Source organism: Populus trichocarpa, chromosome 3 (genome assembly GCF_000002775.5).
Source record: "Populus trichocarpa isolate Nisqually-1 chromosome 3, P.trichocarpa_v4.1, whole genome shotgun sequence".
NCBI lineage: Eukaryota > Viridiplantae > Streptophyta > Magnoliopsida > Malpighiales > Salicaceae > Populus > Populus trichocarpa.
Window position 1 is genome coordinate 7,305,370 of NC_037287.2, and position 72,089 is coordinate 7,377,458.

The following is a 72,089-nucleotide window of genomic DNA, read 5'->3' on the forward strand; positions in this document are numbered from 1 at the left end:
ACTAGAATATGCAAATCATACAACATAAAATGATGTTAACATAACTTCAGAGGATGAAATTAAAAATATATAAAGTTTAATGACCAAAATACAATTAATAAAGTACAAAAACTAAAAATACCAAAGACTTGGAAGGAAAAAAATAGGTATGAATAGTTTAGTGAACAATTGAACGAGAGTGAATTCGTATTTTATTTTAGTTTGTAGTGTTAATCAATGATTTAGATCAATACATACTAGAATATGTTAATAAATGATTAATTACTTTAGATTTATTAATAAAATATAAATGAGTTTTAAAGATAAAATTTTTTTTATTAATAAAAAATATGTTTTTTATATGAATAAAACCAATGTCATGTATAATAAGTGTTTGTTTGGTATTATGGTGCAATATATTTTTAAAATACTTTTCACTTAAAAATATATCGAAATAAATTTTTTTAGATTTTTTAATTTTTAATATTAACAAAATAATATCTTAAAATAATATTAAAAAAAAATCCAATATATATATATTTTTTGGATTGAAGATAAATATAACACAGGTGGAAAGAGTTTCCAAAGCAGCAACACCCTATCTTTCCCAACGTTACATCAACCACCCACCACCCTGTCTGTCCATATGTCATGTGTGTGTGTGTGTATATATATATATATTCCCATCCCACATGTCACATCACATCCTATCACTTATCTTTCTTATTTATTATATACTCCCATACTTGTCATGTCATGCATATCATGCCTGCATTGGCAGTGCCTGATGATGACGTGGCATTATTTATTGCCACTCTTAACCCTAAACCCTAAAATATACTCTTTAATTGGAATTAAAAACAAGTTCTTGTTTAGGCTGCCATGGAATATGGAAGGAATGTTTTTATTTATTTATTTATTTTTATCATTTTGGTTTCAGCTTTAAAGAATGAATCGAGAGAGACGCATGCAAAAAACTCATCATGCTGTCCTCTGCCGGGCCTTTATGGTTGGTTGGGTTCCTACTGCTCTTTTTCTCGTAAGCTGCCCCCCCTCCCTCCCATTCGCGCATTTTATTACTCTCCCTTTTCCTTTTGCCCCCCTCTCTATCCCTAATTTACTCCCTTGCCATTGACCTCATCAGCTCCTTCTCTCCCCTGAAATCCACCCGAAATATCTGCCGTCGTCTGAAGACCCTTTTCAGGTTGATTTCGGCGATTTAAACAATAGTCAATTTGTATTTAACATCAACGACAGCCTTCGATCCCATCCAGGTTAGAAAAACATGCTTATATATAGAAAAATATTATTTACATTTTAAGTTAATCTTTAGGTTAGAAAAATATCCATTTTGTATTTTAAAATCAATTTAATATAAATAGGCGTTAAAAATAAATTTTAAAAAATAAAAAATATTATTTTAATACAATTATAAATAAAAAAACCACACATCACTAAATAATAATAATAATAAAACAACGCACGTGGAATAATAAGAAACACAGCCAAGGTAGGCAATCATAAACAAATTAACCTAAAACAATTTTTAACTGTCACACCAAAATGATCCGAAAGGACATATCTGTCATTACAAAACTCAGCCATCTGAAAAGAAAAAACAGGACTTCCCATTTCTCCACACAGTGGAAAGGAAGTTTGAAGAGTGAAAGAAAAGTCTATTCTCTCTCTTCTCTCAAAGGCGAAACTGACAAACCATTGAGAAAGACACACATAATACACAGACAGACAACATAGCAAAATCCTCAAAAGCTAAGTCACTGCCCCCCACCACCACCACCACCACCACCACCGCCGCCGCCGCCTACTACTACTACAAGTACTGTTGTTGTTCCTCCCTTCATTTCCCCCCCCTAGTTCCAAGTTCTAATCCTCTTTGACGAGCAAGGTTGTCCTTCTCCTCTTCCTCCCTTCCTTCCTCTCTTCTTCAACAGTAAAGATATTTAGAGAAAGAAAAAAACAAATTCTACAATTACATATTGCAAAGCCACCATTAAAAAGGAATCATTTTCCGTTTTGTTTCTTTCTTTTCTTTCCCCAATGAGGTGAGGGCCAAAAAGGGATTGTAAGGAAATGTTTCAGCGGTTAGGGACGATTGCTTTTCAAGTTTGGATCGGCCATACGGTGCCGTAAAAGGAGAGATCTCTCTCTGGCTAGTGAATGTTTTGGGGTTTTGTGGCTGAGACAGATCGTTTGGTGTGGAGCTCTGATCTCGAAAGGTTTATGCTCTTCTTGTGTTTGGGGACTGTCTGATAAGTAGACAAAATACAAGGATGAGGAGGATAACGATGTATCCATCCTGGACGTCGTTGTCCCTTGTGGGTTTTTCTCTATCTTTGCATTTCACAATCAGCAGCCATTAAAAATCCAAAAAGCACTTCAAATTCTGGTTAAGGAAGAGAGACTAGCTGGGCTTAGTTTACTTTTATTTAGGCTGTCTGAGTTTTAACAAGTGTCTCCCAGCTGTATGTGTCTGTTTGTTCAGGCCCTTCCTTTCCTTTCCTTTCCTTTCCTTTCCTTTCTTTAAGCTGGTAAAAGTGTTGTAATCTATGATTAAGGGAGGTTACGTAGGTGGATTTAAAGCTGCACAAAGTTGGTTCAAGGTGTGATTAAGCACAAGAAGGTAGCTTGGTTAGAAGAGGCACTCAGGGGGTTTTCTTTGGGATCTTGTCGGGGCTTAGAAATTTAGGAGCTTGAAAGGGAAAGAACCCGCCCCACTTTGTGTGGTTGTTGTGTTGCAAATATATATTTGGTGGGTATTTGTGAAGTTGAATTTGAATATGGAAATGTCCTGCAAGGATGGTAAGCAGCCTATCATGGACAATGGCAAGTATGTCCGGTACACGCCTGAGCAGGTCGAAGCCCTGGAAAGGCTCTATCATGATTGTCCCAAACCCAGCTCCATTCGCCGCCAGCAGCTCATTAGGGAGTGTCCAATTCTCTCCAATATTGAGCCCAAACAAATCAAAGTTTGGTTCCAAAATAGAAGGTATAATAATAAATTACTGGTTTCACAGCCAAGAAAACAGATTTTCGATTTTTTTATAACGTTTTGTATTTGTTTGACATGTTAAATTGACTTACTTTGCTTGTATAGAAGAACAAAAATGGAAAGGTTTTTCTCCTTTAACTTTTGTACTACGGCTTGATGCTCCTTAATGGACAATGTGATTTTTGAAATTCTGGATTTGCTATCTTTCCATGATTTTATCTTGAATTCTTTTGTAATGCTTGTTATATTCTTCAGATGTCGAGAGAAACAGAGGAAAGAAGCGTCTCGCCTCCAGGCGGTGAATAGGAAGCTGAGTGCAATGAACAAGCTTCTGATGGAAGAGAATGATAGGTTGCAGAAGCAGGTGTCGCAGCTGGTGTATGAGAATGGCTACTTTCGCCAACATACCCATAACGTGAGAATTCTGCCTCTTTTTTCTTGCTATATCATCCGCTGCACATCATAACATGCTTGGTTACTGGGAACTTGAAAGGGACAGTAAATTGAAATTTTGGAATTGCTGATGAGATGTGGAAATTTTTTTTTCTATTCGCTATAACTTGTTAGCAATAAAGGGGTGCGCAATGTAAACGCTTTTCTTTTTGTTAGAAAAAGAATTTTTATTGTTTATTTACTATTGAATTATGTGGAAATTGAGATTGAGATGGTTTGTTTTCTTTCAGACACCGCTTGCAACCAAAGATACAAGCTGTGAATCAGTGGTGACAAGCGGTCAACACCACCTGACACCTCAGCATCCGCCAAGGGATGCTAGTCCTGCAGGGTTAGTGGGGTTCTGGTTGTTAGGTCCTTTTCTGTTATGGTGCTTTGTGACCACTTGGTTGTGTGTATGTGCGAGCTAGTGTGGAATTTCGAATTCATGCTTTGTATTTTTTTCTAGGCTTTTGTCCATTGCAGAAGAGACTTTAACAGAGTTTCTTTCGAAGGCTACTGGAACTGCTGTAGAGTGGGTCCAAATGCCTGGAATGAAGGTATCTCTCAGTGCTCTTTTTTTTTTTTTTTCAACTTTCATAAATTAGGAACTGTTTTATCTTATAAAAAAAATTGCAAAATTTAATCAGCTAAATTATTTTATTTTATTTCTTTAATGGTTTTGCATTTAAAGAAGTATATAAATATGCAAAGACGGAACTAAGTTGATCTCCTCATTACAAGCGTCTATAATGTCAGGCTACTGAATGCTAGAACTTTCCATTGACTCTTTTCTAAACGATGGTTTGATTTGAATTTCTTGATCTGAAAATACATGCTTTGTTCTTTGTCCTTTTTTAGCATTATGCGTGAATTCCACCAATTGATTTTCACCAAGTTGGGTTTTTCTAATCTGTTTCTTCATCACAATTTTGTTTTTTCAAATGTGTAGCCTGGTCCGGATTCCAGTGGAATCGTTGCTATTTCTCATGGTTGTGCTGGTGTGGGAGCACGAGCTTGTGGCCTAGTGGGTCTTGAACCTACAAGGGTAAGTGCACTTGGTTTGCCATACCATTTTCTACTGAGTTGCCAAGGTTATGTAATAGATTGTGTTCCTTCCAGGTTGCTGAAATCCTCAAGGATCGGCCATCATGGTTTCGTGATTGCCGAGCTGTGGATGTGCTTAATGTGCTGCCCACCGCAAATGGTGGAACCATTGAGCTGCTTTATATGCAGGTAAAGGACTAATCATCATGCATTTGTTGTTTCTGTTAAAACCCTATAGCTGCAATTATTTAATTACTTCTATTTTTTATTGAGGATATAGCTCTATGCGCCAACTACGTTGGCACCTGGTCGTGACTTCTGGTTGTTGCGTTATACTTCTGTTTTAGAAGATGGAAGCCTTGTGGTATGCTCCCAAACTCTTAAAATTTGTTATTCTTAGAAAATTTTGAAGAATTATTTACTTTCTACTCATGCAATATTCAGGTTTGTGAGAGATCTCTGAAAAATACTCAAAATGGCCCGAGCATGCCACCAGTGCAGCATTTTGTGAGAGCAGAAATGCTCCCAAGTGGGTATCTGGTACGGCCTTGTGAAGGTGGTGGTTCAATCATACACATAGTTGACCACATGGATTTGGAGGTAGGATGTGCCGAACACAATTTTTTTTTTAATTTTTTTTTTATAAACTATGTGTTGTTGAATTTCTATTTGACCCAAGATCATAACTCGATTACTGATTTCTTCAACTAGCCTTGGAGTGTGCCTGAAGTACTACGGCCGCTGTATGAATCCTCAACTGTACTTGCTCAAAAGACAACAATGGTGGTAAGCAATTTTTCGACTTTTTATGTCATGAACATTTAATGGATGTACAGAAACACTGATATAGTTTGGGTGATGCAAGTGTAACTTCTGAACCAGACGGGGACTAATATTTCAATAATGTATATCCTTTCCATTCAGGCTCTACGCCAGCTGCGGCAGATAGCTCAGGAAGCTTCTCAGTCCAATGTGACCAACTGGGGCAGACGACCTGCAGCTCTACGAGCACTGAGCCAGAGGTTGAGCAGGTATTGATATCTTCTGTTGTTTGATAGTATCTGATTCAATCCATTAATGATCTGCCAGTTAGAATCTAATGTAATTTTGGCAGGGGTTTTAATGAGGCTCTCAATGGATTTAGTGATGAGGGATGGTCAATGATCGGAAATGATGGCATGGATGATGTTACTATCCTCGTGAACTCATCTCCTGACAAGTTGATGGGTTCAAATCTTTCCTTCACTAATGGGTTTCCAGCTGTCAGCAGTGCTGTCCTGTGTGCTAAAGCATCGATGCTTTTACAGGTAGGGATATGTTTTGTCTTAGGCTTGTGGAAAAAAGTTGAAATACAAATATATGCTATAAGACTTGGTAAATTGTGCACTATGTGTCTTATATGTAACTTCATCAGTTAGGTTCTTGCAATAGGGAATTGTATTGTTCTTTATTTATGGATTTTTTTTTACAATACCAAGAGATAGATACATAGTATATCTCATAAAATTGAATACAAAGAAAGGCTGACAATTTGTTTCTAATGAAGTCATAATTTGAATCTTATTTTCCTTTTTGTTTATTCCTGTGCCTTGTCATTGATTTGTTGTTTGTCATCTTTTCCTCATGCTGTGCACTTTACTTTTTCAGAATGTCCCTCCTGCAATCCTTCTCAGATTCTTGCGAGAGCACAGGTCAGAATGGGCAGATAACAATATTGATGCCTATGCAGCTGCAGCAGTTAAAGTTGGTCCTTTTAGCCTACAAGGTTCTCGAGTTGGAAGTTTCGGGGGTCAAGTTATACTTCCGCTGGCTCACACTATTGAACATGAAGAGGTGTGCCATTTGATCATGCTTTTACAGCTTGGATAATGCCTTGTATCATAAATTCAACATGGGTGTTATATTTATTATTTTCACCTTTGTCTTGCATCTGATAAGCTCTGTGTTCATTAGTTCCTGGAGGTCATAAAACTGGAAGGTGTTGGCCATTCTCCTGAAGATCCAATAATGCCCAGAGATGTGTTTCTTTTACAAGTAAGACCTTTCTTTTCTATGCTTTCTGTGTTTCTCTCTTAGGCAAGACAAGCTCGTTTTTCCTGTCCCAAGTCAGCAGATCAATCTTCAAACAAAGCTATGGAGTGAGGGAAATCAGTGAGAGTTCTCATGAACTTTTGAAATGGACCCACCATGTAGTTCTATTTTGGAATGAACTACAGAATTTGAAAGACAGAAATAGTTGTGTAGATCTCCGCCATTGGCCATTTTTGTTCAGATAGGAATTAGTGGAAATCAGCTTTTCCTTCTTTTGAAAGATCACATTTTGGTTCCATAGCAAGAACAAGTTTCTAGAGTAGAAGTTTAAAATGAAAAGAAAATTTGCTTCATGTTTCCAATTCTCTTCCAAAATATATTTTTGAGGTCCTGAATTGCCAATCACCTGGGTAACCTGGAAAGTATGGGGATTCTAGTTACCCCTGGTTTGGTTTATGCATTATGAGTATCCTTAATTAGACTTGGGCTGAGATTGCACCACTTGATTCATTTCAATCTTTTATCTCTTGATGACATACATTATTCTTCTGGTTCTCTTCTTATTTGCTCCACTTGTTCATCTCTGACAGCTCTGCTGTGGAATGGACGAGAATGCTGTTGGAACATGTGCTGAACTTATATTTGCTCCCATTGATGCTACTTTTGCTGATGATGCACCGCTTTTACCTTCTGGTTTTCGCATCATTCCCCTTGATTCTGGGAAGGTTAGCTTACTTGATTCTGAAGTAGTTTATTTCTCCATGCCTATTTATTAGGCTGTTAATTAATGCATTGAAAAATGATGCAGGAAGCCTCCAGTCCAAATCGTACCTTAGATCTTGCGGCTGCTCTTGAAGTCGGACCAGCTGGAAACAGAGCATCCAGTGATCATTCTGCTAATTCTGGTTGCACAAGATCTGTAATGACAATCGCATTTGAATTTGCGTTTGAGAGCCACATGCAAGAACATGTAGCATCAATGACTCGGCAATATATCCGCAGCATTATATCTTCAGTTCAGAGGGTGGCATTAGCACTATCTCCTCATCTTGGTTCACAGGCTGGTCTTCGGTCACCACTGGGTACTCCTGAAGCACAGACACTTGCTCGTTGGATCTGCCAGAGCTACAGGTGTGTCGGTTGTTCCCTCTCATCAATGTTATCTTGATCAGAATGGGTCATTTTGTGACCTGGGTGATAATCCAGGGCATTCAGCTTAACAAGTCAATTTAATTATCTGAGAGATGTTGCCTGATGACCAAGTGATTCCAGTCTATGTCTTCTCCCACGAGAAATAGATTTCTTTGTTGTTATTGAATTCTCTTTACTTTTGTTACATAATTTTAAAATGATAATGAATTTGAATATGTTGATAAAACTTTTTCTGGATTCTAATAGGATCTTCTCATTTGTATACACAGGAGAAAATATATCTGGACTGAAAAAGAATTGATTTTTTGTTTTGGTCAAAGGACAAATTCTTTCAAGTTTCATGTTGCTTTTAAAAGCTTTTCTATAATCTATGAAGTGACTACATTTTCCAAAGAAAAAACATTTCGAACTTGGACAGTAGAGATATTTAATTGACTGAACACTTGTTACTTTATTTAATACTTGGTCACAACTTTGCAGGAGCTATTTGGGTGTGGAGCTACTCAAATCCAATGGCGAAGGAAGTGAATCTATTCTGAAAACCTTGTGGCATCATTCAGATGCTATTATGTGCTGCTCACTGAAGGTGTGCATGACAACAATATATCCTGCTTTCCATTTGCCGTTAATGATAGAATACTTGGACAAGGATTTAGGAATTATGGGGACCTACACAAACATGGTATTAAATTGAACAAAGGCATATCTGCCCATGAATGTTCCCTGTTACCTTGCAAAGGAGACACTTTTATAATATGGCATATGTTCTATCTTCTACTATACAGTTACTTGCATGCATAACTTGAAGTTTTTGGAGTCTGTTATAAATGATTTTTTCTGGACATATCTTGTCGTATTTGTAATGTGCTGGAAAACGTGTTGAACCAACAAAATTATTATCATTCTCATGTTCCTAGAATGATTTTTTCATGCATATAATGCAAGTTGAATAATATTGTCTGCTTTTTTGTTTAACATGCATTGCTATTTTGTATTCAGGTCTGAATTCAAATGCCATTATTATGCTGAAGTACTACCTCAGCTCTGTTGCTAACCTTTTGTATTCAAAGCAATTTGGTCTTGAACTTGGGTGAATTTTGCAGGCGTTGCCCATCTTTACTTTTGCAAACCAAGCTGGACTTGACATGCTTGAGACAACCTTAGTTGCACTGCAAGACATAACTTTGGAAAAGATATTTGATGATCATGGAAGAAAAACTCTCTGCTCAGAATTCTCACAGATTATGCAACAGGTTTTCCCTTCTCTCTTAAATCTTAGTGAAGGAAAAATGGATCCAGGTTAAATTGAGATTTATATTCACCAAATGCCACCACAAAAGGACAAAATAATTACTATGCTTAAGAACAAGCCTTAGTTTTCATTTCTTCCAGTTTATTACTTTTGGTTTCTCATTTATCGCAAGTAGTTATTGCCCATCTAATTGCTTTTGGTCTTACACTAGTGTTTGGTTAAGGGCCACTTTGCTTTGAAAGCAAAATACATAGCATTTTGAAAGGAAATTGCTTTGTGTTTAGATCAAAGCAGGTGCCTTGGCTTAACAATAAGCAAATGCCTTGGCTTAACAATAAGCAAAACTGTTTATTTTGGGGCCTATTTTATTAAGTAAAAATATAAATTTTTAAAAGCTCAGGAGCCAATTACCCAACACTGCTTCTACAAATGCTACTTTCTCAACAAATTGTGTACTGCAACACACCACAACATAACAGTCAAAGCAATCACAACATTGCAAGACCAAATTGGCGCGTTTTTGTATATGTTTGGTAGCAATCATTTACATTAATCTATCATTTAAAACTTTCATTTCCCTAAGATGCCTGTGTTTGTTTGTTTTTTTTTTTTTAAATTTTCTATAATTCTAGATTTGTTGATTTGCTCGAATAACCTCGAATTATTTTGAAAGAAGATGAAGGGAGGAGATTGAATTTCCATCTGTCATGTTAAATTACAAATTTGCCCTTGTTTTTTTCTTTAGGTTTCACATTTTTTTCTTAATGTTTGGCCCGACTCAATTTGCACTGGCCAACTGGGGTTGACCTCTCTATATACATGTTTTGTATTTTTTTTTAATTGAAAATCAAACTCAACAATACACGCAAAACCTTTTCTTTCCCATAATTGCGCACTTCATATTTATATTTGGAAGTTTATTACCAAGCTGATAGCAAATCTCTATTCAAATCGTACGTGTAATAGTCTGAAAAATAATGTAGTATTGAAGCATGATATGCTAAAGAATAACATCTTTTGCTTTGGGCAGTTTTCCCCCATAAGATATTGTAGTGGGGAGCCTGGCCTGGCTTTGGTAGATTCAATATCATCATCATATGTATATTTTTCTCTTGCTAGGGTTTTACTTGTCTTCAAGGTGGTATCTGTTTGTCAAGCATGGGCAGACCAGTTTCATATGAAAGAGCTGTGGCCTGGAAAGTGTTGAATGAAGAAGAAAATGCGCATTGCATCTGCTTTATGTTTATAAACTGGTCTTTTGTCTGAGACTTGAAACCAGAATCTAGTGGAGTGGCTGATTTAAGAGTGAGAACTCTATATCTGTCTTATTTTGCTGGCTTGTATTTCTTTTATGTATAACATGTTGCAACCGTGGAGCACCTAGTTCATTTGCTATGTTATAAATTTGTGTGGGGTTCATTATAGTAGAGATTATGGACGAGACGATATAGTTGCCGGGGATCATTTTGTTTCTGACTGGTTTGTTCTTAAGTCCTCACCTGGGTCTATGTTGATTATTGCAACCGAAATCTGTCAATCCTGGTTTTTCCTGTGTTGCTTACAGGGATGTTCTGTGGTGATTATTTGTGTCTGGGATAAGTTAGGCAGGTTCTTTCTGCATCAGCAATCATGGATTAACCTAGGTTGCTGTTTTAGATTTATTTGCAATACGCAGTAGGTTTTATCCAAAAGACTTTTTTTTAAGTAGATTGATAGGTAGCTGAATTTGTCTCCAGAAGTCCAGTCGTCCATGAACTTTGCTCCCTTTTCACCAACAAGCTTATACCTTTGTGCATCCTTGTAATCTTTAATGCGTTAAAAAGTCTTCTTTTATCATTTTAATCCTACACGTTACAGTTTTTATTCTTCATCGTCAAGGCTTTCGTCAGCAGGTGTTTACTCACAGCATCACTTACCATTAAGGTGTTGTTTGTTTGCTAATAATTAATTTTTTTTAAAAGTAGAAGGAGAATGAAATTAAAAAAAAATTAATTTAATAATTACTTCAAATAAAATAAAAAACAATAAAAAAAATTGAGGACTAAATGATAGATAAAAAATTTTCAAAAAAAAAAAAAAGGATCAAAATTGATATAAAAATAAAATTAAATCAAATTTTAAGAGATAAAATTGAAAATAAAAATAAAAATAATGATTTAAAATAAAATATATAAAAATAAAAAATTGAGGGCCAAGTTTGAAATAATCAAGAAATAATATGATGTTTTTTTTTTGCAATTTCTGAAAAGTTTATTTTACCCAAAATAAAAAAAAGAAAACATTTAAAAACCAGACCAAATTTTCCTTTAACTAAAAATATTTTTGATAGACCTACTTCTATAAACAAACATGTGAAAATTTAGAAAATAATTTATAAGAAACTACTTTTCATGAAACAAACATAATGATAAAAAAAAAGAGGATAAACAAACAAAATGACTATTGATCTTGTGGGATTTATTTTTTAGAGAACTAATTGAAGACCTTACCTCATTCTAAGATTGCGTTTAATATTATGGTAGTTTTTGTGGTTATGGTTTTAAAAAAATCAAGTTTTATTTTGGTTGATTGAATTAAATTATGTGTTTGATTGAAGTTATTATTATATAAAAAACAATTAAAAGATATTTGGTTAAAACTGTTGTTGAAAGTGTTGTTAATAATAAAATGACTAAAAAAATATAGTTTTGTAGTTTTGTATTATGTTATTGTACACTGAATTATTAATAAGTTATTAATACAACAATGCAACATTAAAATTAATTATATTTTTATTGTTTCATTAATTACCTTTTTGTTAAAGATTTTGCTAAAGTGTAGTAAATTATTTATTAAGAGCTCATTCTGGCATGTGTATTGTCAATGGTTCTCTCTTTTTTGTTTTGTCGGCAAAGACAAATTGAAAGAAAGGTAAAGGCTAAGGTTATTTTGGTCTCACTGTATTTTCAACGGTTTTTTTCTCTGTTTTGAAAAAAAAAAGCTTGCAAAGATAAATTAATAACTGTGATCAGGAAAAGCAGGTTAAAAAGTTGCTTCGTAATAACTGAGGTCATATTATTTAAACCACAACTTCTTATAATTAACCAAACACTATATATTTTTATGGTTTAAAAAAAAAAAAAAGTAAACGCAAACTCATTTTTCTAACTGCCGTGTTTGATATTGTGGTATTTTTTATAGTTGTACTTTTAAAAAAATTATTTTATAAAAGTATTTTTGGTTAAGGTTGGTTTGATATTTATATATGTTTGGTTAAAACTATGGTTGAAATTGAGATTGAACAAAAAGTAGTTTAATGTGTTTGGTTAATAATGCTTTTGAAATTGAGGTTATAAAATAATTTTAAAAAATATATATTAATATTGATGGTTTTTAATTTAAATATTGTAGATTTAATTATTCCTATTATATCATGAAATAAATAATACTTTATATAAAATATATTTTATTGTTCAGTTAAACTATCTACAATTCAATCACGTATAAAATACATCCGACAAGGTCTATAATTTTCTTGGTTTCTTAAGTACACAACAACATCAGGTAAAATATAATTAGGAACAAAATTGGCATTGCGATCAAATTCTGCAAATGCTACGTCATCAAGCGATCTCCGTCTAATTTATGTAGTGTCATTGAATAATGTTAAACACTAGTTTTTTAAATAAAACACAATTAAAAATAAAAAATAAAATTTAATTTTATTTTACTAGGTCGGACCCGATTCAATACATTTAGCTTTAGACTGGATCCGGTCCGACCGGAACAGTAGAGACATGCTCCACTGTTCACGTGAACAGTGGGCATTGTACTGCTTTCAGTGATCTTGTGTTTTCAAAGCATATACTGATAGAACCCATGAACAGTGAATTGAGTTTTATTAATTACCAAATATTTTTGATTTACTTAAAAAACAGAAGCAACCATGAAAACAAACGCGCTCATCTGAAAGGAGTGACGGTCCTATAAGCTTGGTTGGAGTTAACATTTTCAATCCTTTCGTTTATAAACTTGAAAAAAAAAAAAAGAGAGGGAAAATGACAACACAAATATAAAGCGAATTCAGTAGAACAAAGCTAGTATAATAATGGGAAAAAGCACTACAATTTTGTGGGTCAAAACACACACACACACACACACACACACACACACACACACACACATATATATATATATATATATATATATATAGACTCAAGCATCGATCTCATACATGTTAAAATAAAAACTGGTGTATAGAAAAAAATCCTGCAAATCATGGGCACAAGATCATTATAATGAAAAAAATGTAATATACAAGGTTGATAAGAATATGATAATTAATAGACCTTTTAAATACAATAAATTAACTGCAGAAGTTATTGGCTTCATAAAGCTAATTACCTTCTGAAATATAACGTATTTTTAGTCAACTCTTTTAATTACCTTCTGAAATAAAACTCATTTTTAGTCAACTTTTTAATAGTACTAGAAAAAGAGGGGAGTTATTAACTCTATTTCTAGGGGATGTATAGGGACAAAATTACATCTTTATGGATACTCGACCACTAAATCCCTTCTGATTTGATGGAAGTGGGTAGGTGGGGTAGTTTTTCACCATAAATAAATATTTTTGCTCACAAAAAAAAATAAAATTATAGAGAAAAATTAATGCATTTTTATTCCCCTTCTCCATAACATAGCTATAAACATATTTATAGTTTTAATCTTTCATCAAACTTATTTCTTAGAGTGCTTATTAGTTTGACCCCTTAATGAATTCTTTATATTTTTACATTGCATTTGTTTATATATTGTATTCTCAAACCATAATTGTTGTTATGTCATTTGGACCTTATAAAAATTGATTTTCCTTAAATTCTTTTATATTCAAAAGACAAAATACTAAAAATTAATAAAACTTGAAAATCCCCTTATCATCCCTCCCAATTACTTTTCTATCAGAGAATTTAACAAATTTAACAAATATTTCAATTTAACAACTCAATATTTCAATTTCATAAAGTATTGTTAAGGAAATAATCAAGGTAAATATTCTTGATTATTTTCTAATCAATAAAAGAAAGAGATCAATGAATTAAATAACTCAATACAGTTAGTAAATTATTTCATTCATCCAATCAAAGGAGATGAAAAAGCTTTTTCTATAATATGTTTTATTCTATTTCTTTTGTATCTTGTTGGGTGACTATATAAATTCTATATGAGATGATTGTAAGCATATAATATAATTACCGAATAATATCTTTCTCTTCTATTATAATTTTTTTCTTTGTATCTTCAATGATTTTTATTTTCAATTAAATATTTTATTTACTATCATTTTTCAATGATACATCAACTCTTGATAAGGAGATTAAACCTCAATATCACATGAATGACCAAATGACATCCAAAGAATAAAAAACAAATATAGGTGTAAGATGACAAAGCCCTACAAGAGAATTGAGATCTTGAATCAATAAAAAAAAAAAAAAACAAGAGGAACTTAGTGCAAGTTGATAAATTCTTGCACAAGAGATGAGGTGGTGCAAAAGAGACCACCATAAAAATAAAAGAAAGAGAGCATTTTTCCTAAAGAAGGCATCAGTCTAATGAAGGGTGAGCCAAAATAGAATTAAAAAATCAAATCTTGAAAAGAGATATTTGGCTAGAGAAATGTGGCTAAGAATAATCATGTTTAGAAAGATAAAATTGTTGAAGATAAACAAATGAGGTTATAATGACAATAGAAGTGATGTATGTCAAACTCAAAAAAATTAAAATTATCAAGGTAAATATTCTTGATTATCTTCTTTTCTTTAAATAAAAAGATTAATGAATTGAATAACTCAAGAAAATCAGTAAATTATTTCAATTATCCAATAAAAAAAGATGATCAAGACTATAATTTATTTTATTCTATTTCAATATATGTGTATATAAACTCTACATGAGTTGATTGTAAACATATAATAAAATTATTGAATAATATCTTTCTCTTGTATTCTAATTTTTTTTATGAAAAAAACATAATTAGAAAAACAAGAAAAAGAGAAGAGTATTTGTTTTTATAGGTAGGGTGGAAATTGCTTCCAAACTATTAGATCAATGGAAATATTGTTGTTACTGTACTGAGTTCATGATTCGAGGATGATCCCTTTTAATAAATCTACTCAACATAGGATAACATAAAAGATGGATCGAGTAATACTAATACTGACTGCATGCGACCATTTTACTTACATCAATGTTTTATTGGATATAATAAATCATATGGATAATGTCTTTAATGTTACATAACAAAAGGAGCAAATACAACAAAGACAAATGTTTTGTTTTTTTTTTGGAAAGACAAAAACAAAAACATAAATTAAATTTGTTCTAAAATAATTTTGAAATGATTTTACAATATGTTTTTATCTTAATTATTTTTGTCTCTTATCTCTCGTGACAATAACTCAACGCTATTATATATGATATAATGATTAATTATATTTTTATGTTTGGTTTTGAGTTTTTCAAAATTGTAATATAATAGATTATAATTGTGGTGATTCATTATGTTACGCCATTATATATATATATAAAGTAATGAACTGTTAAATGATTAAGAGAAATCATGCATGGATTTAATTATAAAAGTTTTTTTTTATCATAAGATTAAATTGTAATTTTTATAAAATACAGGGACCAGAAAATTTTAAAATAAGGGCCAATTTGTAAATAAAAATATGTTATAGGGATTGAATAATTATTTTTGAAAATTGCAAGTACTAAAATGAAACTTTATCGAAACCTCCATCACATTATTATATAGAAAAGAAAAATTTTGTCCATATTACGACAATTATCCGCTATAGTTTAAAAGTTACTATTTACAATTAATTACCTTGCTGAGTTAAATTAATATAAATGCTGGCAGTCCTCAGTACACTTTCTAAATCTAATCGACGACGTCTAAATTACCCTTGTTACATGCAGATGGCAAATTTAGCCACACATTTAATTTAATTAGCTTGAGTTTGGCATATACAGGCACTGCCAGTCATATAGTCGTAGCATTTTATAGTTTACGCAGGAAGAAGAATGGAAGAGACGATCCGGGGCAATCCCTAAAAAAAAAAGAAGAAGAAGGGAGGAGAATCTGATCACCTAGAAAACCCATAGAGGGTATATATATTTATTAAAGATGGGGAGCAAAATCAACGAAGGGGAATTAAAAATAGCCCTTGGTTGAGAAGCATGAAACAGGTTTGGATCAACCCAAGAAAACCTTGTAAGGTAGCAAAAAGGGTTGGTCCACCGAGCATAATCTGATAAAAATATGTCCTACAACGTCTGAAACCTGATGTGGGCACTGGAAATATTGTCATTCCAGATCAAAATACTAGTGGGGTTTGGAAAGGCATAGAGAGGGACACAAAAAGAAAACCCTAAGAGTTTTAAGGGCTAGTTTAGAAGAGATGGGGACGAAGTTGATAGATATAGCCAGGCCCATGACCCCATTGAAGGTAAGCAAGCTTGGCAATGATCATTTTTTCAACTTGAGATCATCCATGTCCCTTGTAATCGATGCAATGCAGCTTGAACTCCTTGCAAACCCGACCATCTTTTGAGCACCTTTAGGACCAAAGGATTTGGCCCTTAATGTGCTTTTCTTCAACATCTCCCTCATGGCCTCAGCTTGAGACAAAACTGGATACGCCCGGACAAACTTGTTGAACGTCGTACAAGCACTCATGTGTGCATTCAAAGCCTCCTCCTTGTGGCCTCCATTTTTCTCCATCTCTTCTTTCACTGCTTCTGTACACAACCCGCATATCCACTTCCCTAGAAACTTGTTCCGAACGCGATCAATATACTCAGGGGTGCACTCTTCACTCATGCCGCAACACTCACATCTTGCATCTTCAACCTCGGATATTGGTGGGAGATTGATATCAATTACTTCTTTGGTTAGTTCAAAAGAAATATCGGATTTTGTTCGATGAAGATTGTCTTTTGAGAGCCTTGGTGGCTCGGGGAAGGCATTTTTCCTGGTGTAAGCGCTAGCAATAGCCTCCCCATGTGGTGCCATATTATGGTACGTGCCTCCTACAGATGTAAAACAACAAATCCCTAATGATGAGATGAGAAGTTAATTTGGTTCAAAGCTTCGCAAAAACAACTGAAGAAAAGGAACTTCAAATAGGGTTAGAGTGATTGATAATGACGAAACCTATCTAGACATAAAAGAAGAAATTGGAAGATTATGATCTCTGCGGTGGTATCTATATCGTTCAAGTACAGGCACCGTATTTATAATGGTTCACCTCTTTTCTTAGGAATCTCAACAGTGAGTTTATGTGGTTCTTGAAGATTCACATGTCAATTATCATAATCGTGAGTTTATGCTAGATTTTCTCAAGAAAGTATAGAAAGAAAAGACGGTTCACGGCTATATGTGAGGAGCATCATTGTCATTTCATGGGAAAATGAGGATGTTTTGTACTTTCAACTGTCTTTGCCTTTCATTTTTTTGGTAGATTAGGCAGGAGACGTGGGGCTGTTCCTCCACCATTGCTTTCTACGATTGGCTTAAGACGTAGCTGGTGTCAATTTGAGGTATTACATGCAAATACGTGGCACTTTGTAGTATCTTCAAGCTGGTTGAGGGTCCATAGTTGAACCAATAAAATTACATATTATATACTCTAATTATTAGGTCGAACGTCGTTCTATGTAATAAACAACTACCTTGAAGTTCTGCTTTGATTTGTTTTTTTAGTTAATGAAGTGGGTTTTAATTTGTCATGTGATGATGTTAGAAACCTCCTTTAATTCTTCATTCAAAATAGTGATTCTGGGAACTAAAAAGATTAGAAAATGCTAAATAAAAATTGATTGTTCACATGTGGGTATATTCCAGCCACAGATTTATCTTGTCTTTTAATGCAGATGCTGCTGACAGAAACACGAAGAAAAGAGACTCCTGCTTCTACATTACAGCGCATGCATCAACCCGCTGATCTTACAACCAACCAATGATTTCACCAGCATATATATATACACACATAAATGAACCACTTTTTTGAGAGGTAGTGAAGTTTACGCATGGCAAGAAAGTTAGTGATGACAAAATATAAAGTCTTTACAAGTTCACAGTTGAAAGAGAGAGACAGTAAGGCTTTAAAAGTGAGGGTTTTGTAAGTGGGCTGCTACTTTATCTTCTTAAACAATAACTTTACATGCTGATAGACAGTGATAAGTTGATGGATATGCATGACATTGGCACCTCGTGGTTTGATTCTTATCTGTGTGGATGTTATTTCTCAAAACAATAAATAAAAATAAGATGGATGGGCCAGTTAATGATCAATAAAATTGAAGTTATTAATTAAGAGATTTTAGTGGCTTGGTATTTGCTAAAACTTGAGATGTACCGGTCATGTGATTATAACGTGGGAGCGATGAATAATGATGGAGTTTATTATAAGATAAAAAATATTATAATTACAGGAAGACACCTATAATATGTATTTTTTTATTTATCCATGTCCCACATGTTAAAAAGTTATTGTAATTCTCAATATAATTGAATAAAACCAATAAAATAGAAAAACTATTATCTTCAAATGAAAAAAAAACTAAAAAAGCATAATAATATAGAATAGGAAAATGAATATAGGAAAAAGTAAAATTAACCTAGGAAAATATTTTATAACAGTTTTTTTTTAGGTGGGAAAGAATTCATTCTTGAGTTCTAACCTTAGTAAGAAATCATAATCAACCACGAATATCCTTTAATGTGTGGTCTACATATAATATCTTTGTGTGGGCCATTCAATTGTGAATTCAATACCAAGATTTTTAATAACAATAATTGATGTGAACGAAAACAACATGTTAGTTTTCAAACGTATCTCTCCCAAGGGGAGACGTTCTCATCCTCTCCTTCATGAGCACACCCTGATTTGCGACCTGACCATGGTTATTCAACAACACACATCAACTATCATGAATCATTAAGTTTTGACACATGTTTTTTATGACCTCTTACTATGATGATTTAACAATACATAAGAAAAACTACAAAGAATTTTTGGGTTTTGATACCAGCTAACGTGGTTAGGAGAAAAAGAGAAAGAGATTTATTACAAGTCAAAACCTATAAAAACCAGAAACATCATAATTATAAATAAATTCCTAACATATTTATTAATATGTATTTGTCAAAATTCTATTACAACTTTTCATATAACTGAATAGAAAAACCATTCTCTTCAAACCAAAAAAAAAAAACAAAAAACATAACAATACATAATAGAAAAATAAATATAAAGAACAAAATATTTATTTTCTTAAAAAAAAAACTCCTACGTCAAGTTAGAAGCGGCGGAATCAATGAACCAAGATTCAAAAACTGATTTTCATTCGTCAGATGCCAGCGGTAGATATGTAAGCTAGTAAGGTTAAAAGTAAAGTGCTCTGAATCTTTTGTTGCTCATCATTGTGAGAAAGGGAAGAGTCATTTATTGGTTGCCTTTGATTCTATGAGCCCAATGTGTTTGAGGCATGAAAAGCTCGATGTCCTTTTCGGTTGTAATTTCTTTCCAAAGTTGAAAACCAAAAACAATTTGGCCAGACATTTTTAGTAGTTGTTAAAGTTCCTCTTTCTACAATGTGATGTAAACCATCTCATTGCAATGGCGACCCTGAATGTTGGTCGTCCTAATCAGAGGTGGAACTAGAAACTTAGGATCTAAGGTCGATGAATTGCTCAAAAAACTTCAAGAGGATTGACATGCTTCAAAGCATATTGGAATCACCCTGTCCATCAGTGAATAATTATCTCTCTTACTCTGACGCATCCTTGCTAGATCTTGACAGCAAGGAGCCAATCCACTATTATAGAATCATGAAAACGATGCCAAGACAGTCTACGAGGCAATCATCAACTGCACCTTTCACGTTAATGCATGAAATTGACAAACTTGAACACCTTCAGGATCAACTTTGGGAGGAAGCAAATCGAGCTCTGAAAGTTCTACAGAAAGAGGTGGCTTGTCATAGACTAGATAACCAGGATGCAGCTGATTCAACTGCTAAACTGCAAGCAAAAATCAGGGAAATACGCACTATATAAACCAGTTCCAAAAGAAGTTGAAATTGGAAGTGTCGTAGCTCCTAACAAGAGTGTCAGTGATGATCTCAATTTTGAGATTAGGGGTGCCATGGCACCTACAACACAGGATCGCCCTTGATCCTAACCTTTGGGTTAGCCCAATAACAAGAAGGAAGGAAGACCGAGCTCGTGCTTGAACCAGTGGTATCAAGTGGGAATCAATTTATATTTAAGATGTGTTTCTTCACTAAGGAAATCAGAAATGGTTTCATCAATACTTGGCTGATTCTTACAACTTAAAATGTTAGTACGAAGAATTTTGAATTCTGATAATAGCTTCATATAAGAAATTGCATGGCTTGTTTTGTTTTCGGCCTCAAAGGTTGTGACTGGAACATTGACAGTAGTAATTATATCTTGTTATGCCCACAAAGAAATAATACCTGAATAACAAGTCTGAACGTCTTTGTCATCCTGTTGATAGTTTGAGTTCAAACTCCAACTCGAATTGCCTTGCTTGACTAGTCTGAGAGTAAACTCTCTCTCGGTGTTTCCACATAGCAGTAGCAGTTTGATAAGGCCTAAGACTCAAAGCGATGTCGTTGACAGGGTTGGTTATCGAGGAGATTAGTTATCTTCCACTGTGCCTTCTGCTTGTCATCTACAGGTTCGGGACTAGAGCCATCAAGAACGCCGAGCTTATCTTTTTCCCTTTACAAGAACACGGAGATGGGACTCTTAGGAGAAAAATTCTTCCTATCAACCTCGACAGATAAAACCTGATTATTGTGCTCCATGATGCACTAATTAATTGATTAGTCAATTAAGAAATAAGAACCTCAATAAGTTCTCAAGAGAACAACAGCTGGCGGAAGTTAAACATAACAATAAATATATAACATAAATATTTAATGAGCAAAAATAATTGTCGATATGAAAACAAAATTCACAACTTTATTCTTTCTAAAAATAATATCATTGAAGTCTATCTCTTTAAGAGATTTACAAAACCTTAAGATTATGATATTTGGGAACCTAATAGTAGTGGCGGAGCCTACGTTAGAACAATTAAAATTATTTGATTGCTTGTTTTAATTATTATTGGTGTTAATTAGAAATTAATTTTATATGTGAAACAAATATTTTTTTTCCAAAAATTCAATTTTTTTATCTCATAATTTTTAAAATCAGATTTAAAAAAAATGTTTTTCATCACTCGGTTACTGTTCCGGTCAGATCTGGATGGAATTTCCAGATCTAGTCGGAATCCGACCAAGGGTTGGTTGAAAAAATCATGTCTTTCAAAAAAATTTAAAAAAATTCTGGATACTGGTTTGGCCAGATCAAGCCGTATTTTTTTTAGGTTCGGCCAGAATCCACAATTGATTTTTTTTTTTAAAAATTAAAGTTATACCTCTACTAGAGGTAGCCTTTGCATCGCTGGTGTGACTGGCCTGTGTTGCGTGCACAGGCCAGATCACTGGAGGTTGAAGAGGTAGCAACAAAGGGTTACTACCTTTGCAATGAACACTAGTTTGACTGACACTACTTGAGATGCAGAACCAGGTAGTAGCCTCGTGTGGCTGCACGCGACAACTGCCATTGTTGTCATTACTAATCGTTGCAACCAGCATGGGAAGCCCAAGCTGGCAGCAACTATAGTTGCAAGAAGAAGAAGAAGAAGAAGAAGAAGAAGAAGAAGAAGGGGTATTAATTTATGATTCTGCCCTGCAACTTATATCTAACTACTTTTAGATATATTTAGGGCTGAAATTATGATTTTAGCCCTTTATATATAAAATAATGATTTTTTTTATTAAAATTGAAACAATAAATTCAATTAATTCTAGAATTACCTTTTCTAATTGGATTAGGATTGAGTTAAATTTTTAAATTAAATTTTTTTGAGTTTGGTTATATGCTAATAGGTTCAAGATTTAGTTAAAATATTTAATTAAATAATATTTAGAAAAATAGTTTTTCACTTCTTTTTCTAAAGTGAATAGAGTTTTGAAACTAAAATATTTTTATTTAATTGATCCTAAAATAGTTGAGGATATTAATAAGAATTCTAATATGATTAATTGTTTTATTAAATTTTGAAAAATGGTTTTTGAATAAAAGAATCTACAAGAAATAAAATTTATTATATTTGGGAAATTATCAAATTTGATTTGAATTTAATATTTATAAGAGTTAGAAATATTATAAAGCTAATAATTAGAATTGAAGCATCCAATAATTTTATTATACATATTAATATGTTCTTATGCATGATGAATGATGACGGACATTAAAGACCAATGTGATTGTGTTTTTATGGTTGAATGATTATAATATTAAATAAGATTTGCATGTTTTATCTTATTTCTATTTTTCTTCTAGATTGTAAATTCTTCTCTTATTTAATTCCACTCGAATGTAACTCAAGGTTTCTTAATTAATTATATAAATGTTATGTAATTTAGAAATTTAGGAATTTAGGTAAGAAATTATTTTGTAATCCAAGATGAAGAAAGAAATAGCGATGAATGATACAATTGAGGTGCTTGCAAAGGACTTATGAAGATTTGTAGTAGCTACCTAAGATCTGACCATCTAATTCCCTTCATTGGCTCAAGAAAATTAGCTTAGATATGTCCATAATCATCCAATTAGAATGATATGTTAGGGGTGTATGTTTATATATAAATTGTTATGTATAAAATGTATATCTGTTATGCCATGTTATGTATGAGACCTAATTAATTGATAATAAATCTCTCATTAATATATTAAGTATATGTTGAGAACATGAATAGTTGCCTTGCAATTTTATATATGTAAAACCAGAGTTTTATTCATGGATAACTTATTGAGTCACTCAAGGTTACCGTTAATTGAATATGTTTAATGCTATAAAATTGGTTATACTTAACTAACCTATATGATTTGGATGAGTCACTCATGATCATATAAGGTTAGAGACATGAGTTAGACAAAACATATAAGATATGTTTAGATAAAGAGTTGTCACCTAACTAATCTAGGAGTCTCGTAGAAAAGTAATTGATAAACTATGTTATCTACCTAATTTATTTTATTTCTTATTTGTTGAGTCACTGAAAGTCAGATAAATTAAATGAGATCCTAGCTCACTAGGAAAATCTAAGAGAGATTTCCTGAATTAATAGGGAGGGTTATTAATTTGCAAGAAAATAGTGGAAGACCAAATTAGAATTGAAGACCTTGTATAAATTTAGAATTTAAATATGTATGCATGAAACTAATACTCTCTATCTTTATAAAAATAGGTCGGTAGGTCAAAATGAGCAGTAACATATCCCTACGAAGCATATTTGATGCTAACAAATTGACGAGATCAAATTTCTTGGATTGACACTAAAATGTGAGAATTGTTCTCAAGCAAGAAAAGAGATTGTATGTTATAAAAAATCAAATTCCAAATGCCCCTACTGAGGATGCCAAAGAAGAAGTTAGGAATGAATATCAATGTTATGTTAATGATGATGAACATGCTACATGTGTGATGCTAGCCAATATTTCACCTAAACTTCAAAGGTAACATGAGAATATGGATGCCCATACTATGATTATGCATCTTAAAGAATTGCTTGATGAGACTAGTAGGACCGAGATGTATGAGACCTCTAAGGAATTGTTCCATTATAAGATGATAGAGGATTCTTTAGTGAACACCCATGTTTTGAAAATGATTGGCTATATTCAGATATTGGGCCAATTGAACTTTTTATGGACCATGAGTTAAGTATTGACTTAGTCTTCCAGTCATTACCCAAAGCTTTTCGTAACTCATTATGAACTATCACATGAACAAGTTGGATAGTATATTGCCAGAATTGCTTAATATGCTTGAGACTGATGAATGAGCTTTTAAGAAGAAAAAAGACATAGTTCTTCTAGTTTAGTCTTCTAAGAAGAAGGATAAAAAGAATAATGGTGTTATCTTTAAAGTAAACAAATCTAGTGGGGGCATCAAGAAAGACAAGGGCACTTGTCATCATTGTGGCAAGGAAGGACACTGGAGGAGGAATTGCAAGGAATACCTTTCAACCATGAAGGCAAATAAGCTTCTACTTCAGATATGTTTATAATTGAAAACTATCTTACTACTTTGCATTATAGTTCTTGGGTATTGAATATCGAATGTGGTTTCACATTTTCAATTGCATGTAGGAACTAAAGAAAAGTTGAAGATTAATTGAAGGCAAAGTGGATCTATAACTTAGTAATGAAGCAAGGTTTGATGCATTAACTATAGGAACTACTTATGCATTAGTTTTAGGAATTAGTTATTTTGTTTTGCCTAATGAGTTGATATTAGAACTTTATAATTGCTATTTTGTTATAGTATTTTAAGACATTGTTTCCATTTCATTTAGTATTAAATGAATTTAAATTTAGTATTCAGGATAAATATTATTCTTTTATAATAATGATGTTCTTATAGACCCGATAATTATATGAATGGTTTGTATATACCTAAATTTAATATGTTGGGGTTCAATATAAACTATAATAAAATTGAAATATAGATTGGATTAAGTATTAACTTCGATTGGATCAAGGTGATTGATATTTGATCAAATATTTCAAGGATTATTTAAAAGAGAATGAGATTCTTTATACCTCTTAGAACATAATATCTAGATGAAATATATTTTCAATGCTAAAACATTGGATGTTTAGCCCAAATCTTAAGAAAAACAATATCTCTATAAATTTAGTAGGATATGTCATGCATCAATGATATAAGGACCTCTCATGGAAGTTGTGAATGACATGTTGCTCATAGTTTATGACCCTACCAATTACTTTGAATTAATATATAATATTTATTCGAAGAAATGACTTGAAGCTATGGATTTCATGTATAAACCAAGTTTGGAACTTGATTGATCCACTTGAAGGGATAAAACTTAATGGATATAAGTGAGTCTTTAAAAGAAAGATTAACATGAAAGACAATGTACAAATATACAATACAAGCTTTAAGGAGTAAGAATATCCAATTTTGATGGTATAATCAACATATTTAATTTCATAAAAAAATAAATATGAATAAACCTTGTGTTTACAAAAAAGTTAGTGGGAGTGGTGTTGTTTTCCTAATATTTTATGTAAATGACATATTATTGTTAAGAAACAATATATCTTTACTTTAATCAATAAAGTTTTGGCTATCCAAGAATTTCTCCATAAAAGTTTTTGAAGAAGTAACTTATATATTGAATATAAAGATTTGTAAAGATAGATCTAGAAGTTTTGCTTAGATTATCTCAATCCATGCATAAAGACTGGATGCTAAAATAGCTTAGCATGCAAGAATCTAAGATTGAATTCTTATCTATTTTGCATGGAAAACCTCCCTCCAAAGACATGTGTTTTAAGACACAGATTGAGAGATATATGATGAAAATGGTATCCTATACTTGGATATAGGATCCATAAATGAAGAAGATAAACTAGAAGTTTAAAATTGTTTGGATTAAGATTTTTTCAGTGAAATATTGAAAAAATAGTAAATACTAGTCAAAATATGTTTTACTTTAAATGGTAGTGCTCTGAGTTGGAAGAGTTTCAAATAAAAGAGCACAATTAATTCTACAACTGAATAAGAATACACCTTCATGTTTGAGGAAACAAACAAGTTGTTTGGATCAAGAAGTTCATAAGTGAACTAGATTGGTTCCTAGCATTATTGATCTAGTTGCTCTATAGTGTAATAACATTGAAGTCATTGCATAAGTAAAGGAAACAATGTCTCATCAATGATCCAAACAAGTACTTAAGAAATTCTATTTGATTTAGTAAATCAATGAAATAAAATATGTAAAGATATGACAAGTACCCACCAAAGAGAATATAAAAGATCATCTTATTAAGTCATTATCCATACAGAAGCATTAATGTTATATAAAGTAATATGATATTAGATACATGAGCGATTGATTTTAGTGTAAGTGAGAGATTGTTAGTTTAATATGCCCTGTAGCCAACCAATTGGTTACACGTGTCATTATTATATTCATGTAAATACATATTTGTTATTAATAAAAACTTAATTTATCTTTAATATTCATATAATATTAGTTTAATGAATCTAATATTTGATTTATGAATCTAGAGTAAAGATAAAGTCTATAGGACAAAAATGATTTGCAAAGAAAATTATAAAGTTGTTATAATTATGAGATTCCTATTGCATCAAAACATTATTCCTAAAATATTTTTGGTTGATACTCTCTTAAATACTAGACATTTATTAGAGTCGTAGAGATTGATACATATTATGCTCTTTCCTTTATGAAATGAAGCAGTTATTCTCATAAGATGAGGTATAAGAGATACTTAGAACTGATATGTAGGTGCTTGTCATAAGACAGTTCATTGACTCGCATGAGAATTCTATATGGAGAGATCACCTATGTCTATAGAAAGGCTCACGTGATGGTTGTGTAAGTGATTCTTAGACTTGAGATCACTAAGTTATCTTACATAGAGAATGTTATGCTTTGATTATGTTACATGTTATCTTAATCGAGGTAATAAAAGGGTAGACATTGGATATATCATGAATTATATGAAGGTATTTGAGTGATCAAGAGAGGATTCATCACCCTAAGTAAATTAGGAAAAGTTTTTCATCTGTTCTCAAATAGTATTGATTGAAAAATCATTGGTCAAGGTGGAATGAGATTTGAAAAGAGTTTCAAATCTTATTCAAATGATTAATGACTATTATATAGAGAATAAATATGATTTAACATAGCAGACATACTTCATGCTTTAATGTTAAATTAAAACATTATTGATTAAAGGATATTAATTACACCGAAAAACCGATTATTGAAATATTAAGTCAAACCACTAATGACTTTTCTAATATTTGGGGGATCATGACACATTATTAGACAATGCAACTGATCTTCAAATATAAATTAATCAATTGTTGAATTGATAATAAATTAAATTATTTAATTCTATTTAATTATAATTATAATTTATATGTACCAACATATTAGGAGCCTAATGGATCACACACATTAATGCCTCGTTTGTTTGGCGAAAAATGGTTTCCTGGAAACCACTTTCCAAACTTTCATGTGTTTGTTTGCCATTAGAAAAATTGGTCAACGGAAAACTCTTTCCAGTTAAAAGGAAATCTGGCTTGGTTTCCAGGAAAATGTTTTCCCTTTATTTTGGGCGGAAAACACTTTCGAGAAGTTGTGAGAAATTTAGAAATATTATATTATTTGCTAATTATAATAAATTTGGTCCTCAAACTTTTGATTGCTATATATTTTGTTTTGAATCTTTTTTTTTTCAATTTCACCCCTTAGAATTTGATTTGATTTGATTTGATTTGATTTTTATATTAACTTTGGTCCTCATTTTTATGATTGTTATTTGCTTTTCTCTTATTATTTTTTTAATTAAATTTTTTTGTATATCAAATTTGATCCTCATTCTTTTGATTGTTAATTATTTTATTTGAAATAATTTATGAAATTATAATTATTATTATTTTAATCTCATCATCTTTTAATTTTTTTATCTATTAGATTTGATCTCCATTATTTTGATTATTATTTATTTTATTTGAGATAATTTATGAAATTAGATTTTTTTTTTCAATCTCATTCTCATTCAACTTTTTAATTTGTAAGATTTGTTCCTTATTATTTTAATGAACTTTACAAAAATATTAATAAGTTATTTTCCAGCTCATTTTCCATGACATAACCAAACACTGAAAAATATTTTCTAACTTATTTTCCATGACACTACCAAACATCAGAAAATAATTCACTTTCCAAGTAAACCATTTTCCAAAAGGAAACTATTTTCCATCAAACAAACGGGGCCTAAGAACCATTATTCAGAAATTAAATTGAGATGATTTAATTAATTATGACTTGATTAAAATATATTTTAGAAATTAAGGACTAGAATATAATTAACACAAGGATTATATTTCTAAACTTAGAAAAATCAAGTAAGAACTTGGTTGAGTTAATTTCTAAAATTATCCTGAATTAATATATGAATATTATTTAGGGGCAAATTGATATTTTGCTAATTTATAGGGTTTTATTTTTACATTTTTCTATAAATAGTAAGTCATGCCTCTTATTTTAGTGTGGTTATCTGTTAGACAGAAAAAACTATGTAAGTCATAAAATAAAAAGTTAACACTCTATGCCTAACAATCACTCTCTTGATTAAAATATATTTTGTTTTATTGTTTCCATTACGTGTATGATATTTAGGAACCCAACACTTATCATATAATTCCCAATAAAGATTGGTTAGACAACTACAGGTTAGTCAATTATGATTTTTTTCTTATGGGTAACGATGATCCATACAAAGTTATTGGAATAAAAAAATATCAAAATTAAAAAGTTTGATGATGTTGTTATAACTTTGTGTGATGTTAGACATATAACAAATTTAAGGAAGAATTTGATTTTCTTAGGCACTTTAGATCGTAATAGGTGCAACTTCGAGTTTGAAGATGAAGTATTGAAAGTGAGTAAAAGAGCTATGACAATCATGAAGGGACAAAGATTGCCGAGAAATATTTATAGACTGCTAGGTACCATAGTTGTAGGTGGAGCTACAAGAGTTAGGTAACACAATTTTGTGACACATGCGATTAGGGCATATGAGTGAGTGTGAGATGATGGACCTTCACAAGGAGAATTTATTGAAGGGTGTCAAAACATACAAACTTGATTTCTGTAGGCATTGTGTTATTGGAAAACAGAATAAGATGCAGTTCAAGACAACCATACATAAAATAAAAAGGATTCTTGACTATGTTCATACAGATGTTTGAGGTCCAGTAAGGGTAGCATCATGTGGAGGATATATATATATATATATATATATATATATATATATATATATATATATATATATATATGTATATTGTGATTTTCATTGATGAATATTCACGAAAGGTTTGAATGTACTTCATGAGATATAAGTCAGAAATGTTTGCCAAGTTCAATGTACAGAAAACAAAAGTTAAAAACCAGAGATGGAGGAAGATCAAATGCCTCATGTTAGATAATGGTATTAAGCCAAGTTCAATGTACAGAAAACAAAAGTTAAAAACCAGAGATGGAGGAAAATCAAATGCCTCATGTCAGATAATGGTATTAAGTGCACAGATTTGAAGTTCATAGAGTTATGTGAGCATCATGGGATCAAGAGACACTTCACAGTATCCAAGATACCATGACATAATGTTCTAGTGAAAAGGATGAGCAGAACAATAGTTGAAAAAGTAAGGTGTCTTAGGCTCAATGTAAGGCTTGCTAAGAACATATGGGTAGAAGTAGTGAATATGTTATGTTTTTTTATTAACAGATCACCTAGGGAAAAACTAGATGGGAAAGTAGCAAAAGAGGTATGGACAGGCAGTCCAGTGACTATTCTAGTTTGAAAGTGTTGGATGTCCAACCTATGTTTATATTTCTAGTGATAATAGGTCAAAGCTTGATGTGAAGTCTAGATAATGTATCATTCTGGAGTATTAAAAATAGGGTGAGAGGTTTCAATCTCTAGGATTTGAAGGCAAACAAGGTGGTGATCAGTAGAGATGTGTTGTTTTGATGAAAAAGCCATGTTACAACGTACTCAGGAAAAAAAGAAACAAGTGCCAAAAACATTACAACAACAATGACCATGAGATGCATATAGAGCGAGATACTCATATTAAGGAAGAAACCATTAAGAATTCAACGAGTTCTAGTTCAGAAGACCAACAATATGATAATATAGCTTTAGGCAGGCTTAAATGCACTTTCAGGCCACCCTTAAGATATGATTTTGAAGATTTGGTCTCTTATGCACTTATTACTTATAATAGTGATCATACCACTTTTCAAGAGGCATTAGAAAATCAAGATAAAAGTAAATGACTAAGTTCTATGAAAGAAGAAATGGAGTCTCTGTATAAGAACCAGACATAGAGTTGGCTGAACTTCTAGAGAGGAAGAGGGTGATAGGATGCAAATGGGTGTAAAAGAAGAAAGAAGCAATATCATAATAAAAGGGTGAGAAGTTCAAGGCTCGTCTAATAGCAAAGGGTTACTCACAGAAGAAAAGGGTTGACTATGATGAGATATTTTCCCTTGTAATCGGATATACTTCCATCAGTGTAGTGTTAAGCTTAGTAGAACATTTGATATGCAGTTAGAACAGATGGATTATAAGCCAACTTTTCTCTATGGTGATTTGGAGGAGCAAATTTACATTATATAGCCAAAAAAGTTTAGTCAACCTAGATAGGAACACTTAGTTTGTAAATTGAGGAAGTCACTTTATGGATTGAACTAGTCCTCAAGATAGTGGTACAAATAATATGACTCTTACATGATCAGGATTGACTACAAAAGATGTGAGTATAATTATTATGTTTACATAAATAGCCTAAATGATGACTCTTTTATTTTTTTTTATTGCTTTATATGGACGATATACTAGTTGCAACAAAGAGTATGAGTGAGGTCAACAAGTTTAAGACTTTATTGAGTAGAGAATTTGACATGAAGAATTTGGTTGCTACTAAGAAGATTCTCAGGATGGAGAGTCGTAAAGATAGAATTACCAGGAGATTATAGTTATCTCAATGTAGTTATGTTGAGAAAGTGTTGGACAAGGTTCAATATGGATAATACAAAACCAGTGAGTACACCTTTAGCAAATCATTTCAGATAATATATTGCACAGTGCTCGAAGACAGATGATGAAGTGAAAGACATGTCAAAGGTCCTTTGTGTTAATGCAATTGGGTGTTTAATATATGCTATGGTTTGTACAAGACTAGATTTGGCACACACATTTAGTGTAGTTAGCAAGTTTCTATCAAATTCAAGACAGTATTGGGATGCAGTCAAGTGGATCTTCATATACTTGAAGGGTACCATAGACTATGGTATCATATTTAGCAAACATCATGGTAATCCTTTAGCTGTGAGATATGTAGATGCAAATTATGCATGTGATTTGGATGATAGGAGGTTTACCATATGTTATATATTTACTCTGGTAAGGGGGCCTATTTATTGGAAGTCAATGGTTCGGTTTCTAGTTGCATTATCTACTACTGAGTCATAATATATGGTAGTGGCTAAGGCTACCAAGGAAGCCTTGCGACTTAAAGATTTGGTCAAAGAGCTGTGTATTCAGCAAGGTGGAGTTCAGTTGCATTATGATAGTCAGGGTTCCATTTACTTAGCAAAGAACCAAGTATATCATGCAAGAACCAAGCAGATAGATGTGAGGTTTCACCGGACTAGGAAATTGGTTTTTTCTGGTGAAATGTTGCAAGAAAAAGTTCACACTTTTGAAAATACAATAGACATGTTGATAAAGTCTATTACCACAAATAAGTTCAAGCATTGCTAGGACTTAATTAATGTCTCCTATAGTTTTCCTTATTTTTCTCATAAAGGGTGGATATTCATTGGCCAAGGTGGAGATTGTTGTAGTTTGTTATTCATAAGTAGATGTTGGAGTGGAGTGTACCAAGCGAAGCGGAATGACGACATTTTCCTCTCTAGGATTTATTTCATGTTTTGTTTTTAGAGATGATTAATAGGTTGGGGGGTGCGGGGACAACACCCTTGCGGTACGGTAAAGGAGTATTAAAAAAAATATTAATACTCATTGGATGGTTAGGATTCTTTAGGCGGTTAAGTTTTCTTGGATGGTTTAGGGTCTACTATAAATACATACCATGTAACCCTATTTCAACATAGTAAAAAATAAAAGTACCTCGCTCCTATGGATGTAGGGACATTTCCGAATCACATTAAATATTGTGTTGTTTCTAATTTCTCCCCTATTGTAACATTCATCTATAATCGCTACAAGTTTTTCACAACAAAATTTCTCATACCAAACTAAACAATCTTAACAAGTTCATGACTTAATACCATGATAGATTTAAGAGAGTCAAGAACATTAATCTGACAACTTTATATATAGTTTATAGTCATACAAGTTTGGCAAAATCATCTAACCACATTAACTAGCATATCACAACACACACGTATATATGAGAAAGGAAGTTGAACCTACAGATCTGGTGGAATCCCAAAGGATATGTGCAAGATATTTATAGATTTAATGGATGATATGTTTGGAAAGGAGTTTAATAGAGGATATGTGCAAAATATGTATAAATAGGGTTTAATGAAAAATTATGGATTTATGGAATCAAGGTATGGTGGTGTTTTCAGGAATCATTTGGATCGTACTCTGTGTGTTTTTCCAGCTCCTACTGGTATAATGGAGAGTCTAGTGAGATGGGAATATTGACATGCTTAGATAAAAGTTATCAAAAACTCAGTCATTAAATTTGTGACATTGTTTTAGAAAATAGAAAAATAAAATACTCAAATTAATATATAACAAATAAAATATTTTGGAATTTATTTAAGATTAAGATTAAGATTAAGACTAAAATCTACAGTTTACTTTTAAAAATCAAAGTTTTTAATTTAAGCTCCAACTGATTCCCCCTGTTTTTTTTTTGGTAACCAGTGCTACAGCCAAGACCTTAAAAAATTGTGGGGTTGGGTGGGGATTGGAGACCATGATGACGACGACTAGTTAACAAAAAAGGGCAGGGATTTAGACCTTTTTTTTTTTTTGACAAATACACTCTTATTATATAATCACGAATTATAAACATTTGATTTGACAAATACACTCTTATTATTATTTCATATAATTTATGGCTAAAAAATAATTAAATCTTCTCTTAGCTTCGTCTTTTCTCCTTCTTGTTTTTTTAGAATTTGAAACTAAGATGAATGTTCACTCCTTTTTTTAGCTATATATATATATATATATATATATATATATATAGAGAGAGAGAGAGAGAGAGAGAGAGAGAGAGAGAATTGAATGGGAAGGGGAAAATGTCCAAATTTTTTTTATCATTTGATTTTTTTGGATCATTTGATTCTTTTGCATTAAGTTTATTTAGGATTGGACTTGATGATTTGTTTTGGTTCTCTAGATTGAGAATCCTATGATATCGAGAAAAAAAAAAACTAGTGCTTGGTTTTAAAAAATGAAATTTACTTTTATTTATTTAAATAATTAAAGCTTTAGGGACTTAATTTAAAATTAAAACAAATATTCAACCCTTTTTCTGCCAAGTTAGAGACTAAAATGAACGTGCTAGGGGAAACTAGTTGGCATGTGGGTAGGCAGGGGAAAATTAGCTGGTGCGTGGGTTGCATGCGCCAGCATGGGAGGGAAGTCGCCACACTGTAATGGAGTGTGAGACTTCCTAGAATCTCAAAATCCTAGATTTCTTAGTGGTGTTGGAGTTGGAAGCTTTTTGGTGAGGTCATGCTTGGACAATGATGTTTAAAATATAATATAAAAACACTATTTATCTCAAATTTGATCTCTATTATTTTGATTTCTAGTTTTTTACAATTATTGCAGTTTAGTTTCGCAAAACTTACATTCAATGAACCATGGAATAATTTTTAAAATCATGGACATGTGAGGAATGTGAGGTGGAGGAAATATTGAAAAGAAAGAAAGAAATGCAATATAGGAGGGGGCACAATCCACTATGGATTACAATAGTTGCCCATATTGGTTTTTTTTTAATCCTTTGATTTTTTTTGTCACTTGGCTTCTTTTTTTTCTTCAATTTAATCATTTTACATTGAGTTCATCTAGGATTGAGCTTGATTATTTATTTTGGTTGACTTGATGTGAGGTTCTCGTAATGTAAAAAATAGGTTTTGATGTTGGATCAATGCTCAATTTGATGGAATAAGAAAAGATTTTATCAATTTTAAACAATTGAAGCTTTAGGGAAAAATTTAAAATTGAAATAAATATCCAGTCTCTTTTTTTTCTTTGTTATCCTTGAGTCCCATTTTAAATTGTTTTAGTCCTTAAAATCTTTGAGTTTTACATTTTTTGTCCCGATTCCTTGAGGTTTTTAGACACAATCTAGTGATAAAAAAAAAAAAACATTCTTGATATTAATGAGTTCTTTTTTACATAAGGGATTCCAATAGTGTTTTTAGCATAAAAAAGTTTATTGGGTCTTTTCAATTTTTAGGAGATTAAAGTGTAATACAAGATTATGAACGAGTTTATTAAGATCTCAGTGATGCGTTTTAAGTTTTTTCAAGTAAATAAAGGGTTGGAGAAAGGGTTTCTTAGGCTTTCAACTATTACCAAAAATAAAGAAAAAGAAAGGGTTTCTTAGGTGAATAATGTTGGGTTATATATATATATATATGTTGACCCTTTATGGGATTAAGTTAGGTCATGAGAAGTAAGAATTATTCTTTAAAGTTGTAGACTGAATATTTTATAAAAAGAATTATCATTTCTCTCTCTCCTTTTATTTTTTTTTATCATATAATCATCTATAATCATCTATGTAGGTTTTTCATTGACTTTTCTTTATAGAGTTTGGCAAAGAATATGACTCTAAATAGACCTATATCTCATAGGATCCTTCTATATGTTTTTTTGTAATGTATAGTTGACAAGACTTGATTTGGACTAAGTATGATCAAGTTAAATGGATTTTACTATATCAAAGCGTTAACCAGTTTAATTAGCCACTTTGTTGAGGTTGGGTTTTGAGTTCTGAGTTTTTCAAGTCAACTCGCTAGTTATGTTGAATTTTACAACTATATAGATAATTATTAGCAACTATTATTAAAAGACAAAATTGTGATTTTTTTTTTAAAATTGATTGTTATTCTAACTGATATGTGATTTTCATATATTTGAATTACTTGTATTAGTTTTTAGTATCAACTATGTCATTTTGAATTAAAAAAAATAATATTTCAAGAGCCGTTTAAACAAATCAAAACAAAACAAGTTTACAAAAAACCATTTTCAAACATGGATAAAATAGTTAATGAAAAACAAAATATAGCAAATTATGATAGATTACAAGTGTTTTATAGTTATTATCGATTTTCCATCATCTTGATGATGAGATTATATATGTTTGTCTTGAAGAACTTTTTTAACACCATATTTATGAAATAATTTTATCATGTTTGTTTTGATTCAGGTCTAGCAATTTATTTGTTCAACTCATTATATATATATATATATATATATATATATATATATATATATATATATATATATATTGTCCTGATCCAAATTGATATTTAGGGTTTAGTTAAGGAATGAGAAGCAATAATTATGCTTTAAGATGATTTATGTGGGTATTTCGTTGACTCTTTTTTTGTTCTTTATAGAAGCTGAAGAAGGATACAAGGTAAAACAAGCCTATCTCTTACTAATGTATTTTATTTTTATTTTAATGAGATATTTTTCTCTGCAAAACTAGATTTTTTACTTGATTTTTATATGGGATCAAAGTCAATAAAATATCAACTTGTAACTTTTTTTTTAGTGGAAAATTATTAATCAATTCATTTAGCTAATAAAAGCATAACTAAATAGGAAGAAAATAATACCCAAAAATATTTTTCAAACTAAACATGAACCAAGCAAACTTAACTCACTTACCTATTAAGTCAATAAAATAGACAAATAAAGTAAAATATAAATATTTGAAAAATGACTATAACCATACAGCCAAATCAACTTGTCTATGAACTCTTTGCTTAGTCAAAGAATCTACCATAAGATTACTTTTTCTATTAACATGTATAAAAATCATGGGAGAGATATCAATGGAAAAATTAGCTTGTTATATATTGTGATTAGCTAGCCTCAATCTCAATTTTAGAAGCAATAAATGGATACTACTGCCAACCAGTAACTTTCATGCAAGTTAATTGTCAACTAGATATTAATCTGATGGTAAATGACTCAAGGTTATGTTAGAATGACAATATATTAAAAATATTAAATTAATATTTTTTTTCATAATATAGACTATTGATATTAATATCATCTGAAAAAAAAAACAATTTCAAATATATTTTAAAAAACATTTTCAAAACATAATGTAAAAAGAAGGGGTTGATTATGCCATGATGGAAAGATTATATTTACGTATTGTTTAAATATCATACTTCATCTTTGCACTTTTATTAAATAGATAGTAGGTTGGATTTTGGGTTATATAGAAGTTATAGTGATGAAGTTGTAAAATGACTTTATATAGATATGGAGTTTTTCATAGACTTCCATCCTAGGTCTATGCTTTAAATATAGGCTTTGTATCTAGGCCTAGTAGTTGGGCTTGTATGGTGGCTGAAAGTTCATCTAAAAAAACATGTCTTTCTAGTGGAACGAGAGATTCTCTAATACTTAAGTCAGTGATACGTGTAAGAGAGAAAATGCATGTAATAGTGTAGAATGAAAAAAGTGAAGTCTAATAAATTGTTACATTCTTTATTTGTCTGGTGTCCTAAAGTATTTATAAGTCTTGATCATTTCAGTTTATCTTGGAAAGTTACATGATAATTGATTGGTGAAAACGTTGATAGTCACCATTGATTATAGTGTTTAACATTGTTATTGATAAAGTGGTTCATGAATATCATTGACATGTTAGCTAGAAATAATCATTGGTTAAGAGAGAAAGTGATTGATTTGTATAGAATAAAGTACGTGTTGTGACCATTAGCTAAAAATATCGTGTCAATCTATAAAAGTGTATACTTACCAAGAATTTATTAATAAAATATATAAAATTTTGTGTGTGAAAACTTGAAAAAATATTTAGGTGTGTATATTGAATAACTCACATTAAATATAAAGGTGTAACTGTTTGAGCCAGGATTTGAATTTTGTGGATGTTACCGTTCCAAACAAAAACAAGCACAAACAATAATTAGACAATGTTGTCGAGTGGGCCAATGCTACGAACCCAAACTGCTATAATAAATTTAAATTATTGAAAATCAGCTGTTGAGTCCAAAAATTATAAAATAGTTTAATAATTATTTTTTAAAGTGTTTTTTTATTTATAAATATATTAAAATAATATTTTTTTAAATTTTATTTTTAACACAAACACATTACACCAATCCAAAAATATTAAAACAAATAAAAAAAATATATATATATTTTTTAATTTTTTTAAAAACACTTATAAATTATATAAAAATAAATAGATTATATATAACTGGATGCAGATCATCATATTATTAAATGTTTACTTATTAACACATTTTAAGCACACGCTCTGGAAGTAACAGGAGAGACAAGCACGGAACCCCTGGTGCCTATAAAATCTCTCCACCCTCTTCACAGTTTACTGCCTAACTGCCTCCTTCGTATTACACATCGAAAAAAATTCGGAAACTCTACATGATATTAAATAAAAAAGCAGCAAAAAAACCCACAAAAAGAAACTTAAAACCATGATGATGAATGGGCAAAAACTGGCACCAGCAGCAGAGGTGGCAGTGCAGCTGCCTGAGTCGAAGGTAGCGGCTGATAATATCAGTGGAACCATGAGTGGGCCCCTTGTAGGTGCTTCAGGAGGGGGAACGACCGCTGCTATGAGGCCTTTTGGGCGGAAAGCTGAAGTTATGCACGTGTTACTCAGGTTGCTATGCATAATAACGTCTGTGGCAGCTCTGTCCTTTATGTTCACAGCACAACAGTCCAGCACCATCTCCATCTATGGCTTCATGCTCCCTGTTCAATCTAAGTGGTCCTTCTCTCACTCATTTGAGTAAGTTACTCTCACTATAATTTCGCAAATGCCCTTGTCCCTTTTGTTGTTGTTGCTGCGCTGCTTAATTGGTTGCTGGGAATCCGATGGAAATTAAACGGCAGAGAGTGGAAGTTTTGGAGCTTCACTTAATTGTTTGTTAATGGAGGTTATTATCTATTTAATCATGGGTTTAATTAAAAAGCTTTTGCCTCCCTCGCATTTTTCAAGCATGCCATTGTGTTCATTTTATACTCATAATGAAAGTAATGTCCAAAATCTATAACTTAATTTTCTTTGGCCTCTTTTTTTATATATTTTTATTTGATTAAAGGAGTCTTAATTTGTGGTTTATTAAATTGAATTTCTGGGCGGTGCTGTGTTGCCCAATCCAAGCTTAACCGACAACCGCAGGGTATGACCTTACTTGTTTGTCATGTTGTTTTTTGTGTTTACGAAATCGCCCTTGGTTTTGTTTCTTCTTAGTGTAACAACAAATTTTTGGGACTCCCACCTCCACTTTCATGGCATTTGAATGAACAGAATCAAACCCGTGACTCTTTTTTTTGGTTACTTTAGTATTTTCCTATACGACTCTTGGTCGGATTATTATTATTGCTATTATTGTTGTTGTTGTTGTTTTCTTACTAATATGTAAGAGAAGTTTAAGGCTGTTGATGCTGACATGAGTGAAGAATAATCTGGTGAAGTAAATTTCGTGTAAAAAGGAGTTGTTAACCTGAGTGACTGTGTTAATCCCTTCCTGCAAAGCAAAGCAGGATAGGGGAAGGCCTCATGTTGAAGTCCTGCCTTGCCACTTTATGGAGGACATATATTAAAAGGAGTTGTATTTGTGTAAAAAAATGGATGATCTAACGTTAATAGTTCTGTTATTTGGTGCTGAACAGATATCTGGTTGGAGTCTCTGCAGCTGTTGCCGCACATTCTTTGCTGCAATTGCTGATTAGCATGTCAAGGTTGCTTAGGAAATCTCCGGTGATTCCATCAAGAAGTCATGCATGGCTTATTTTTGCAGGAGATCAGGTATATACATAAATTCTCATCTTAAAAGCACGCATGCTGCTAGCTAATTGTCTCTCGGATTGGTAGTTTCTGAGTAGTTTTGGTTTCAGCGAGCAAAAGTGCCTTCCATATGTATCGTTTGTGCATTTCTGAAATTTCTCATTTGTCACGAAATTCCTTTTTTCAATATGCTTTGGTTATTAATGATATAGAAAATCCACAGAATTTAGCTAACTCGTTCTACTAATTAAACAAGGTAGCTAGCTGGGTGAGAATGAAAACGTGTCACACTCTTCTTTATGCCATAGAAGTCTTGTTGGAAACTGACATAACATGTGCTTCCTCATGTTTCATTGGGAGAATTAAGGAGGGCTATACTTCTTAATCTCTTGTACAAAATGTTGTCATCACATTGTCAAGAAATCAGGCCTCTGGAATTTGCATCCATTTGAGCTTCTTCAGCTCCTTATCAGTGAGCGCAAATTTAAAATGATGGCCATATTGACATCCCATTCTGGTGGAAAGGATTCTAATTTTTCTGGAGCCGTTAGTGCCAAAGTTGTCAGATTATTGGAGTAAATCCTGTTGCTTATTTCCCTACCTAGCTGAAATTATTAATCGATTATCTCAAGTCAACTTGGCTGGAACTAGGGATGCTTGTTATACAGAGTTTGTACTGGTGCATCTTCAAATACTTGGTTTCACCTCATGCATTGATCTAGTGCTCTACTGAGGTCTCATTAATTTTTGAGTTGCAGGTATTTGCATATGCAATGATAAGTGCAGGGGCTGCTGCATCAGGAGTCACCAACCTCAATCGAACAGGAATCCAACATACTGCTTTGCCAAATTTCTGCAAGCCTTTACAGAGCTTCTGTGACCATGTTGCTGTCTCTATATTCTTTACTTTCACGAGCTGCTTCTTGCTTGCTGCATCAGCTGTTCAGGAAGTCATTTGGCTCTCCAGATCCAAGTATTGAAGATCCTTGCCTCCAGACAGATATACTTGATGTTATTCCTTCCTGGACAAGCACATGACTTCTATGAAAAAGGGTATATCCTTCAATTAATTCCAGTGATATCTACTACCATTACTGGAAATTTTGTGATAATGGCTTTTTACCCTTTGTAAATAACAAAGGCTTGTCTATTTTGTTACAGTATCATGTCCCAATTTAGAGCTATCTATGACCAGTGGGCTTAAAACTCTTGTTCTAGCTTTTATACGGAATGGATGAGCATATATCCATTGTAACTGGCAGAGCTATTCGTATAACATAGTAATTGGTTAAACAGTTTTAGACATATGCTGAAGCCATCTAAAATTCGGAACTATCAAATTGGTGAAGTTTTGAGGCTTTGAACTGGTCTTATCATCGAGATTTGTGTAATTTAAATGATAGAATTTCAATTTCCCATTAGAAAAATGTCAGTTTGCCCAAAAGAAATGTAATTGTGGTCATCTAGATGACATCTTTTAAAGTAATTTTAACTATTTTTTTTGCTTGAAATATATAAAATTAATATATTTTTAAATATTTATTAATGATTTAAACATGAAAATATCAAAAATTAAAAAAAAAAAACTCAAAAATAAATTATTTTTAATTAAAAAGTACTTTTGCAGAAAACAACTTATACCATATTAACATACACACACTTAATCTTATGTGTGTTTCAAAGCTATGTACTTCATAAATAAAATTACACCTGCTAAATAGTTTCATGGCTATAAAAAAATTAAAGACCCTGTAAAAAAAAATTAGATTATATAACTCGGGAGAAAGTATTCTCTCAATTTCCCGTCTCAAAATCAATATTTGTATCGAGAATTCTTTCTTCAGTAAACGATCGAATTCCTGGCCTATGACCTAGCCCTTTTGCTAAATTCTTTGCCGTTAATGGAAAGAAAAGGTAGAAATTGAAAAAAGAAAGCGAGTAATCACTTCTTAGTCTTTTCATCTGATTTAACAAAACAAATCATTTCCCTCCAAATAAAAAAAAAAAGGGGGGGGGGGGGGGGATAACATACTTTCCCAAATAACCATTGGAATTCCCATTCAAGCTCATGCAATTTGATTTCTGTATTCTACTTCATCTTCGATCTTATGAAGTGTACCGATGTGTGTGAGAAAAAAACTTTATTTTTTGTTTTGTATTTTTTTTTACCATACATGCCGTATTTTATTTTTCTTCTTATTCGGTTTTGATGGTGTTCATGAAAAAATGATGGGATATTATAGTTATTAAATTTGGTCTGGTTTAGCATATTGATCCTTAGTGTGGGATGTGATCTTAGTTAGAATCAATTCTTGATCATTGAAATTTTCATTTTCTCTCAAGTGTGGGGTGTGATTCTATTTAGGGTTTTTAGAAAGGGAAACTTATTTAGGCTCAAATGGGGATCACGAGGGATGCATTTTTAGAATATAAAGGGATAACAAAGATGACATTTCATCATTTCAAGCGCAAAAAGTTAGGATTGATAAATTTTATCCTCATCTAGTGTAATGATTTTGAAACTTTTACAATAAGACTTTGAGTTGTTTAAATCAATGACTAGCAAACGAACTATAAACAATTATGCATGCTATTAAAATATGGCCCAAGAAACATAAAATATGAGTTTTATTTTTCGTGTCTTGATTCAAAATTATTTGGTCACCTCAAAATGAGAATTTCTTGAATGAATCGTTTACCACCTTACATAAGAGTGTCTAAACATTATTTTAAGCAAACATCAAATTATTTTTGAAATAAAAAAAACAAAAGTAACTTTTCAAAATTATTTTGGTAAAGGGGTTTTTCACAAAATTAATGTGGTAAAATATTTCAAATAAAGCGATGGGATCAGTCATAAGGGTCAATTTTATGAGATTCAAAGGGGTTGCCTCTTAGCGTTTTGCATGGCACATCTTGGGTTCGATCATTTTTGCCATTATATTTATCCAATCATGGATAACAATATAATGCCTAATTATTACTTTCACATAACATCTTTTGATTTCAAAACAATAAAGAGACTGAAAAGGCATGTTTCATTAAAAAATGTAATGCAATCGCAAAATAAAAATGCAAACGAATAAAATTCCATAACAAAATGATTGACAATGCAACACCCTTCTTAGATCAGCTTCCCTAACAATATTTGTGTCCTGTCAACGTTAACCAACTGCTTGTTACACTGAAGATGATCCAGTAACATTGTGGTAAATGACATTATATTTCATAAACTCAACTTGTCTCTTACTCATCAGCTTACAAACTTGATATTATAAAATTATTGTGATTTTCAGTTGAGTAGTGAAGGATCCCATCATGATATTCACATTTCTAATTTGAATTATATCACCCAAAGAATGGTGGTTATGTGGGATCTGATGGAAATATGCTTAGTCTATTTGGTATTGTGGTTGTTGTTGTAGTTGTGGTTTTAAAAAAACAGTTTAATAAAAAGTGCTTTTTGTGAGGTTTGTTTTTAATTTTGATGTGTTTGGTTAAAACTGCGGTTGAAATTATAGTTGAAAAAAAACAGTTTGTTATGCTTTTTGTACGAGGTTTGATTGTAAAATCACTGAAAAGGACATCATTATATATATATATATATATATATTAACCTATAGTTAAACGGGCACTTAATCTATTAATCACGCCGATGAATAAGAACTAAAGAACTTGGCTTTGAAAATGGAATTGTTACATAATACCTTATATTATTTAAGTTAGGTACGTAGTTGTTATATATTTAAAAAAAATACATGATATAAAATTATTTAACAATTAATAAATACATAATTAACTATTATAAATATAATTTCTAAATATAAAATATGTCTTGAACGATATATATATTGAACAAATAATAGGAGAGCTTTCATGTGTGAGATGTTGCCGTGTTGGTTATGGCATGGGTCTTGACTTTTCAACTTGTAATAATGATAGTGATAGAAGAGCTTATATTGGTGTTGACCAAAGAAAAATGAAGAAAGTAATAGTGATAATAGATGAGTGATGAGAAAAATTAGAATCAATCAACTCGAGCATAGGGAACAGAGGGGAAGGGAACAGAGGACGTTAGCTCGGGTTGGGAAAGTTGTGTTAATTAATTAGCAGTGTCGGTGAGAGAAAGGAAAACACGGACAGAAAAGCAATTGTAAATTGCTTTTCAAAAACTGAGGTTGGACCTTAGTTTTTGAGTGGGACCCACATGAAATAAAAGTGTGATTCAACTTAACCAAACACTTCAGTCCTGCGTTTATTTTTAGCCGCAGCCGCAGTGCCAAACGGGCACTTAGTGTTCAGAAGATGTTGGTAAACATCTTTGAGTGTCTTTAATAAAGGTGAAGATATTTGATGTGATTTGTAGTAAATTGTAGTGGATTTTGAGGCAAGACAACATGAATCTTTAAATGATCTCGGTGAGGTAAAAATTTGCGAACTTTGATTAAGCAGATAAACATCCAAAACTCTCTTACGATGAGGGAATATAAAGGGACAAAGAGGCATAGACTTTTCAATATTGGCTTCGATAAGTTATTTTTAGAGCAAATGGTTCATTTTAGCAGATTAGTTAATTAGGTCATCTCCCTTCTCAGAAAGTTATCTTGCCTTTGTCTATGTTGAGCTCTCTAATTTGCCTCTTGTAGATCTTTGTAGGAGTTGGCCTTTATGGTTGGGCCCATATTTCTTCTACGAATAAAAAATATGCAATGTTGCAAAATAAATATGGTATGCATGAATAAAAAAAGAGTAAATTGAATACAAGTTTGTTCTTCAAGAGGTGGCAAATGGTTGTCACCTAGTATTTTACTACATCGACGAGGAAATTCATATTCATCTCAATCAATTTATAATAATCTAGACTCTTATAGAATTGATATTATGACTATTTGCCACCCAAAAATCCTTGAATTCAGGATGCTACATGTCGAACTTTTCTTAACACAATTTACAGATGGCACAAACAGCCTAAAGATAAGTTCTTTAAGTGAACATATGTAGGTTTTCTACTTGGTCTAAAAAAAGTCCTAGATCTGCTTAGTGACGATCATCATAAAGATAATATAGGGGCGTTGCGAGGAATGGTAAAGGCACCCCATCATTATCAAGCAGATACTCAGATATAAATTGGGTGTTTCACGCATTTAAACCCTAACCAATAGTCATAAAGCAGACCGTTAATCCATTATGTAAACTAGAAGTTTATGTGTTTTCAAAAATTAAAGCAGGTGATTCATAAAGGAATTAATTTACAAAACATACAAATGCATGAACAATATGTACAAAAATTAAATCATATAAACAATATTTACAAATGACAGGTTAAAAATAAATACATAACAAATAATTCAAAACACAACAATCAAACAAAAAAGCAAAGCTTAGTCCACTAGTTTTCTTAGTGGAATCATCATTCTATTGCACGTGTGCAGCATTGCGGCGATCCTGCTCCTGGGTTGGGATCACTCTGATGCCAGGGGAGAAGAGTAATGAATTCTTGTTTCTTATCAGTAAAAAAAGGATGGAGTCACCACCTGATATTTTGGTCACTAGGAATCCTAACTAGTCTCAGAGTCTAGATAAGAGAACTGGTGGTATATAGGGAGGATGTATCACCTCTAGTACACCTTATCTAAGGTAAGTTGCATTATTTGTTTATCTTATATAAACTAAGGTAGTGTTGTGTTTATAGTTGTTGGTCAGTATAAGGTTTAAAGTTAGTCCACTCCAGCTGAGTGGTTCTGACTTTATGGGTCAAACCTAATCATTTTAAAGTCAAAACATATTTTTATATTTTTTATATCAGAAATACATCTTACATATAAGTTTATAATCTTTGATATTTAAAGAAACAAAATAAATTTTGGTATTTTTAAAATATAGGCCAAATTCTCATGGATTTAATAAACTAGTTATTAAATCCAAAAATGCATACAAAGATAAAAAAAAAAAAAAATTCTTGAATTTTTGGTATTTAAAAAAATGCTAAGTTATGCCAGGATATTTTTATTTTTATTATTTATGCAAATATAATTTTTATTTTTTAGATATTTGGTCGTGTGCAATTAAAAAATTAAATGTTTTTTTTTTAAGAAAGGTTTTTTTGTTGTTTTTCTAACGGAAAGAAACAAATTTATTTAATATTGAAAAAACACCACACATATATGTCACAATTTCAAATATGGAGAAAAAAAAATCCTTAATTAGAAATCACCAAAAAGATAAAGACATAAAGCTTGAAAATTTCCATGGGCCCGTTTGCCAAACAAGCTTTAAATACCAAAAAAATGCATTCTTTTCTTTTATAAATTTCAGTCTTATCAAACATAGCCTTAAGCCTTAGAAGCTTAACCCATTTAGCTTAGGTTGTACAACACAAACCAAACACACATAATTATATTATAGCCTGCCTCATGCTATAAAAAAAAAACAAAAAAAAACTCCAAACAAGCTTGGCTATAAGCTAAGAGAGGCCAACCCAAATTAATAATAATAATAAAAAAAGCCTTACCTATAAACAAAATAAAGGATCAAAGTTTGCATTTGATAACTTTTTCCAAAATTGATTTAAAATTTATTAATTACATGCAAATGTTTGTCATAGACAGAGATTTTTCCATACCCCTATTTTAACCATGATTTGAAACAACTCTAAAAAAAATGTTTCTCTGGAGAAACATATGAAATTAAATTTCTCACGAGCATACTTAAACCAAGGAATAAACACTGATCTATGATGAACAAACCAAATATCAAACATGTCATTGAAAACTTGAACAAAACTTAGCTAGCAGTATAAACAAAAAATGGTTTCTAACACAAATTTCAAATTTCAATCACGGTTAAATATCACTATACCAAACTTGAATTATCATTCATAATAAGGGTTTTTCATGCATTTAAATTTATACAATGCAAGTTATCCATGCATCAAAGCAACAACTAAGTGATTACTCGAGACAAGTTAATGACATGCCATTATGGACTATATATATCAAACAGATAGTTATGAAGTTGAAAAATTGGAACCGGAAGTAATGGAGCAAAGGTGGTCACAGAAGTAATAGTTGTTGCAGAAAGAGTTGAACAAGGCTTGAAAGTGGGAAGGATCAGAAATGCTGTAACAAATCTTAACACTATGACAGATGATGAATTGAAAGAATTCCATTTGAGAAATAGGTATCAAATCATCCCATACCTCAACATCTCATTCATCCATCTCGGACATTTGCCTATTTTTATGTCACCAATTGCTCTCGAACCTTTGTAAAAAAAATGATATACCCTTACCATTCAAAGATGTTCACCAATATCTTCTGAACACCGGGTGCATTACGCTAAATCCATCAGATTCCATACAACCACCATTCTCTATGTGGTATAATTAAAATGATAAATGTGAATATCATGATGGGATCCTTGACCATTCATCTAAAAATTACAAGAATTTCATAATATCAAGTTTGTAAGTTGATGAGTAAGGGACAAGTTGAGTTTCTAAAAGATAATGTCATCTTTCATATTATCACCAAATTATTTTCAGCATAACAAATGGTAAATGCTGACGAGACATAGATATTTCTGGGGAAGTTGATCTAAGAAGAGTGTTGCATTGACAATCATTTTGTTATAAAAATTTGCTATTATGCATTTTGGTTTTGGGATTGTATCACCTTTTTAGTGAAATGTGCCTTTTCTATCTTTTTGTTGTTTTGAAATCAAAAAATGTTTTTGTGAAAGTAACAACTTGGCATTATATTTTTGTCCATGATTGGATAAATATAATGGTATAAATGATTGAACCCCAATGTATGCCATGCAAAATGCCAAGAGGCAACCCCTTTGAAACTCATAAAATCAACCCTCATGACTAATCCCATGGCTTTATTCAAAATATTTGACCATATCAATTTTGTTAAAAACCCTTTTTGCCAAAATAATTTTGAAAAATTGCTTTTGCTTTTTTATTTAATAAATAATTTGATGTTTAATTAAAATAATGTTTAGACACCCTTTAATAAGGTGGCAAACGATTCATTCAAGCAATTATCATTTTGAGGTGACCAAACAATTTTGAACCAATAATTGAAAAATGAAATACTCATGTCCCATGTCTCTTAGGTCATACTTTAATGGTATACATAATCACTTGCAGTTTGATTTGCTAGAACAATTCGAGCTTTTTGATTTGTCATTACTATGCAAGATTGGTTGGCTTTGAAATATGGTCGAAACCTTCTTAAACAATTTAAGCATGGCTTAAAATAGGCTTCAACTAGATCTAACTTTCAAACAATGTGGATGAGTCAAATAGGGAATATTCTCTAAGGTCATGAAAAATAGCAAAATTCACTCTTTTATGGCTAAAAAAAAGTACCCGTTATCACCTTTATTTATAAAGGTTGTGGTTGTTGCAGAAAGAGTTGAGCAAGGCTAAAAAGTGATGGAGTTAGTTGTTGTGTTATATATAAAGTGGTCGATAACTTGGTATAGTCCAAATACGGAGGAAACTTCGTCAAACTTTTGGTAGAATAATTGACATGGACTTTAGTCACTTGTACATATTCTAATGCTTGAATAGATTAGGGTAAATTATGTGGCATAATTACTCTTAGATGGTGCCTAGACTTTATGGGCTACTATTAGGACTCGGAGGACAGGTGAGGAGATGAGTTGGGTTGATTTTTAGAGTTTGAGACTAGATATTACTCATTTTAGCATCAATGGAGTAAGGAGCATGAGTTATTGGGGTTAAGACAGGGGGATATGACCGTGGAACGGTATGAGAGAGATTTTATGAGCTTTCTGTATTTTGATCTGCCTTGCTTCGGACAATGCAGCATAGAATAAACATATTTAGAGAAGGGCTCGGACAGGAGTTGAAGAGGAGATTGGTAGCCCTACAGCCTATGACAGTTGGTTGAGGTTGCTTAGACATTAGAGGTTGTGATCGGGGATAAGAAGCCCTCGACTAGGAGACATGAATGAGTGAATTTAGGGAAGAGAAAAGAGTATGCATCTTCTACAAGCAAACCCCCTCTTCTTAAAAAAAAGGATAAGGGTTTCAGCAGTTTCAGTCTTTTTAAAGAAGGGGTTTCTCTAATAGGGGATCAGTTGGCAGGTTTTCACGGTTTAGCAGGGGATGATTTATTCCTTAAAAAGGACGAGCTGGGGTAGCACGTGGTGGTAGTTCATCAGGGAATGCTACCTAGAGATCACATATGTTCCCTCTTTGTGATGTTTATAGACAGGTACATCCAGGAGATTGTAGAGTGACTGTTGGGAGGTGTTTTATTTGCAGGTAAAAAGGGCATTAATAGGAATTGCAGGCACAAGAGGCATCGATAGAATAATTGCGCTTCTGAATAAATTGCCCACATTGGACTCAGGCATCGAGCCAACAACAGTTAGAGACAATGGATAGGCTTGGGGGACAACATAGATGACCCACTCAATCAAGAGTTGGTACTAGTATGGGCCAAGGCTAAAGGTAGAGTAGCAGGACTCAAGACAGAGCATATTATATGACTCAGACTGTTGCTAAAGCTTCATCAGATGTAATGGCATGTATGATTACTATGTATGATCAGAGGGGTTATGTGTTATTTGATCCCAGAGCCACACATTAATTTATATTATATAAATACTTTGAATGTACCTATACAGAAAATGGCTAAAAGGTTAGTTATTATCACACCATTAGGGGAGGAAGTAGAAGTATATGAGGTATATGAGGGTTACACTATTTTAAAAGGGGGTTATGAGTTAAGGGTAGATTTAGTATCGTTAGACATGTTTGACTTTGATATAATTTTAGGAATGGATTGGCTAAGCATGTACCATGTTAAAATGGATTGTTATAATAAGGTAGTTATTCTTCTTATGCCAAATGAAGATGAAGTAATATTTAGAGGGGAAACAAGGTGTATAATGGGTTGATTTCCATGATTACTGTCGAGAAACTAATGAGAAAAGGGTGTGAGGCTTTCCTAGCATATGTCAAGGATACTTAGAAAATAGGAAAGGAGTTAAAAGATATTCCTATAGTACGAGACTATCTTGATGTATTCCCTGAGAAATTACCAGGATTACCTCTCAGACGAGAGGTATAGGTGATTATTAAAGTGTTGTTAGGTACTGCACTTATTTCTCAAGCTCCGTATAGGACGACTCCTATTGAATTAGTAGAATTAAAGGTGCAACTGCAAGAATTGTTAGAAAAAAAGTTCATTTGGCCTAGTAGTTCACCTTAGAGAGCTCCTACTTTCTTTCTTTTTAAGAAAAAGGATGGTTCTCTTCGACTTTGTATAGATTATAGACAGTTAAATAGGGTGACTATAAATAATAGATATCCATTTTCTAGAATTGATGATTTGTTTGATCAACTCAAAGGAGCACAAGTATTCTAGAAGATAGATTTGCGATCAAGATATAATTAGTTGAGAATTAAGAAGCAGGATGTGCAAAAGATAACTTTTAGGACTCAATATGGGCATAACATGTTCTTAATGATGCCATTCAGGTTAACTAACGTTCCAACAATGTTTCTGGTTAATTAACAGAGTTTTCAAGCCTTATTTGGTTAGATTTATAGTGGTGTTTATAAATGATATCTTGATATACTCTCGTTCTCAAGCAAAACATGAACAATATTTGAGAACTGTATTGGAGACTTTGAGACGAGATAAGTTGTATGATAAACTAAGTAGGTGTGAGTTTTGGTTAGATAAGGTGGTTTTCTTAGAACATATGATATCAAAAAAGGGTATATATGTGGATCCTAAGAAGATAGAAGTGATGCTTAAGTGAGAAAGGCCTATGAATATGACTAAAATTTGTAGTTTTATAGGGCTGGCAGGATATTATAGAAGGTTTATAGAAGGATTCACAATTATAGCCTCTCTATTAACTTGATTAACCAGAAATGATGTCAAGTTTGAATGGACAAAGGATTGTGAAGAAAGTTTCTTAGAATTGAAGAAGAAATTGACTTCTACTCCAATATTAACACTTCCAGAGGGGCTTGATAGATTTGTGATTTCTAGTGATGCTTTCATTAAAGGTTTAGGTTGTATACTTATGCAACATAGCAAAGTAGTTTCCTATATTTCTAGAAAATTAAAGCCATATGAAGTGAATTATCCAGTAATTGACTTAGAGTTAGCTGTTGTAGTATTTGCATTGAGAATATAGAGGCTTACTTATATGAAAATTCATATCTATATGTAAACATAGTTATAGATACTTTCTCATCATTTTAGACTCTATTTCCTACATTTCTTCTTCAATTTAGGAATTCCTTCATAAGATTTTCACCAAATGAACCTTCTTGTTTCTTAATTCCTTTACATTGTGATTCAAAATCCTCACTAGTTGCACTTCTACAATCAAACCTTCTTGAATATCTATTGGCACTTGTGGCAATACCTTTATAGGATCTAGCTCCGCTTTTCGAAGCAATGATACATGGAACACATCATGTATGGGCCAAATGCGAAGGTAATCCTAACTGATAAGTAACAGGACCAATCCTTTCAATAACTTCAACAGCAATTTCTCCCTGAAAAATTATTTTCATTTAGTTTTTATTTATTTTTCTGTATTTTTTTGGCTATTTTTGTAACTTATTTTTTAAAACTATAACTTAAAAATTTTATTTTAATTTCTTCCTTTTTTCATTATCCTCATGAGTTAATTATTCCTTTTACTCATTTATCATAATACTCCCTTCATTAATTTTACGAGTTTCTTTTCAGGGGTTTACACCTATTGATACAAAATTCTTTGATTGTAAATGACTGAGTTCTGAATGTTTGGAAATGTAAAGAAAAAAAAAGATTTAAGAAATGAAAGAATTTATTGGCATCCATGAAAGATCACCAGATTGATTGACAATCAAATAGGCTAGCTAGAGTTTTGGTATCCAGGTGGGATAGCTAGATTGATTGGCAACCAAATGGGTTTGCCGGATATTGGCTTTCGTGAGGGGATAGCCAGATAATTAGCAACCAAATAGGAGCTGAAGTTTTGGCATCTAGGTGGGATAGCCGGATTGATTGGCAACTAAATGGGTTTGCAGGATTTATTAGCATTCATAAGGAGATAGCTAAATTATTGTCAACCAAATGGGTTAGCTAGAGTTTTGACATCCAGGTGGGATAACTAGATTGATTGGTAACCAAATGAGTTTGCTGGATTTATTGGCATCTATGAGGGGATAGCCGGATTATTGGCAACCAAGTGGATTTGTTGGATTATTGGCATCAGTGAGGGATATTCAGGGTTATGGACATCCGTATAGGATAATTGAGATTAAGTTGACCTAGTTAATGATGGTTGGAATTATTAAATTATTGAATCAAAGAAATAGGTTGAATATCTTTTAGGGATGAGAATAAGAGGTTATTGTTGATATGTTACTCATATTTTAATGCTTATAATGGTACTCAGACATTTATGATGTTAATTACTTGAATTCAGGTTCATCTTAGTACAGTTATAAGCAGTAGATCATTAGTATAGTATCTTTTATAGATAAGTGATGATCCCTTGGGCGGGGTATATCACTTATTTGAATCTTAAGGCGTTTTTATTAAATAATTTTATTTTGATGTGTTTACAAATTATAATTTAAGTATTTAGTTGTTCATTAAGTTTCTTGTTAATATGGAATTGATTTTAATGGTGGAATATTGATCATGGATGAATATGATGAGGTAGCTATGAGGTTGTCATGGTGTTATGTAAGAATAGGGTCCACAATGACAGGACCGGAAATTATGCATTGATTTGTATGTGTCAATAATATGTATCGCCAAACGTTGAAATGACTTATTTAAAGAAAAATTTTACCAAGATTGCACTAGACTAAATGAAGATGATTTGAAAGACGAAAAAGGAAGGAAATGCAAATATCACAATAAGTATGCAAGATGAGAATTTATGAAGACAATGGGTAATGATAAATTCATAGGAATTGAAAACTAAAAGGTTATATGAAATGTTGTATTGAAAGAAACACTAGAACATGTTGTCAATAAATAAAATAAATAATGGGTATGAAAAATTTGTGAATGTGACAAGGGGTACAAAGAAATGATTTCTTAAAAGAAAAATATATGGATGAACCAAATGGTACGAGTAATAAGAGAGAATGGGAAATAATACGGGTAATGTTGAAATGCCAATTTATATGTATGGATTAGAAATGATACGGCTAAGTCATATGTGACGTTAAGCATGTTGAAACAATTTTAAGAAAGGTTGATTGTTTGAAAACAATAAAATGGGTAAAGAGATACTTGAATAATCATTAGAAGATTAAAATAGGATGAAATGGACATTAAAAAAAGAAAGTAGAAGTAACGATCATGGATATTCAACGGTAATTATGAGGAATTGTTGGAAAAGAAAGCAATTAAATGAGTTGTGAAATGTGAAGATTGAGAAATATAATTAGGGTTGAAATCCATTTTGTTAGAAATAAGATATTGTATAAGTTAAATTGTGTTCGTGAGATGATGAAATATATGGAATGGATGTGACTTGTATGGGAACATGATATGGAAACACTATAATGGAATTGAAAAGAGAATTCAATCAAGGTTGGTGAGTATTTGTTAAATTTGAAAATGATATAGATTTTAAATAATTAAAGAATATTGATAAGAATGGTATCTCTGGTATAAGTGTTGAATGTTAATAACTTCATAACTCAAATGTTTATTATATTTTCTGTGATTTTATATGTGCTTTCAGGTAAATGCCTTTAAAGGTTGGGGATCTAAAAGAAGCGCTATTGAGTTATCTAATTTTCCATGTTAGAAGGTATTAATAAAGTTGGAGAATAGATGTATGATTTTATAGTAGAGGTAAAGGGAAAAGAAGAAAGGCCACCAATCCGTGAAATGAACGATTTGAATGGAAGTTATGGTATTAATGGAAAATTTGTTAAGGAGAATATTTAAGGTTGTGCCATTTCTACAGTTGATTTAAATATTCTGGTAATGGATATGAATATGTATGAATTTCACTATTGTGGTTATCTTTTCTTAAGTTAGTAGAAGTTCTAGTGATGATATTTATGGATATCAAAGATATATGACCTATATTAATTATGTATTTAAGGTATTTGTCCTTTTATTACCATAGTTTCTTTTTGGAGAAACCCCGAGCTATCTAACCTTCCATATTGAGGGGATTGGTGTATTTCAAATTATTACTTTAAGAACAATTTTTATATATATCATTTAGAAAGTAAGGTAAATGTATATATGTGTAAGGAATAATGTAACATTGTGTTCGTTGATGAAATTGTCGATGGATGAGTTGGGATTATTCTTGTATATAAAAAACATTCACCTATATTTTTAGGTACAAGATTGTAGGAATTAAGTATAAATGCATTCGGAAGTGTAAGGCATTACAAATAAAGCCTTAAGGATAAACGATTCATCCTTGATAACAATAAAAATCTCATTACTTTAAATGCTCCAACAAGTAAATACATTTCTTTTTTTTAATTTAAGTATATATTTATTATTATTATTATTATTATTATTATTATTATTAGTATACATACTAGGACTTTGAATTATTATCAATTGTAAGTTTGGATATATGTTTAGTATGCATAGTAAAATTTTATTATTATATTTATTGAAAATATGTTGTTATGAGTTATTATTTTGCATGCTTATAGATTTGAACTCTGAACTTTCCTTGAAAACTTTCTTATGTTTAGCATGTCTTGCTATGCTAAACTAGACATCATTGCTCACTAGTCTATAATACACACACACACACACACACACACACACACACACACACACACACACACACACACACACACACTAACTTTGATTCTATAGTAAGAATTGTTAAAAAAAAAAGTCATCTAGTAATAATATAAGAAGATGAGTATAAAAATAAATAATATGGCATGTGTATGTGTTTAGCAAAAGTATTTAGAAACAAATTTTCCATGAGCGATCATAAAGACCTAGAGAAATATCCCTAATTCTACTAGAGATAATGGTCACGGAGACTTGGAGGTAAATGGTCACGATAACTTGGAGAAGGATCCTTGATCTATTTGGAGATATATGGTCACGAAGACCTAAAAATAAGTTGTCATGATGATTTGGAGAAAGATCTCTGATTCATTTGGAGATAAGTGGTCTCAAAAACTTGGAGAATTCAATGAAGACATAGAGATATCGCTATGGACATTTTATTATAGATATAGAGATTTTTTTATTGAGACTTTGGAGATATGAAGAAAAATTAATGCTTTTAGTTTAAAAGATAATGGCGATACATGTTTTAAAAATTATTTGATCTCGGGTAATGCATTATAAAGATTTCTCCTTGTCTGTTTAGGTTGCATCTCCTTATTCATAAATTATTAGAGGTATCCATTAAAGACCAATCTTTCCATCTTTTTTTATAGGGCATGACATTAAAGTGATAAAACTTGTCAGGGTCCTTGTGGTTATACCACTTTTCATAAGAAATGGGTATCACACAAAACCCTCCTTGAATGACAGTTAATACCTTAACACATGTAGTGGTAAAATGTGTGGTCAGAAGCTCAGAAAATATCAAACTAACATGAATGGATCCTTGATGCTCCTCTTAGATTCCTTGGTAATAGATTGATGGTATTAAGAATATTTCTCCATCTGGAAATGAGGATGTTCTTGTTTGGTCACACTTGTTCTTCTACTTGAATATGATTCTTCATTGCTTATTTCATATTGAAGAGAGTTCTATCAGGGAGAGTATGCAAGCTTCTCATAAAGAGAAGTTATAAACTCCACTAATTAGAGCTTTAGTAGTAATAGGTTCAAGTAGATCTTTCGGATTAGCATTTATTCGTTAAATCATTAGAGATATGTTATAGTGCTTTCATCTTTTTATTGGTTGATGATGAAAAGCTTAGTCGTGTTCTTTTTAGCTAGAATATTAGTGTTAAAATAAAAGATGAGCCCAACATAGAGATCGTGAAGGCCAAGGATGGAGTTAGGTTCAAGGATATGATACCATATCCTGGCATATGGGGAAATCTTGCAAGTACCACACTCTTTTGTATTACAAGCTCTATGATGTTTATGATGTTTTGTATGTGCTTTTTGAGATTTATAAGGTCATCATAGTTAACTAAGTTGGCATTTGTATCGACACGGTCTTTGAAGAAATGAGTGTGTGACACTTTGTGATAAAAGTGAGTCTCCTAGCTCATGGGAATAATGTCCATTCTTAATAGCTTGTGTAGTTATTAATCTCAGCTCGCATCTAGGTTTTTTTCTTCAAAGAGCATGTGAGCGAGATTTAGAAGAAGATTGATGGCAATAATCATGTTTATGCGTTGTTTTATACTGTTTCTTCAAGGAACTAGAGTGAATTAGGCTTCGAGGTTTTTTTAAAAAAATTTGTGAAATGATTCAAATTATGGACTTAAATATGGATTGACATCGTTTTTTTTTTAATTGTTTTTTTTATTTTTATCATTCAATATTTTTTTCCTTTTCTTTAAAATGTGCTTGTGTCTGCTTAACATCATTTTATAATTTATCTAACTCATGGTGTATATATATCGTACACTTACCTTACTGTGTGATGTAATTTTCCAAATCCAATTTGCAAAGCTTATAATGTTTTCTTAAAAACTGAAAGAGCAGAGAGGGTTATGTTCCATGCTGCTGATACTGTGCAAGTGTCCCCACAGTTATATATATATATATATATATATATATATATATATAATGATTCAAACCCAGGAGGTACTCCTGCCAAGATTACTTTTACTTGTTCATTCTTTCAACACAAGTAAACCACACTGGGTGAAGTAAGACATTAATAAAATGCTTTAAATTCAATAGCAATAACGTTTCTTGGAAAAATCAAAGTACAAACTCCTAGCATATTAGATCCAACAATATGCAATGAATGACTGAAAAGACAAGTGCTCAAACACAAGATTCCAACAGCGGGAATCAGATACTAAGGTTTTTTTTTTTTTTTTTCAAGAAAACCAACCTATATATAGCTAATAACAATTGAAAAGGAAAATAGGTTATGCTAAAGACCATAACAAAGCAATCAATGTGGCCATAAGAGCCATTGACAATGAACCAAGTGTCCCTGAGACTGATACTCCTGAACTTAGTTGTGGGGATGGTGCTAGGTATCCAGGTGGAGCTGCAATAAAAGGAGGAGAATGGTGGTGGAGACCCATCACTTCAACTAGCAAACGCTGGCCATTCTTGCAGTGACTTGGGGTTCCACTAATATAGTAGAATAGTCCTGACTTGTCGAGCTTGAACACTCTATTTCCATTGTTGAAGGCAACAATATGTTTGCTAGCGTCGCAGTGGTAGTATCCCCACTTGTTTACTTCAATAACTGAGTCATTCTTATAATCAAAGGCTGCAAAGAACGAAAACAACAGAACGAATCATAAATCTGAGAACGTAAATGCTACTACTGGCTGCACAAAAAAGAAAACACTGTTTTAAGCTTGTACTCATTCTCTTGCAAGAACAGTACTACTCTTTGGTCATAAATCATTCTTATCTGGTTTCAGAATTATGATGTTTACACAGGACAGCACATATTTCCTTCTTTACTTTCTCATAAGCAAGTAGAAGAACATCAAAAAGAAATTTCCTGGTGAAAGAAAAGTTTACGTTTCTACCATGTAAACATCAGTAACCGAACGACGGTTACATACCAAGTAAGATATTTGATAACCAGAGAAAATCATACAATCTTAACAGCATTCAAAAAACTTAGGTGTAGAAGTAGAAAGCAAACTGTATAGTCAAGATCTAGCTAACTGTAATGAACTCACAGAGAGAATCTCCAACTTGGAATCTGTTCCTAGTAGCCCACTGAGCATACAACGAAGAGCTGTTTTGTCCAGGTTCTTGCCATCCAAACACATCCCCAACTTTGAACACTCTTTCTGCGATAACCAAACCATTCATGGACGCAACAGTGATGATAAAACAAATGCAAAAGAAAACCACAAGAGATGTCATTTTGGTGATGTTCATTGTTGTCGTCTGCATGTATCTGCTAGAGGGCTTTATATATTTTAACCAAAAGCATGATCGATATGATGGGTGTGGAAAGTAGTGGTTGGTAGTTAATTCAACTCAGAACGTGGAGGATTTTGGCGGTTACATTAATCGAGTAATGGATGGTTGGCGAGATAATCGAGTGTGGATTAGTGACAATTATGACTTGAAGAAATCTAGAATTGATTTGACTCTTTCAAAGGAGGACTTAGTGGGACGTTATTAGAATGGAAATTTTAATAATACCGTAAATTTATTTTTTAAAGTATTTTTTTATTAAAATAATATTTTTTTGATTTTTTAAAGTGTTTTTTTATTAAAATAATATTTTTTTATTTTTTAAAAATTATTTTTCACATTAAAATAATCTAAAAACATCAAAAATATATTAATTTAAAAAACTTTAAAAAAAATTTAAAAAAAAAAACACTTTCAAAACACAGTGAAAAATTACTATTATTAATAAAACAATATTATTCATTCTGTAATTTTTGATAGTTATTTAAAATTATAGTAAAATTACAACTGAAAAAATTAGATTATTACCTTGAAAAAAAACTTGGTAGCATGGCCAAGTCGAACGTAATTATGAAGTTATGAAAAATTTAGTAGGAATTTAATTAAAAAATAACTATTTATCACCTTAAAGGAGTAAATATTATTATTATTAAAGGAAATCAGTTTTAATTTATTACGAATTAATGTATTCGTTAAATCGTAAATTTAAAATCTCTGGAATTATAATAACTTCAAATATAATCATACCGCGTTACTTCTCTTAAAATCACGTGGGATGAAGTAATAATACCATATATCAGAGACCACCCCCCAACAATTGAAACTTCTTTGCCATTGGTCCAGGAACATTGCTTTAGAATCTTCGATAGAGTAAATACTGGCCTTGCCACTAAAACTAAAAACATTACTTTAGAATCTTCGATGGAGTAAACAAGTAGAATGGAGAACTTGAATGAGTTCTAGACGCAAAAGGCCTGTCTCTCCCCATTTTACAAGACAGTAGTAAAATGAAATTTTTAGAACCAGAGTTTTATGCAGCATGGTCAGCGAAAAAACGTCGTGCTAAGTTGATACAAATGAAAGATTAACTAGCTACTTGTAGTTGGTTTTAGACCAAAACGTTAAGACCATTCTGTACATGGAATGGAAGATCTACTTCTAAACTTAATGGAAGGTAGAAGCTCTTGAACATGTAAATAAACAACACAGCATCCATCATGAGAGAATCGCACATCTGACCATTACAATAGAATGCACAGGATGAGAAAAAAATTTCATTAGCAATTCAGTAAAACTCAGCACAGAGATAGGAATGGCTTGGCCTTTGAGGGCACAACCAGTTAGTAAGAAGCAAATACAAGCTAACTAAAGCCTATTCGACAAAAAACAAATCATAATATGTGAAGCAAAACAGAAAATGATTGCAGAATATATGGGAGTTCAGAAAAAAGGTAAAAGGATGAAGCACCGTCAAAATTTCTCCCCGCACGTAACTTGGACTTCTGTGTGCCTATTGTATCAGCTCATCCGTGATAGATCAAGGTGATAATTTGCACGGTTCACAACTAGCCGTTCATTTTTACCATGCAATCAAGGTAACAGCTGCTTCCCATGGCTAATTTCCTTGGCTAATGTTGCAGCATAAACAAAGATCGAGTTCCATGCTAAATTGAGCTCTCTTGGCATGTTGCTCTTGCATTGCTTGTTATAGTTGTTTCATTCTGGTGCACCAACATTTCTTGAAACTGTGCACGCTTGGCAACCCTGATGTAGAGTATACTTGGTGGCATAGGTTTGATCACACCATGCAACTCAACTAAGTTAAAAAATTCTTGTTTGGTCAAACTTTTCTTTCGGACAAGTTCATCAACAACAGCATCCATCAGTTTTCGGTTCTGCTGCAGAATCTGACACAGACAAATTGTTTGCACAAGATAAGGATATTGGGAAGTTGCAACTAAGATCTTTTGCATTATATTAAGTACCTCTTTTGCACCATCATAACAAAAGTTCATAACCCGTAGTGCCTCCAAATCAATTTCCTGAAATTTGCAAATTTCCATCTTAGAATGCATTAGTGCAATAATTAGCATATAATAGAGATGAAAATGTTTGCATTAGCGTGTCATTTCAACTAAAATATTGTAAATTTGCTCTATATAGCCATCTTCAATCCACTTTCAGCTTGTATAAATGGCAAGGGAACAATATAATCACGTTAGTCTATATGGTAATTCAGGTGCAAAAAAATGCGTGGTGCATGTAACCATGATGCAAAGTGTAGAAAAGATCATGAATCCCTACATTAATTCGATCTGCAGCCCAGAAGTTGGATAGACCATGATGTTTCTCAGAAAGGCCACCAAGAACATAGCTCCGTGCTGCTGACCTAGCATTGTCTGCTGTTTCAGCCCATATTGTACTCAACTGGAATAATTTGATGTATCAAGGCAAGTATTAGCATACCAGTTACGATATATAGAATACAAAATACTAACCCTGATACACAGAACAATCAACTTACACGACAAACCACATGATCATATCAAAAACAAAACTACGTGAGGGTTTTGATATTACCAATGACAATAGGTTTCTCAAAGCCTGAATGTTAAGAATTAAGGTGGTCCAACTAAAACGAAGTAAAAAAACTGTTTGCTTGAGAAGCTGAAAAAAAATTTTCTAATCAGAATAGTATAACAATTTGATGCAATATTTCATTTACATCATTCATCTGTTTTTGAATTCATGGTCGGATGCTTTTTTATGCGAAGTGTTCTGCCACCGTGCAATAGCTTGTAATTAGTTTAATCAACAACTCAACAAAGAATGAACATCATTTGACTTCGAGTCTTCAGATCTTAATATGAGTTAAATCAAGCAAATGACTCGGAAGACTGTTTGTTTCTTTAGGAAATGCAAAAAGACCTACTACTGAAACCAATAAAACAAGACCTTAAATGCTAACAAAAGAATGAATAGCTAATATCCAAGCATCAATCACAACATATATCCAATGACCTACCGAATCACACATGTTAACAAAGGTTTATTTACCTGACCCTCACCATACCAAAGCTCATCAGCTGCACGTGGTGCCAGTTGAACAGTGATATGGTCCAGAAGGGATTGCCGACTGCATGATACAAAGAAACAAGAGGGTATCTTAAAAGAAAAATATGAGTCCATAAAACAATTTCAACAGTAAAATTACTGCAGTAATCGTAACACAGTGCTATTGTATCAATCACAGTTTGGCATGATTGATATTTGGCTATCCTTTGAGACATTGAAGAGTTAAAGGATATATATACCTAAGCATTCCTTCCTTAAATTTGACATGATCCATTTTCATCCGAACATAACCAAGTTCCCTGCCAGCTCTGGGAGCAATTGTTACCTAATCCAATAAATAGATAAGTATAATACTATAATTTTAAGGTTCAAAGTACATTTATTATGGGAACAATTTGTGATATATACTAGCACAAATACCCAACAAGTTTAATTTCTAGGTAATCATCTCAACAAAGTCAAATATTTCAATAGCAAGCAGAATAAAAGGCAAGACGCTGACATTCCCCAAGCTAAAGACAAATGACAAATACAAAGATGTGATGATTTTAAAATATTTGAAACATTATTGGAAAACCAGAAGGATAACCACCAGAAATTGAACTCCTGTTGCAGCCTAGAAAAGCCCTATCCCTATAACAGGGAAGATTCGACATGTAAAAACCCAAGAACTTGCCATAGTTTTTGTAGAGTTGTTTTGATCGTTTAAAATGTTTTTCCTAAAAGTTAAAACATCATTTTGCGCAAATGATAATGAAACACCATTACCCCGAAGTCACAGCAAAGACTAACACCATACTATAGAGTCCATTGTTTGAAATATTTCTGCTTCTCTGTCCATGGTCATGCTCTAGAATTTCACCATTTTCTATTAGAATTTCCAAGAGTTTCCAAGAATATGAGAGAAATTTTTCAATGTGCAATATATATCATTAGAAAAAGCAACATCCCCTTAAAATCAAGGTTACAAACAAAGAACAGGCAGAATCTATTCTCTTTCTTTCTTAAATCTATTAGTCTGTCCAAAGAAAAATTATTTAACCACTCAACGGCAACAAAATGTGAAATAAATTTGCTGACTATCAAAGTGTTCAGCTGTCAAAATGCATACAAATCATCAACATATGCCATGAATTTGATTCATCCTCCCCAATCTTCAAAGAGTTCAATAAAAGGTGTCTAACTAATCCAACTTATTTTTTGAAAAAAGCCAGCAACTTCTCATTTTTATTGTGCTTTGAAAATCAATGCCAGTTGTATAGAACCACAACCAGTACTCAAAAGGCTTGAGCAAATATTCATTGACTCAGAAAAGTGCATAAAAATTATGTGGTACATTTAGGACCGATTTTAAAAATGATTAGGCGGTTATTCTGCACTCACGTTGTCTACACATAGAAACAAGCTATGAATTGTGCCCTATATTCTCCATCTCACACATAAAAAATGGCATTTCAAGTAAACATCATGAGTTTTAACTTAAAATCTCTCTCTAAACAAGAATAAAAGTGAGTCAAGGAATGCAACTGAATGAAAGAAACAGTACTATGAGAAAACTAATAAAAATGAATTTAAAAGCCATACAAACTCGATATTTCTGAGATCAGGAAAGTTCACAGCCACAACAGCCATGGCTGCTTCATTAATAGCTACTTGCTTCCATGTTTCAGGGCTCCTTTCCTTTCTATCCAGCATTCCTCTTTCCTCTATTTGTGCAGCTTGTAATAAGTCATCAGTTGTAATCTGCACAGATGCAATAAATTATTCACTGACATTATGCTATACACAAAAGTAATTATTAAAATTATAAATCAAATCATTTGGGCAAAAGGTCACTGAGAAGACTGTATAATATCACTAACAAATTAGCCACAGGAAATAAGCAAATATCCATTTTTTTACAGCTAGGCAAATAATATTTCATTAACATTTCAATTCTTCACAAAAACAAACAATATTAAAAAAATATGCAAACTAAAATAAAATGATTTATGGGATGAAGTAGCCGAGGCAGTAAAGGAGGATAAAAAATTAGATGACTCAAAATCTCATGATCATCCATATTGTGGAATGGCCAATATTAGAGGTGGTTGGTCACATCCAAGTAGTGGCTGGTTTTTATCTACATGGAATTCTTATATTCCAAATTTTGAGGACTAAATAGAATGTGATTTTTAGTGTGATCATAAATTATAAGCAAACTTAAATCTACAACGGTGTACAAACCATGATTGGTCCCAACAGTAGTTAGCTATGTCGTTACCACAATATAATTCCTAGGAATAGATAGAAAAACAAAATGGACCTCTCCTGACCATAACAAAAGCAGACACTTAAAGTTTATTTTGGTATAGGATGTGGCTATGAACACATTATACTTGTCAAGGTAATATTTGGGGCGGAAGAATATTGTCTCCTAGATTGCCAAGACAAAGAATGTTCTGAATAGGAAATTGAAGTCTCAGTTCCATCAAGTTTTATGGGAGACCTCCCAGTACGCAAATGCTTTTCTGTCTACTTGGTTCAAAGAACATTAAAAGCTGCCTAAAGTCCAAATCATTCCATTTCTCCCAGCTCCTCTCCAGCAATTCAGGTCTAATGACATGAAATCATACTGGCAAATGGAGTAAGATTTTCAATTTACAAGAATAGGCAATACCTCAGTCCTTCCATCACGCATCATATTAATTGCAGCAACCTCAATTATGTTGGCGAGCTCTGCACCAACCATTCCATCTGTCATGCTTGCAACAGCCATATAGTCCACATCATCAGCCATGGGTTTCTTACGAGCATGAACCTATTACCAAAAAAAATAAAAAATAAAACAGGATAAAAAGAAGCTAAAAGGCGTGGAATGGCCTAGTTTCTCAATGCCATAAAGAAAATGACAGGAGAAAAAAAGAGGAGAACACAAAAACATGATGGAGATCATAAATCATTACCTTCAGAATTTCCATGCGGCCTATGAGGCCAGGTTTAGGTATAAATATTTTTCGATCAAACCGCCCAGGCCTCACAAGTGCTGGGTCTAGAATGTCTGGTCTATTTGTGGAAGCAATAGTGATCACTTCCCCTCTACCTTCAAACCCATCCAAGGATACAAGGAGCTGGAATTAGAAAACTGAACATCAATCCTCAAATGCAGGTTTATCATAAAACAGCAGCATTGAAGTCTAAAAGTACAGGTTTAGGATATGCCCCAACCAACCTGATTAAGAGTGGCATCACGTTCTTGTCCGCCAGAACCTTTAATCAAACCACGCTCCCTTCCAACAGCATCCAGTTCATCAATGAAAACAACAGATGGAGCCTATGCAAACAAAAATAAGTATGATGACATGTGAAAAAGATTAAAGTTCCCAGAGCTTGAAAAAGAGGTGTTGCATTCTGAACAATATTCAGCTCTATATTTGAATTTGAAAGCATTGGGGGAAAAAATGGTAAATACATGTCTAAATTCATAGTGAGAACAAGTTTAGAATTTAACATCAGCAATACCACTCCAAGCTATCATGTGAAGAACCTTGATAATAGAGAAGCTTAAGAGAACACCTACGTTTTCCTTTGCTTCTTGATAAAGTGCTCGAACTCGAGAAGCACCAACTCCAACATATATTTCCACAAATTGAGATGCAGAGATGGAGAAGAAGTTTACACCTGCCTCACCGGCCACAGCTTTTGCCAGTAAAGTTTTCCCCACCCCAGGGGGACCACAAAGAAGTATGCCACCTGATTGAAAAATGGATTCAAGCGGACAAGTCATGCACACAGGATCACAAGCATAATGACTTCATAAAAATAATCTAATTGGCAATGAAAATTCATAGGAATCACAAACATAAATAAAACATAATTCTTCGCTCCATATCCCTTTCATCTCTTGCTTTCAAAAACATTTAATAGCACAGAATACTCTATCCTCAAGAATCTCCAGTAAACTTCAACTAGATCAAATCTAGTGTCTGTAATCATCCCAGAAATTGACCAAAGGGAAGATTCATACCAGTATATGAGGTCATGTAATTTGAGATGCAACCAAAAGAATGTGTTGGATAGAACTTACATAGTGAACGTCAAGCGTTTAAAGAGAATATCACAAATAGTCTATGATAATTTTGCTAAAAGCAAGCTGTTATTTCCAGTCCTTTATGCCTCTACGATGTTGTCTGTAAAAGTTATGTTTGAGTTTTTTTTTATTACTTAATACTCATGAAAGAATGAATGCCTGCAAGGCAGCATATTAGTGTGAAATGTTAATTTGCTATGAGAGTTCAATCTGTGCTGCTTTTTTTTATCTTTTAATTTTATTTAACAAGTTCTGCACAAGGGAAGTTTATCTGCACAATCCACTTCCAAATTGAATGTTTAAAGTGACTCCACAACATGCAGAGAAAAAGTGCAGTGTTTGATGTAATTAAAACAAGAACAATAACATAAAATGTAAGGTCCTCTCAACCAAATCCTCAAACTAGATAAAGAACATAAATGAGATGACAAGCCACGAAAACAAATCCTACTGAAAGTTCAAATAAAAAATCATTAAAATTGCATACAATGGCTTTCCAAAAACTAACCTGGGATCTTCACTCCTCTCCTGCGGTACATCTCTCCATGTGTAAAAAATTTCACAATCTCCTCGAGTTCAAGACGTATTTTCCCAAGTCCTGCAACATCAGAGAACTTCACATCCACACCCCTTTCCAAGTACTGAGGCAATCTCTTATTATGTGCACGCCTAACACGTGCTCCTGACTTCATGAACTGCATAGCCATCTTCAAATATGGATTCTGCTCCGCTTTCCCAGGCACGCTCTCATCTTCTTCCTCTTCTTCAATACCCATCAACTCCCTCTCTAACTCCCTCATCTTCTTTCTCTCTTCAGCATCTGCCTTCTCAATCTTGAGCCGATCATCATAGTCCTTCTTCTGCTTCCGATAACTAAGCACCACTGTACGATAAAATATTACAAAAAACACCAACCCTAACAAAGTTGTCACATTTGAGTCCTGTGCTAAATTTGCCCACATACTTGCCATTCTTGTATAATTCTTCCGAGCATCACGCAATGACTCTTCATACTTCTTTGTCCTAGTCTCCCTCTTTCTCCTCCTGTCCTCGTCTTTCTTTTGCATCTTGATTGCCTTCTCGATTATTTCTCTTTCCTCTCTCATTTTCTTCAGCTCCTCCTTTCTTTGCCTCTTAAACTCCTCTCTGGCCATCCTCAACTCCATAGCTCTCTTGGACTCCTTCTTAGGCTTTAACCTCGACAGCATAAACTCTGGAACTTTCCACAAAAATCCTAAATATGGCTTAGGAAGCTCAGGTCTCTTAACCGGAGGGGAATATGCATTCACACATAAAGCATCAATCTTGAACTCATCCCATGAATCCCAAAACCTCCTATTACTCTCTAACGAGGGCAAGACAGTCCTGAACACTTGATTATCATCTAAAACCACTAAAACAGCCTCCGGACGTTGTTTTAAAGAGGCATTAGGCGCTTTAATTACATGCTTAAGCTTGTTGTTCTCTTTTAAAATCAAAACTTGAGTATATGGTATTCTATTGGATACAACTGGAAGATTCTGAGACCATTGTTTAAGCTGGTCCGGTGTCAAGGCTTCTTGTTGTGTCTTTTTTAAGGTTTTCTTTTTATGGTAAGTTTTGGGTGTTGGTGTGGCAGCAAAGGCAGGGTGTGGAGTGAGAGAGGTGGAGATAATAGTGAGAGTTATGGGTAAAGAGAGAAAACTGAAATGGGTTTTTTTATTGGTATTTTCAGTTTTGTTATCATTCTCAAGAATTGGGTCTTGTTTCTTGCATCTAATGGAAGGGTAAGTGATGGTTCTTAGTGGGATTTGGTGGGGTTTTATGGTGGTTTTGGGGTGTAGTGAAGAGCTCGAAGGGAAATGACAGGCCATCAAAACTGAAAATTATGAAATTTTTTTCTCAAATAAAAGAATATAGAGACAGAGACAGAGACAGAGACAGAGGCATAGACAGGAACCTTACATTGTTGATTGTGAGACAATGAGCCATGGTTGTGCTTGATTGAATTGAATTCGAAACAGAGATGATTTTGCTGTCTTCAGGTGTGCCTCTGTTTCTGTTTTACAAGATAGAGAGACCTAACCTCATCTGAACTGGCCTTGTTTCTCCTTTCATGCAAGAAGACATCAAGACACGCCTTCCTTTTTTGTAAATATTAGGCCTCTGTGGCCCAATCCAGCTGGGCCTTCGTTACCCGTTGGATATGTCTATTCAATGAAGCCTTGTTCTTCGTCGTTGTCCAAGATCGATTTTATTATAAACTTCGATGACGAGCTCATAAATGAGAGTTATCGGCCTAACCAAGTCCACAAACGAGAGAAAGCTTTCGGCCCAATTAAACCCTATTTCCTTGGGCCAACATAACTTTATTTTTTTAAAATTTTGATACACCTTTATCTTTATTTTTATTGTTCAATTAAGTACTTTAGTCAATTTTTCACTTTCTAATGTGATTTATTTTTATAAAAATACCCTTTAAAATAAATATGAATATTTTAAATTAAATTAAATGATTGTAAGAAAATTAAAATAAATTCTTTTAGATGTAAACTCTTTTCATCAATGATAAGTCATCTTGTAAAGACTTAAAAATATTTTATGACTAAAAAATGAATTATGATATAATTAAAATATTTATAACATAAATAAAAAGTTCATGAAATTATGACAGATAGACTGTATTAAAAAACTTGAGTAAAAAAATCTAAAATGATGGTGTATCAAAATAAAAAATATTAAAGTTCATGTACTTGACTATTATAAAATGAAAGTTTAGAGTACCAATAGCGATTTAAGGATAAATCATACATCATCAAATAACAGAAAAATTGATAAAAGGTGGACAAGATTACTTGATTAAAGTTTTTAAAATTATTAGTGCACTTAAATAAAAAAAAGAATTAAAATTCACATACTTGATTGAGAAAAGGCATAAAATTAGTATACTAATATTGAAATTATATCCTCTATCCAAAGAAAAAACTTGTATATAGTAATAATTCTTTTCTCGTATTCATGAATGAGGAAGCACAACTACCTGTGTACCTAATAATTTGTTTTTTATAATGAATTAACAATTGTGAACAAAAACTTATGTGTGTAAGAAAGTTGTCGGGATATATAATGTTATAAAGCTAGCACAAGTTAATCTTTTCTTTGTGATTTTGGCTAATATTAGTTTTTATAATTTTCTTTTATGAATACTAGCTAGTTTCAGTAACTTAGAAAGCTAAAGCAACTTGAATAAATCATAAGCTCTAGAAATGTTTTAGAATAAAGAAGTAAATGTTGAAGTTGTGAAAAAAATTTATACAAAAAATGAGTTTTTCATAGCTACATCATTGGGCTGGGTTGTGATTGGTATGTGAGCTTCTATATTTAGCCTAGAGATGTCCTTGAAAAACAAGTCTCTTGTGGGTACAGGGAACACTCATATGCTTATGTTTGTAAATATAAAAGATGAAAATAGTGTAACGAAAAAAAATATAGGGAATGAGAAAAAAAAATTATGAAGACTTTGTCTATGGAGTTTGTGAGTCTATATAAGTTTGTATGTCTAAGTATGGAGCCTGGGTTTGGCTTATGTTTGTATGGATTAATGTTGATCTTTTGCTTTTTTAAGTTTTTGTCCAGTCTTATTCCTCTTTGTTGGTAATGGTCTAAGGTATTTATAGACCTATTATGTTGGCTCACCTTGTTGTAAGGTGGAGAAAAGAAGTTGTGTAATTAGTATAGGAGTTGGCACACATTATTAGTTATGGTGCCATTAGCATCGGTTATTGGGGTTGGTGTTTATGATTTTATTGGTGGATAAAATGGTGTTAACAGTGCTAGAAAGCAACATAGAATTGTGGCGTTACTCTGTATAAAAAAATATATAGTGCCAACTACATAGAGAAATATGATGGTGCTTGCATTGTAATCATTGGTTAGAAGTGGAGTGCGAACAATTAATAGAAATGTGTACTTTGTTAAGAGTTTGTTAATCATAGAACTAAAAAACAGAGGTGTGTGCTCGTACAAAAAGAGAGAATAGAGAGAGAAAAAAGTTGTGTGAGAAGGAGAGAATGTGTAGGAAGGAGAAATGTAAAGAGAGAAAAAATAAGAGGTTGAGCTGGTTGTTTGGGCGTGGCCTAAACGACCACATTGTTTTAATTATGCACCATTATCCAACTCTCCAAGTCTTTTAAGTATGCATGTTTGGAAGATTTTAACCAAAAAAATAAGGGGAAAAATACTTGTTATATAAACATTACCTTTTTGGTTATGAGTGCATGAGAATGTTACATTTGGCTTTTATTTATGTGTCTGCATAAGAGTTCTTCTCTTAACTTTTATTAATGTTTCTACAAGATGAGAAGAATTTAATTGTCTTGCTTGTTAATTAAAATAGTCTAAGTAATAAAAAAATAAGTATAAAGGTAAATATTATGTTTGCATTTGTGAACTTATTTTAGAGAGAAGTGACCCATGTGGAGTTAGGAGAAGGATCTCTGGTCCTTTTTTAAGAGGAGTGGTCACGAATACTTGGTGAATTTTAATAAAGACAGGGAAACATTGCCATGAAAATTCTTTATGGAGGAATGTAGATTGACATTTAGTTAAGGACATGGAGATTTTCATGGAGACAATTTATTGAAAACATAGGTGATGCAAACCTCTTAAACACACGGTCAAGCAACCCACACGCAAGGACATCAATTCCCGGAAAGCCAAGTAAATTAGGTTTGATGAGTATGACCCAAAGATAACTTGTACCTAGGCACCGAAAATATTGGAAAACAAAAACCCCCACAATGAATATTGATTCGCGAATGAGAAGTATAAGAATGACATCACAAAGTCAGTTGTTCTTCAATAAGTTGTTTTAGAGAATCAAGGAAGGGAGATTATCCCATCAACATACAACAAGTACGGTAAAAGAAGTTTATTGATCTGAAAAATACATAACCCTTACATGTCTGGTTATGCCTTTATTTATACTGACTCTAGACTGAAACAAACCCTAATGAACTCCTTATGTGGACTTATATGAGGTCCACTTATAATTAAAACCAAATAATATAAATAAAACCCTAAACTAAAAGGAAAATAATAATAACAATAATAAATCTGAATTTAATATCCTACTATGATAGGATCAGATTTGCTACCCTATAAAAGTCCTATATGAGATAGAAGAAATCTGATTTGGAAAATTTGTGTTGTCGCCCCCTTTAGGTCATTTATTAGCTTGGATTTTCTTGTTTAACTTGGATAAATAAGAAAATAAATTTCTCTCTTTGTTGCTAATTTAATTACTTTCCTTCCTAAGCTAGGAAAGTATTAAATAATACTTCCTTCTTTAGAAATCAGATCTACCAAAACTTTCTTGATTGTTTAAGAAAATAAATTGCTGACTTTTTATCCTTGTATCATTAGTAAAAAACAAGCCTAACAAAGTTGGTATGGGGCCGGACACATCAGCCCCTTGTTCCACACGAATTGGGCTTTTTTTGGACCTGAATTAGATGAATTAGAGGTTGTCCTTCATGCTTCTTAGATGTCTCAAGCTTCTCTACGTCCATCTTCCTCCATATATTCTGTACAAGCCCATTCAATGCTTCTTTAAGAATCTTTCCCTCAACTCTTGTAATTGGCTTAATAGGCACCTTTAATGGGTCGTTTGCATGATTACGCTTGGTGTTGGGCTGATCCTCATCAATAGGGAAACATTAATGTTTTTTATTTGAAAAGTTTAAAAGATAATGGAGATATAATTTTTGAAAATTATATGATCTCAAGTAGTGCTTTATAAGGATTTTCCCTATCTGTTCATGCTATATCTCATTTATCATAAATTATTGAAGGTATCACTTGGAGATCAATATTTTTATTTCTTTTCTTAAGGCATTACATTCCTTAATTTCATGATCGTGGTTACGGTGAAAGTGACAAAACTTGTTAGGATTCTTTGTATTCATGCCACTCTTTATTATAGGTGGATATCACACAAAATCTTTTCCCTAAATGACAATAAACACCTCAACATACGTAGTGATAAGAGGTGTGGTAAGAAACTTAGGGAATGTCAAGTAATCACAAATAGATCCTTTTATGCTCCTTTTAAATAATATTTTGGTAAGAGATTGATGGTGTTGTGGAGATTTTATTCTTTGAAAAAAGAGGTGTTCTTGTCTGGTAACATTTGCTTATACTCGAATACGGTTCTCCATTTTCTATTTTACATAGAAAAGAGTCATGTTAGGGAGTGTACATAAACATGTCTATAATTAGTAGTTGTAAACTTTACTAATCAAAGCCTTAGTGACAATTAGTTCATGTAGATCTTTCATATTTAGCATTTTCTCATTAAATCTTTTGATATAAACTCTAGTGTTTTCATCTTCTCGTTAGGTGATGACAAAAAGTTTATTCATGCTCTTTTTAATTGAAAAACTAGTGTTGAAATGAGAGATAAGCTTAACATGAAGATTGTAAAACCAAGAATAGAGCCAGGTTTAAGGTTGTGATACCGCACCCTAATATATCCACGAAAAGTTATAGAAAATATTTTGCACATAGCATCATTTTTTTATGCTATATATTATATGATGTTTATGATATATTGTATGTGTTACCTAGGATCTATACGGCTATTATAGTTATCTAAATTAACCTTCATGGCAACATAATTTTTTGAGAGATGAGTGTGTAGCACTCTGTGATAAAGAGAAGAGTCTCTCACCTGGTGGGAATGATGTTTGTTCTTGAAGATCGTACAATCATTGGTCTTATTTCATATCTAGGGTTTATCAGCATGCAAGCTAAAGTTAGAGGAAGATTGATGAAGATAGTTATGTTTGTGGTTAGGACCTATTGAGGAGTGCCTTCATAGTGAGAGCAACTCTTTCTTGGAATTGAAGTATTGTGCTTACTTTTTATGTCATTTTATCATATTCTTTCATGGAACCAAAGTTGTCTCTATGCATATGGTGCATGTAACAGAGTTATGTGTTGCATTTTCTATTGATAAAATATGAAAGTGTGAACTTGTTCTTGTATGGCTAAAACAATATTGTTGAGCACTTGTACTTGATGAGTGAATTGATGGAAATTTAAAAGGGATGAAGTTTCTATAGTGGGGAGATCAATCAATTTTCCTTATCCTAGAGTTTCTTTGCCATGAAAAAATAGATGAGAAGTGAAAGAGAATAAACTAGCTTTTATTCAGTTTCTCATACTTAATGCTATTAATAGAATCATTAAAAAAAAATTAGATATAAGTTAAGTTTTCCGTAACTCCATCCTTAGGCTAGTTTATAACTGGTTTATTAGCTTTTATCTCTACCCTGGCCATATCCCTAAAAACCAAGTCTCTCGTGGGTACATGAGACACTCTGATAATTAAGTTAGTAAATGTAAGAGGTAAAAATAATGTAATAAAAAAAATGTAAGGAATGAGAAAAATTGAAGTTAACTTGAGGTCTGAAGATAAGTCTAGATTAGCTTTTACATGTGTAAATATACCGAAAGAATTTTAGAAGGATTTGGTATCATTGCTACACATTTATAAAGACCATGTTGCTTGGAATTACAATGGAATGCCTAGTTTAGATTGAGGTTTGGTTGAAAATCCTTTGCAAATCAAGCTTGGGTTCAAACAACCTTGACAACGAATGGTCCCAGACATAATTAATCATGTGAAAGAGAAAATTGAAGGGCTTTTAGAAGTTGGATTTATTAAGCTAATTAGATATGACGAATGAATATCTAACATAATGCTAATATTGAAGAAGAATGGAAATTTAAGGATATGTATAGATTTCGGAAATATGAATATTGTAACTTTAAAAGATGAAAATCCAATGTCATTGGCTAATATGTTAATCAATGCAACACTTATCATTGAAATATATACTCAACTTTATGAATGGTCATTCTAGTTATAACTACATCTTTATTGTAGAGAAAGATGTGTCAAATCTATTTTTAAATATCATAATTCATTAAGAATGTATAAGTGGATGGTTATGTTTTTTAGTTTAAATAATGTGAGTGCTACTTACTAAAGAGTAATGAATTTGATTTTTCATATTATGATCATTCACAACGTGGAGATCTACATTGATGATATCATGTAAAATCAAAGTTTAAATTTACTCACATGGATGATCTATAATGA

The 72,089-nt window shown here is 32.3% G+C and overlaps 5 protein-coding genes and 1 long non-coding RNA gene across 8 annotated transcripts; 2 read left to right on the forward strand and 4 right to left on the reverse strand.

Annotated features, from left to right (window-relative positions):
- Positions 1-1,545: 1,545 nt before the first annotated feature.
- LOC7478415 (homeobox-leucine zipper protein ATHB-15) lies at positions 1,546-10,426 on the forward strand. The gene is made up of 18 exons (XM_002304181.3): positions 1,546-2,986; positions 3,245-3,404; positions 3,673-3,773; positions 3,891-3,981; positions 4,374-4,469; positions 4,544-4,657; positions 4,749-4,832; positions 4,913-5,068; positions 5,180-5,254; positions 5,393-5,499; positions 5,583-5,775; positions 6,116-6,301; positions 6,422-6,502; positions 7,090-7,224; positions 7,308-7,630; positions 8,132-8,237; positions 8,755-8,904; positions 10,023-10,426. The coding sequence occupies exons 1-18, from the start codon at positions 2,778-2,780 to the stop codon at positions 10,167-10,169; spliced, it is 2,514 nt and encodes an 837-aa protein (XP_002304217.1). The 5' UTR covers positions 1,546-2,777; the 3' UTR covers positions 10,170-10,426.
- A 5,604-nt stretch (positions 10,427-16,030) lies between these two features.
- On the reverse strand, positions 16,031-17,168 carry LOC7483543 (uncharacterized). Its single transcript, XM_002303268.3, has one exon. The coding sequence runs from the start codon at positions 16,960-16,962 to the stop codon at positions 16,417-16,419; it is 546 nt and encodes a 181-aa protein (XP_002303304.1). The 5' UTR covers positions 16,963-17,168; the 3' UTR covers positions 16,031-16,416.
- A 1,886-nt stretch (positions 17,169-19,054) lies between these two features.
- Positions 19,055-20,959, reverse strand: LOC112326767 (uncharacterized). 2 transcript variants are annotated; one of them, XR_002980659.2, is made up of 2 exons: positions 20,433-20,959; positions 19,055-19,911 (listed from the first exon to the last, which is right to left on the reverse strand). It is a non-coding gene; the product is annotated as an uncharacterized LOC112326767 (long non-coding RNA). The 2 variants fall into 2 exon arrangements; XR_002980660.2 differs by having other exon boundaries at positions 19,055-19,974.
- Positions 20,960-37,175: 16,216 nt separating this feature from the next.
- On the forward strand, positions 37,176-40,003 carry LOC7478414 (CASP-like protein 3A1). The gene is made up of 3 exons (XM_002304179.4): positions 37,176-37,696; positions 38,584-38,719; positions 39,457-40,003. Exons 1-3 carry the CDS (start codon positions 37,380-37,382, stop codon positions 39,676-39,678), a joined length of 675 nt encoding a protein of 224 aa, XP_002304215.2. The 5' UTR covers positions 37,176-37,379; the 3' UTR covers positions 39,679-40,003.
- Positions 40,004-55,555: 15,552 nt separating this feature from the next.
- Positions 55,556-56,807, reverse strand: LOC7478413 (mavicyanin). The gene is made up of 2 exons (XM_002303267.3): positions 56,553-56,807; positions 55,556-56,128 (listed from the first exon to the last, which is right to left on the reverse strand). The coding sequence occupies exons 1-2, from the start codon at positions 56,770-56,772 to the stop codon at positions 55,776-55,778; spliced, it is 573 nt and encodes a 190-aa protein (XP_002303303.2). The 5' UTR covers positions 56,773-56,807; the 3' UTR covers positions 55,556-55,775.
- Positions 56,808-58,060: 1,253 nt separating this feature from the next.
- LOC7478412 (probable inactive ATP-dependent zinc metalloprotease FTSHI 2, chloroplastic) lies at positions 58,061-66,050 on the reverse strand. 2 transcript variants are annotated; one of them, XM_052451493.1, is made up of 12 exons: positions 65,888-66,050; positions 64,452-65,801; positions 63,434-63,606; positions 63,086-63,187; positions 62,820-62,984; positions 62,534-62,674; positions 61,459-61,617; positions 60,114-60,199; positions 59,857-59,935; positions 59,104-59,226; positions 58,785-58,841; positions 58,061-58,706 (listed from the first exon to the last, which is right to left on the reverse strand). In XM_052451493.1, exons 2-12 carry the CDS (start codon positions 65,794-65,796, stop codon positions 58,464-58,466), a joined length of 2,673 nt encoding a protein of 890 aa, XP_052307453.1. In that variant the 5' UTR covers positions 65,797-65,801; positions 65,888-66,050; the 3' UTR covers positions 58,061-58,463. The 2 variants fall into 2 exon arrangements, with proteins under 2 accessions (XP_052307453.1, XP_052307452.1); XM_052451492.1 differs by having other exon boundaries at positions 64,452-66,042.
- Between the last annotated feature and the right edge of the window lie 6,039 nt (positions 66,051-72,089).

What these genes read in the sequence shown, in the direction of transcription:
- LOC7478414 (XM_002304179.4), top strand. Translation starts at nt 37,380, where the DNA reads ATGATGATGAATGGGCAAAAACTGGCACCAGCAGCAGAGGTGGCAGTG. An exon ending in TCCTTCTCTCACTCATTTGA is followed by an intron (nt 37,697 to 38,583) that starts GTAAGTTACTCT and finishes GGTGCTGAACAG; the next exon opens with ATATCTGGTTGGAGTCTCTG. An exon ending in TTATTTTTGCAGGAGATCAG is followed by an intron (nt 38,720 to 39,456) that starts GTATATACATAA and finishes TTTGAGTTGCAG; the next exon opens with GTATTTGCATATGCAATGAT.
- LOC7478412 (XM_052451493.1), bottom strand. Translation starts at nt 65,796, where the DNA reads ATGGCCTGTCATTTCCCTTCGAGCTCTTCACTACACCCCAAAACCACC. An exon ending in GAGAGGAGTGAAGATCCCAG is followed by an intron (nt 63,607 to 64,451) that starts GTTAGTTTTTGG and finishes TTTTTCAATCAG; the next exon opens with GTGGCATACTTCTTTGTGGT. An exon ending in GCCGCATGGAAATTCTGAAG is followed by an intron (nt 62,675 to 62,819) that starts GTAATGATTTAT and finishes TTTTGGTAATAG; the next exon opens with GTTCATGCTCGTAAGAAACC.
- LOC7483543 (XM_002303268.3), bottom strand. Translation starts at nt 16,962, where the DNA reads ATGGCACCACATGGGGAGGCTATTGCTAGCGCTTACACCAGGAAAAAT.
- LOC7478415 (XM_002304181.3), top strand. Translation starts at nt 2,778, where the DNA reads ATGGAAATGTCCTGCAAGGATGGTAAGCAGCCTATCATGGACAATGGC. An exon ending in TTGACCACATGGATTTGGAG is followed by an intron (nt 5,069 to 5,179) that starts GTAGGATGTGCC and finishes TTCTTCAACTAG; the next exon opens with CCTTGGAGTGTGCCTGAAGT. An exon ending in CTCAAAAGACAACAATGGTG is followed by an intron (nt 5,255 to 5,392) that starts GTAAGCAATTTT and finishes CTTTCCATTCAG; the next exon opens with GCTCTACGCCAGCTGCGGCA.
- LOC7478413 (XM_002303267.3), bottom strand. Translation starts at nt 56,772, where the DNA reads ATGCAGACGACAACAATGAACATCACCAAAATGACATCTCTTGTGGTT. An exon ending in CCAAGTTGGAGATTCTCTCT is followed by an intron (nt 56,129 to 56,552) that starts GTGAGTTCATTA and finishes CGTTCTTTGCAG; the next exon opens with CCTTTGATTATAAGAATGAC.